We start from the raw sequence: 72,089 nt of genomic DNA, 5'->3' as shown, positions 1-72,089 counted from the left end.
CTGAAATGCCAATGCTGTTCAGTAAAACATCCTTAAAAAGGGCAGGGACACTTTTAGATAAGGAAAATGACAAAGCAGTGATGTTTAATCAGCCAGTGACTCTTGAATTAACCAACTCTGCACATTACTGTGTGAACATCTCAGATAAAGAAATAAAAACGATGAGCATTGTGAACGTGAGAGTCTCAGAAACCAGGAGTACAGGAGAGAAGCAAAAGGCTTTGTTAAACTTCACCTCCAATGTGAACCTGCTTCACTGGACTGATTACACAAACTGCTTCACTGCTCAGGAATCAAAGAGGCAGAGTGGGCTTCCTTACTTAAATAAATTGTTGAGAATTGTGAGACTCGCCTGAAATACAGCAAACCCAAACACAGAGCAGCTGTTGGTTTGCCGCTAGCCTGTGAATACAAAGAAACTGCAGCTATAGACCGACATGAACGTCAAACAGGAGGACGGGGTATTCACCTCATTGACACATTCACACGTTTCAGTGCAGTAAGTGTTGTAAAGACAAAGAGACCATCAGAAATTGTGAGACAATTCATTCATTCGTTCTCAGATAAGAGTACATGGAGCTCCTCAGAAACTACTTAGTGATAATGGTGGGCAATCAGAGAGATGGCAGAAAATTTTAACGTTGAAATAAAGACCACCACTGCACCACTGCACTGGGGTAATGGACTACCTGAGAGACACAATCAGACACTCACAGCAATTATACAGAAAGTGATAAAGAATAGTAGATGTGACTGGTTAGTGCCAGATTAGCGCCACGGGGCACTACTGGTAAAGAATACCATGCACAATATTTATGGGTACAGCTCATATCAGCAGGTGTTTGGCTGAAATCCAAACCTTCCTTGTGTTCTCATGGACAGACCACCCGCCCTAGAAGGTACCACTAGGAGTGTGTCAGAGGAGCACATATTCCAGCGCTGGACACTCCAAGAATAGCATTTACTGAAGACGAGTGTTCAGACCGAATACGGAGAGCACTCCAGAGACAGGTTAATTCTGAAAATGATAAATCTGAGACAAACTGGACGAAAAAAGAGTGGACTGTGCAGAATGGAAGGGACCTGCAGATGTCACTGGACAGGGTGGATTTGTGAAATGTGTCAGACGTGGAGGTGCTCTTGGAAGGGCCCACCATTCTAGACTACGTAAAGTCAACAGTAAAGGTGAAAATCGACATACCACCAGCAGTGAGAGAGATGAAGAGAGAGATTTATCTAACTCTACATCAGATAATGAAGACACTGGAGATGAGAAGGAGACTCTAAACTCTTCAGTTCCAGTAGAAGATGTTGATGTTGAAGTTGAGCAAACTCACAGGTTAAGACGGAGTCATTGTGTTTGTCTAAAAAAGGGGTAAACTGTGAGATATGTGGACGGAGATGGTGGCATACAGATAAAGTATTAGATTGAGCTGGCAAAGCAGAAATTGGTATATTTTCGAGTTTACTGACCCTGACAACATTACTGACACATCAAGTGTGGATAATCTGCAAGTTGAACCAGAAACTAATGAACTGCAACTATGAGACTTGTGTGTGGAAATCACGGAGATATCAGCTGAGTCAGCAAAACAGGAAGAGATAAGCAGCCGGGAAAGAAATGGAGTGTCTGAGGAGGTGGAAAACCACAAGATGGATATGCCTTTAAAAAGAGACTTCAGCAGTAACCGTACCTAAAGACCACCTAGTGGCATGAGGATCTGAGGGAGAAGATAGTAGTGGGCTCAACAGGGATTCAACAACATGGGCATCAGAACCTGCACACCAAGGTCTCTGAAGTGGCACTGCCACTTTAAACAATAAGGAGAGACAGTTGAGCTCCAGCCCATAATAGCCGAGTCGCGGCTCTGCACCTTTCAGATTTTTATGGCTTTGTCTAGTTGGATGGAAACGGCCCTGATGAGCTCACCACTACCCTGGCTTGAGTTCCGTTCTTCATTTAACACGGCCATCTATAGTAAGCTCAAGTATAAAAGTAAATAGAAATACTGAAAGTAGTTGTATAGGATAAAATATATTAAATAAAACAATACAGTTTCAAATATCACAAAAATTATTCTCGTAATGCCATGTCAGCTGTAGATTTTACATCCCTCCGGCAGCACTAGCATGTGTAATGTTTGCTTTTTTTATTTCCCATTAAACAAATCAAAGTCTCACTATTACAGTGAAACCGCACGAGCATCTTTCCAGATAAGAAAATACAACAAAAAAAATGAAATTATTGCAATTATTTCTAATAGGACTTAGTATGAGACAAACTGCTGGAAATGAAACATGAACGCGCCCTGTAGTTACATCAGAAATGAACGACGGGAGCGAGCGGCTGAACAAGCACGTGCCCGACGGACAGCACAGTTCGGAGCATGCGCGAAATCAAAAGGAGAAGCGGCGCGGAAAAGTGCACGAGAGCGAAGAAATCAGAAGCAATCCCGAGATAACGTGCCACCGCCAAGTCAGATGTAGCGTTATATTTAACGGGAAACCGACCGGAAAATAAAGCAACGTAGCACTAACAAAAAAAAGTGCGCGACCCCCGTCATCCACAGTAAATTCCTGAAGGTCCGATTTGCTGTCCCCACCCGTACGCAATCGTCACGTTCGACTTTGTCTCACCTTCTGCACCTTTGATTGATCTTATGGCCGTGAAGAAGTCGGAGCGCGAGGGTCTCATAAGAGAAAACTAGTGATGTACTGCTGAATACTGACGTGTCGAGCTTTCGAAGCGCCGCTATGATGCTTGTTTGATGTGCACCTGTCACGTGATTTTAAGGCACGCTAGCGTCATGACGTCATTGATATCTGCGCAGTCATCTGCCGATTTGCTCAGCCCCCTCATCTGCTGAACGGCTGTGGTTCAAAGCGTAAAAGCAGTTGGCCCTGCTGCATCTGTAAGGTGTGCTGACGCGAGTTTAAATCCTAGTTGGGCCTCGCGTATGGTCACTGCCCAAAGTTTTAAAAAATACTGTTTAAAAAGAGTGAAGTAGTACTTGTCTGTAAGTTAAGATATGTTTAGCTGACATTATGAATGATTCACATGTGACACCTCTTTTCTTGGTATACTGTAGAATCGTGTCCACCTAGAATCTGTAACACATTAATAAACATATTTTGCGTTAGGCAGCACGTATTATAACAATCCAGCGTCTATTCCACCCCATGTCGATCATATCAGAGAGGCTAAGAAACGCTTCACCAAAGCCGACTTGTATATTCGCACGACACTCCTTATTAATCGTTTTTACTATTCAGTGATTCCCAGATCTGCAGCTGATTTGTATTATTGATTTCCAAAAAGCAATGCGACTAAAAGCGAGCTCTGCATAACTAATCACAACTGTCTTTAAAACAGAATCAGTGCAATCGACAGTGTCTTCTACAATTTAGGGAAAGCCTTCGGATTTCTGCGTTAATGAGACAAAAATGTTGAAAAAAACTTTGCGAATTCATCCAGAGGTGGACATAAAGATCACTCAAGTACTGACAAGAAGGGGCAGCTGGATAAGCACATCTGGAGCCAAACTTTCAAAAAACATCTGACTTTGTCAGCAACATCCTTTCCTTGTGAATTCATCTTTTCAAAGGGGGGTAAATAAGTAATCTTCTGAAGTGCAGCACAACAAAGTAAATCATTGATGGAAATAGAATTCTTGAAAGACTAAGCTTTTGTCGTTTCTGTTTTCTTAACTTAAACCATCTTCAGTCCCACAATCCCCCGCAGTCACTGACACGTTTAACGTTCTCTGCTCCTCACCTGTCGTGTTACCCAAAACATCAACACCGAGTTTCATTCAAGGCTTCACCGTCCGTCCTGTCACACACATAAAATAAGACACACATTTCTTCTACATACGTGTAATAATAATAATAATAATAATAATAATAATAATAATAATAATAATAATAATAATAATAAACTGACAGGAATGAGACAAAGCTCAAGATGGTAATATTTATTAGAAATGCCTTCATGGCATCAGGGTGAGGCGGTGCCTTGTCTCCCGTTACGTGAGCTCGTCTGCCGCCCCTCACTTACACTGGCACGCGTTACACTGGGAGGCAAATGCAATGGAGAATACCGACAATGTACACCTTCAGAAGTGGAATAAATCGACTGTACACTGAAGCATTCCACTGCCAAACGTAAAAATACAAAGGAGAACATTTCAGGTAAACGAAGAGTTGTGTTAATTATAAACAATGCAACATAACTATTATATCTGTCTTTTTATTTTTTTCTCACCAAACGTTACATATCTACATAGGAAATGAATATGGGTAATATGTTTATAATAATTCTGATTAAAATACACTGTCAAAATGAATAAACTGAAACACATTGTCCTTTTATCAAAAAAGCGTGTGCTGTCATTTAGGACACAATGCATTGTTAACGTCACGCACTCTCTACTGACGCGATGTCACGAAGACAAAGAAACAGCGCAGTCCATGAAACTCACAGCCTCATTGATCTTATGATTAGTTGTCAATATCATATAAATAAAGTCATTTTAAGAAGATGACAAGTCTGCTATAGTCAGTTCAATAATCGCTCTGTTTAAAATGTTTGCATATACAGAATATAAAACAGAATCTCAATGATACGGGACTCGTGAGTAGTAACGAATAATATGTGACACCGAGAAATTATAATCCATAATAACGGCACAAGAAAAAAATACGACTTTCTAAAACGAACACTGTAAACGTGCAATGTAAAAAATGTCCGTAAATTTAACGGTAAAATACTGTAAACCGTGAAACTAAAATAACTTTTCTGGAAAAAAGGAAAGTTACCTTATGTTCTATTGAAAATTACCTGTATATCTTTAACAATAAATTTCATTAATTTGTACAACCAAGTTCAGTAAAATAAATATTTTTCTAACTTCAAGATTTGCTACGGTGGCGCAGTGGTAGCGCTGCTACCTCGCAGTTAGGAGACCCGGGTTCGCCCTGCGTGGCGTTTGCATGTTCTCCCCGTGTCTGCTTGGGTTTCTTCCGGGCGCTCCGGTTTCCTCCCACAATCCAAAGTGTGGTGTTTGTGTGTGTCCTGCGGTGGGTTGGCACCCTGCCCTGGGATTGACTCCAGCAGATCCCCGTGACCCTGTATTTGGATTCAGCGTGTTAGAAAATGGATGGAAGATATGCTACATACTGATACTTGACGGTTATTTACATTCAATTGTGAATAATTCGTCACTGCGCATGCTTGTGTATATGGTGGGCACAAATTAGAAGTCTAATGTTCTCGTGTGTTTCTTTTTCAAAATCTTTCGGCAAGTGAGCTTTGGATGGTTATTTCTGATTCTAATGGTTATTTCAGTGTGTAGAAAACGTGGGTATTTATTAAAGTAAATAGGCATTTGTATATATGTGTTTTCTTGTTTGAAGTGCTTTGTATTTTTGTTTAATTCACTCGTGTTCAGTTCGGTCCTTATAATAAAATGAGTTGCTAGTTTGTACCAGAGTGATTTCAGTTTAAGTAAATTACTATTTGTCGATTTATTTAAGGTACTTAATTTTTAATCACAGTATTTTTGTTTGCCGAGGAACCAAAACCAATTCTCTGCGCTATTTAAGAATCTCGGGCGGGAGTGAATCCTTCATTTTAAGTATGCTGTTTAATAAGAGGTTATATATATTCGTGGTGGTTCTGCGTTACTGTTTAAGTCAGAGCTATTAGTCTTTGTAGTGTTTTTGTTGACTTTGGGAATTAATATAGAAAGATATTTAGTTTACTTCGTTAACTAGCGCTATAGGTGGAGCGTGTATAATTTAAAATAGATGTACGAAGTAAAACAGGTGTTTTGAAAACATTTTTAATTGTTAAGCGTGATTGGTGTTATTCTTGGGGAGCAACGGTGATGGTGGCAGGTTAGTCTCCTGAAACATATCAAATAGCACAGCGTCTAGTCATAAAATGTACACGTGCAGACTCCGGAGTGAGTCTTTAAACAGTGAAAGGTACGTATTGCACTACAGATCACGCGAGTGGTCCACGCCGTATGTTCACATGTTCAGCAACAGATGAATGTGTCCGATTAATTTTCAGGTGCTTTGTCAGAAAGTGCAATGCTGGAGTTCTCTATTACTGCAAAGTATTGATAACTGGACCTGTTGCTGATTAGGATTGCTTATCTTCAAAGTCAGTCATCTTCACTGTTGGTGTTTAACGTGCTAATCGGGTCTGTTTTTTGCATACACTTTTATCTTTCCACTGACACGCACATTCCCAGGATTATTTTACAATTCCCTCAGAACCCCTGAAGGAGCTGCATGTCACCTGACCTCACCCTGCATTACAGGCCTCACCAGTAAGTGTCCACTGGAATATCTAAATCTGTCATCTTCATGGAGCCTGAGGGGTTAAAAGGAGGAGTGCGGTATAGTGGGTCCACAGCTTCAAAAAAAGGGCCAGTTTTAAATCCAAAAAGCCGTGTCACTCTCTGTGGGTGCGATTGCATGATCGCGGGGACTTAATTGAAGTAGTTGGAGTGAGTAGGTGCGATCGTTCTCAATTGCTTCCTTGGCTTCCTTGCTTCCTTGTTCTTAAGGTGCTGCGCTCACGGAGACATGGATGTATATATATGGGTCGGCACAATGAAAATGGGGAAAATCAAAAGAGATTGAGAGAAAAAAATTAAAGAGGATTGAAAGAGGTGTAAAGACATGAAAGGTAGTCTTAGCAGTATGATCTGACTACGTGGAAGGAGGTGAGAAAAGAGTGAAGGGTGAGGATGATAGAGAAGAGTGTCAGGGAGATAAAGAGTGAGATGAGTGACCTACGACAGAGTGAGTCAGACGAGTGTGTCCCTTGTGTATTTGGGAGTTTTGTTCCTCCCTCTGATTTTCTCCTCTTTGACTCGCCACATGCTGATGGCCGTCCTGTGATCACAGATTGTATTCCTCGTTGATCAAATCCGTATCTCGATGTGTGACTGACGTCTGATTCTTTAAGCACTCGCTCATCAGACAGGTTGTCACCCGATGAGCTCTTCACTGCTGACCTAAGCCCTGCTGCCCACTTCTCTCTCCTGTTACCTTGGCCATTGTTTCAGTCCCCGCTGTGTGACCTCATAAAGCCACTGGTCTGTCTGGTCACTCAGGTCCTCATCACAGCTGCACACTGGCAGTCGTTCAAACTCTACAGGTTGACAGCCATGAAGATAGATAGATAGATAGATAGATAGATAGATAGATAGATAGATAGATAGATAGATATGAAAGGCACTAGATAGATAGATAGATAGATAGATAGATAGATAGATAGATAGATAGATAGATAGATAGATAGATAGATAGATAGATAGATAGATAGATAGATAGATAGATAGATAGATAGATAGATAGATAGATAGATAGATAGATAGATACTTTATTAATCCCAAGGGGAAATTCACATAATCCAGCAGCAGTATTACTGATATAAAAAACAATATTAAATTAAAGAGTAATAAAATTGCATGTAAAAGCAGACAATAACTTTGAATAATGTTAGCTTTTACTCCCCCGGGTGGAAATGCAGAGTCGCATAGTGTAGGGGAGGAAAGATCTCCTGTCTCTGAAGCTGCTCCTCTGTCTGGTGATGATCCTGTTCAGTGGATGCAGTGAATTCTCCATGATTGACAGGAGTCTGCTCAGCGCCCATCGCTCTGCCACAGATGTCAAACTGTCCAGCTCCGTGCTTACAATAGAGCCTGCCTTCCTCACCAGTTTGTCCAGGCGTGAGGCGTCCTTCTTCTTTATGCTGCCTCCCCAGCACACCACCGCGTAGAAGAGGGCGCTCACCACAACCGTCTGATAGAACATCTGCAGCATCTTATTGCAGATGTTGAATGACGCCAGCCTCTAAGGAAGTATAGTCAGCTCTGACCTTTCTTACACAGAGTATCAGTGTTGGTAGTCCAGTCCAATTTGTCATCCAGCTGCACTCCCAGGTATTTAATGGTCTGCACCCTCTGCACCTCTGATGATCACGGGGTCCATAAGGGGTCTGGGCCTCCTAAAAGCCACCACCAGCTCCTTGGTTTTGCTGGTGTTCAGATGGTTTCAGTCGCACCATTTAACAAAGGCTGTGCTGTCGAGTACTAGTAGTGAACACTGTATTATTTGCAAATATACGCTACTTTCTCCACATATACAGACATCTGAAAGGGTCAAGTGCAGAAAATCAATCAATAATTCTGATAGCTTGTCTCCTTTTAAAAAGTATATTTTAAGAAATTAAATTAAAGACATTGAACTTCAATGTTTAACATTTAAACAATAATGTTAAAAAAAACAAAAATGAAACTACAAAGCAGTCTAACATTTTTAAAGACAGCAAGATAGAAATTAAACTGAGGCAAAACAGGAGATTAAAACACTTTAAATCTATTTTGAGTTATTAGGAGTCCTTTTAGAAGATAATGTCTACAATGACATCCATTCAAAATCAATACGTTTCCTCAGAAGTGTACAAACTTGTTGGTTGATGTGTCCATATTTCTTTTTTGACTTTGAGCTCGAACCTGAGTTAATACCAAAAAAACACCTGTAAACAAAATATAGAAGCAATCAGTTTCATTTGAGCTTTTTCACACTGTTTTTCAAAAGACATTAAATGTTGTTCCTTTCTACAGAATACTGGTGCCTAACACTCCTCCTTAGAAAGCCAGACAAGATTTCTCTGCCATTTTAACAATGTTGTGGTGATTTACTAGTCTCACTATTACCCTTGCTAGTGTTATCTACAATATTAGTGTGTTAGTTTACCTTTGGATAAACTCCAATGTGGATGAGGAATCTTCAGGATACTGCAAGTTAAAATTGTAATAACTTACTAAGATTGTAGCAATACCATTGATGAAGTCGTGATGTGGTCCCATGTTGAGAACATCCAGGCTTTAGGCTTCATCAGTCATCTGAAATAAACAAAGATATTCATCACGTACTTATGGGAAGAAGTGGAATTCTTAATGAACAACAGTGTGAAAGGAATGGGTAGCTAACACAGGGTCTTAGATTACAACTATTAAAGTAATAGAAATAAATAATCATAAAAGCAGAAAGGATTCATGGGGCTGAACTGTTCTTCTGGTCTTTGCAAAGTAAAGGGCAGCTGCACAGACCTTCAAAACATATACAGTATGAGAAGGTAATACAAGTTAAGATACTACTAACTAAAGTTGCTGACAATATAAGCTACACGTGTTGTGAACATTACCTTGTATAATCAAGCGGGGAGTGCCTGGTAGCATCATTGTCCTCTGAACATCAGTGCCTGTAGCACATGTCTGTAAAATACAGTAATACATAACTTTAACATATGCTGGGCACATGGACAGTGTATGCTGTATATCTCTTAGTGAGGAGTAAAAAATATGCCAAAAATAAATCATTTGACCCCAGTGATTCACAATTCTAGATTTAGCAATGTGAATTTTGCTAAAATTCAGTAGTCAGAGAACGATGTGTCTGCATGGAGGATTAAGAGTGTATGAATACAAGTATGAAAGTTAATATACTGTACTGTCTACCCAAGTCCCAGCATTGTCACCTGCCTTTTTCACTCTTGGTCAGGTTGAGTTGAGCCATCATATTCATCTCATTGGTTCTCTCAAATTAGATCTTCATATAGAATATTGAACATTTACTGCTATATAAAAATCAAGGACATCCAGCACATCTCAAGATACCCCATTAATTTTCTAAAATTTCAAGGCATTGATATTAAAAAAATAAAAACTAAAATCAACTCAAAAGCATTTTCAATGCTACTGGGGTTCCTGGACTATTGTAAGCAAAACTCACTTTTCTATCTCTGCTTTATCAAAATGCACAAATTAAAACTGTTTAAAAGTGCATGAACTAAAACTACACGAAAAAGCTCACATTGCAACAATATGAAAACACAGACCTGAAGCTATAAGATAAAAAAAATGAAAATGCACAAACTGAAACAGTCTGAATACAGTATTCTAAAACTTAAATTTTATGAAAAAATCACTAATTAAAGCTGTACACAGATGCTAGAATGAATATATATTGAAAGGCATGATTTAAAGTAGATTGAGAAATGCACAAACTGAAATTAAATTAAACTGCACGTACTCAAACAATGTGAGAAAGTACAAAATGAAAACACTCAGTATATACGTTTCTAATACACTCCGGGTATAAAGTCTTAAAATGACCGCAAAACTTCCTCTCTAACAGGACAAAACGGAAATTGTTGTAATTATAAAAGGGAAAGCCAATAAATGTTAAGTTAATTACCGTTTGTAAAAGCAAAAGTAACATGTGCTGAAGTACACTACAGCGCCATTTTATTCTCATTTCTTCCACTCTCTGTGAATGTATTATCCCACAATGCAACAGGGTCTTCTCCAAATACAATTTTACAGCAATTTGCTGTCTTTTGACAGAAGACAGAGTATCTTGCTGTGATTACAAAAAACATTTGTGAATACAGTATTTTATTGTGAAAACTTACAGTTAACTCCTGTGAAATCCTGGAATTTTTTTACAGTGTCAGAATCGCCATCAAAATGCGATGACTAATTGCGGAAGGCAGCTCACATATTTACGTTAATCCATCTTCTATTCATTGCCTTTTGTCGTCCATGAACCCCTCCATTAAATAAGGTGATAACAAACCCACTGTGGTAGATCAGGTTGAATTCGCTCTGCTGCACCAAACATTCAAAGGTGTCAATCCGGAGCTCATCAGAGAGGCTGAGAGACACGGCGCAGATCAGTCACCGGCACACCGACACACAGACACACAAGGGACACTCCAAGGTGAGCAGGCACGGATCAAGTGATCTATGTGCTGCACAACAAATTACAATTGTCTTTCAAACAGAAACAGCAGCCACTGTAGACGCCTTTGAGGTAAAAAGAGAACCCGGTGAATTTTACGGAGGTCGGCATTAAAGATCCACAAATAGCAGCAGGATAAACACATCTGGACCTGCTGTGGAAAAAAACCTCAGACTTTACGAGCAACATCTCTCCATCGTGAATATTTAAAAATGTAAACCCCTAAACCTTCAATCATCACCCAAAACAACACTCATATGATTTGTTTTGTTATAAACATGGAACAAGATGCCCATTTATGTTTGATATACAGTATCTTTATTAGGGGTGTGTGCCCCTTGGCCGCTTAAGGTGACGCAACACCACTTTGTAGCTCGTCTTTCTCGTTATAGGAATTTTCTGTTAAATGAAAAGAAAAAGAAAAGAAAAAAACACAGGCTCTTTGGGGTAAAAATTTACACTCAATGGACGTGGGACCCGGATACATGTATACCTGATTATGGGGCAGCAACGCTACCGCTGCACCACTACTGTTTTAAGCAGAGTTGATGTATATAATGTATGTTTTTATATTTTTATGTATGTATGTTAAATTGGTGGCACTGACATGAGAGTACCATAGTATTCCCCTAATGAAGACGAATATACAGGGTGGGCCATTTATATGGATGCACCTTAATAAAATGGGAATGGTTGGTGATATTAACTTCCTGTTTGTGGCACGTTAGTATATGTGAGGGGGGAAAATTTTCAAGATGGGTGGTGACCATGGTGGCCATTTTGAAGTCGGCCATTTTGGATCCAACTTTTGTTTTGACGGGCAAGGCAGCAGCTCGAGATTTCCACAGCTCCTCTGTTCACAGCTTGAGAGACTGCTGTTCTGAGGTGAGATAGTTTCAGAGTCTGAAATACAATGCACAGCGTCTTCATGAAATGTTAGGTAACTATAACATGTAAAGTTTATGTTCTATTACAACAGATAATAATGTAAAATATGATGAAGACAGGGTGTGAGTGTGGAAATAAAGAAACTGTAATTCGTTTGGAGGCTGCAGTGAGTAAAGGTCAAAACGTTCACATGCAGAAGAAAAATAAACAGATGGCAGATGGCATTATTTATGAACATCGTGGATGTCGCAGCCATCACTGTCTTCCCAAACTGGAAGTCATCAGAATGTGGCAGACATCACCGGATCTTCCTGAGGCAGTTGGGGCTACGCCATGTGGTCATGTCACACATGAAAAGAAGAGCTGAAACTCCACCATTACAAGACCAATCAAAGCGGCATTGAGCCTCATGGGAGGGAGTGAGTAGAACTTCTCCTGCAGATGGGACTGTGCAACATTCAGGGGGAACATCAATTTGGAAAAGGTGTCACATTTGGTCCTGAGACAGACAGGAAGGTGGCAACTGTTTGATCCTCGTGTCACATGACACCACACACTGAGCAAAGCAAGAAGCAAATGGTGTGCTGTGACTTCCTGGAGTGGGTTTAGTTTGAATTCTTTTATTTACTTTGAGCTGAAAGATAAAATAAAAGTTAGAAGTGTTGAAGAGTTTAGTTTTAATAAATAAAAGAGAAGAAGATGTAAATAAAAATTGTTGACTTTTGAATAACTGTTTTTTCTTTAGATGACATTATTTACATAACTAATAATGCTCTAATAAGAAAAAGGTTCTGCTATTATTATTATTTTGTTATAATGATTGCTTCTTAATTATCCTTGAATTTCTCAAGGACCCCAGTCGGCAGTTCTTGTATGTAAAATCTGTCGGTAGGTTGAATGTTAAATGTGTCTTTTCGTTGCTGATCGCTATACGGCACTTTCATCTTGGAACAATTCGCTATAAAGTTTCAGCCAATCAGCGCCTTCCGAACACGCAGCGGACAGCGTGAGCCTTCATTGTCGGCGGCGCGGCCTCTTCGTTTCATTGTCTTAAATTGAGTTGTTAGACTATTTACTGTTAAGAGCTGTTTGAGCTGCCGTTTAGTACAACAGGTGGCTTACTGAGCTCTTAAATCGATATTGAAATGTGCGCACAAGACTCCTAAATTAGTTATTGAAATGTCTACGTTTACAGTGTCCGTTTTATGAAGTCGTAGTTTTTACTTGTTCCCAACAACAACAACAACAACAACAACATTTATTTATATAGCACATTTTCATACAAAAAATTGTAGCTCAAAGTCCTTTACATAATGAAGAATAGAAAAATAAGAGACACAGTAAGAAAATAAAATAAGTCAACATTAATTAACATAGAATAAGAGTAAGGTCCAATGGCCAGGGGGGACAGAAAAAAAAAAAACTCCAGACGGCCGGAGAAAAAAATAAAATCTGCAGGGATTCCAGACCATGAGACCACCCAGTCCCCTCTGGGTATTCTACCTAACATAAATGAAACAGTCCTCTTTGGATTTATGGTTTTCATGGAAGGACTTGATGATGATGGTGATGATTTCGTGGACTTCTGGCTTTTAGTCCATCAATGCTGGGGCATCATAAAGCTTTGAGTAGGTTGGTGGTGGCGCAGGCCGCCACCACAGAGAAACCGGAAAAAGAAACAGAAGAGAGAGTAGGGGTCAGTACGGATTTTAGTTATTATGATGAATTGAACATTTTTACGTTATTATGAATTATTATTTCTCAGTGTCACATATTATTCCTTACTACTCACGAGTCCCTTCATTGAGATTCTGTTTTATATTCTGTACACATTTTAAACGGAGCGTTTATTAAACTGACTATAGCAGACTTGTCATCTTCTTAAAATGACTTTATTTAGATGATATTTACAACTAATCATAAGGTCAGAAATCAAGGAGGCTGTGAGTTTCATGGACTGCGCTGTTTCTTTGTTTTCGTGACATCGCGTCAGTAGAGAGTGCGTGACGTTAACAATGCATTGTGTCCTAAATGACAGCACACGCTTTTTGATAAAAGGCCAATGTGTCTCAGTTTGTTCATTATTGTGATTTAATTAGAATTATTGTAAACATAATACCCATATTAATTTCAATTTAGATATGTAAAGTTTAGACAGCCTTGGACTCACAATCCCTCCTAACCCATTAACAGCTGTGTTTGGGGTTCTTCCAGAGGGGCTTAAAGCGGAGAAAGACAAACAAATTGTGATCGCATTCACTACACTGTTGGCACGCAGACTTATTCTGATAAAGTGGAAGAACCCAAACTCTCCTCTTTTAAGTCAGTGGGAAACCGATGTGTTATATTATTTTAAATTGGAAAAAATCAAATACTCAGTTAGAGGATCCGTACAGACCTTTTTCAAAACATGGCAGGATCTAATCAGTAATATTTTAAAAATAAGTTTATAAAGCACAGAGAATTTATTAATTTAGGTATGTTTACAAGCCTTAAATGTTACGCCATTTGGCTTGCTCTCTCTCTCAGAGGTGGGGATCGATCTGTTCTTAACTCAATTGTTCTTTTTGTAAAAACTTGATTGCTTTGTATGGATTGTAATAAAATTAATAAAAAATTTAAAAAAAAAAGATATGTAAAGTTTGGTGAGAATAAATAAAAGAGTAACAACACATATAATAGTTAGGCTGCATTGTTAATAATTAACAAAACTCGTCATTTATCTGAAATGTTCTTCTTTGTATTTTTACGTTTGGCAATGGAATGCTTCAGTGTACAGTCGATTTATTCCACTTCTGAAGGTGTACATTGTCGGTATTCTCCATTGTATTTGTCCCCCAGTGTAACGCGTGCCAGTGTAAGTGAGGGCGGCAGATGAGCTCACGTAACAGGAGACAAGGCACCTCCTCACCCTGATGCCATGAAAGCTCTTCTCATAAATATTGCCATCTTGAGCTTTTTCTAATTCCTGCCAGTTTATTATTATTAGTAGTAGTATCATCATCATTTTTATTATTATTATTATTATTATTATTGAACACGTATGTAGAAGAAATGTGTGTTTTATTTTATGTGTGTGACAGGATGGACGGTAAAGCCTTGAATGAAACTCCGTGTTGATTCTTTGGGTAACACGACAGGTGAGGAGCAGGGAAGGTTAAACGTGTCAGTGACTGCGGGGGATTGTGGGACTGAAGATGGTTTAAGAATACGGATATGACAAAAGCTCTTTTAATAATTCTGTTTCCATCAATGATGTACTTTGCTGTGCTGCACTTTGAAATTCTGTTTTAAAGACAGTTGTGTTTAGGTATGCAGAGCTCTCTTTTACTCACATTGCTTTTTTGAAATCAATTATACAAATCAGCTAAACATCTGGGAATCACAGAATAGTAAAAACGTTTAATGAGGAGTGTCATGTGCATATGCAAGTTGGCTTTGGTGAAGCGTTTCTTAGCCTCTCTGATATGATCGACATGGGGTGACGCTTGATTGTTATACTATGTGCTGTCTTACGCAAAATATGCATATTAATGTGTTACAGATTCTAGGTAGACAAGACAATATAGTAAGAAACGAGGTGCCCCGTGTGAATCATTCATAATGTCTGCTAAACGTATTTGTTAACTTACAGACAAGTACTACATAACTCTTTTTAAAAAGTCATTTTTTAAAACTTTGGTCAGGGACCATACGCGAGCCCAACTAGGATTTAAACTCGCGTCAGCACACCTTACTGATACAGCAGGGCCAACTGCTTAAACTAATACAGGTAGACGTGGAAGCCGGGTTTTCTGATGAAAAAACAATAACGTCTAAAACAGTGTCATTTACATACAATAGATTTTGGAGAATCGTTTAAATGCAGTTATTTGTATCCATTTATACACTAATGATGGCAATTATTAAATATGTAATAATATTACATAATTCCTCCCATATAAGTAACATAACCTGCTGTTCTAAATCCACTGAACATATTACACCTTTTCTCTTTCAACTTCACTGGCTTCCTGTTAACTACAGAATACAATACAAAATACCGCTCTTAACATTTAAAGCTCTTCACAACCTCACTGATCTCCTCCAGACTGACACTCCTCTCGCTCACTCAGATCCTCATCTGCAGCTCGACTTTCTGTACCACACGTCAGACTCCGTGCTATGGGAGCTCCAGCGTCTCTCCTGGTGCTCCTCAACTCGGGAATTCTCTTCCCTCTCGTATACTTCAGTTCGATTCAATAACACATTTTAAAACTGCCTCAAAACTTATCTTTTCAAACTGGCATACCCATTGTGAATTTTGCTCTGTTACTGCCAGTTATCTTTGTTTGTTTGCTAATTATTGATTTTTCATTTATAGTTCTCTTGTTTTCATTTTACTAATGCTGTTTAATTTTATTGTAAGGTGACCTTGAGTGCTAAGAAAGGTGCCTATTAGATTAAATGTATTATTATTTATCAATTATTGAGACGAAAACTTGACCAATGTCTGAAAGTCAGAATTGTAAGACTGCAACTGGCAGTCTGTTCTTTCTTTTAACAGTGAAATGATACACTCCGTGACACAAATGAACAATTTTATTGTATACAAATTAGCTTAATAATTTCTGAAAACATTTACCTCATTCCTCTCAATCTCTCTCTCTCACATGTGCACGCGCGCAAACACACACACACACACACAATGTGGTTACTTTAATATATACAGGGTAGGATCTAAAATCCTTGAAACAGAACTGTCTTCCATGGCTTTTTCTGTGTGTTGCCACTCTGTAATTTGAGAGTATTCAGTCTGGCAATATGGTGCAGCCTTAGTTTGTGGAAGACAGATACAACTAAAGACATGAGCATAAAATGATGGTTGTCAATTTCAAACTGTGTTTCCTCAATGTGCTCCTTGAGAAAAAAACCCATCATCTGAACCAATCTCAGCCCGAACAAACTGATTGATCAAAGATACACTGAGAGTTTGTCCTAATGTCGACTGTCGATTATCACGCTCAGCTACTTTGACCACCTTGACTGGACCCTCAGAAGGAATCATCAAACCTTTGTTTTTTAAGGTGAGCAAGTGGTAGCTTTGATCATATGATGCCGGTACAGCATCCGTTACCAAACTAGCATGGCACACATCACAGGACAGCTTTCTCAAAATCCCAAGGCCTACCTGACCTCCCACTGCTTCCTGAGGTGGATTTCTTTGTTTGTTTGCTAATTATTGAAACCATCAAAGTTTGAGAAATGTTATAAGCTAACAACAATCTACATAGTTAGTGACTAAATACATTTAGCCAAAACGTTGTTTGGAGGCTCACTTGAGCACATAAATGCATAGCTCTACTAGCTTAGCCTGGCGTAGGTAAAGTTAAGATTTTAAAACTGAATTTTCTAATGGCCAAATATAACCAAAACAATTGTTCAGCATTACCTATGAAATGTAATCCCCCTAAATTTGATTTGGAGTTTACGGTGGTACAATCCCAAGCAGCACGTGCATGAGGCATCTTTATCCATTACTTCACTCCACAGCAGTGCCACTCACGATATGGCGGCAAAGTTGACGTACGATGCTGCAGGTCATGAGGCGTCTAGTAATTCTATGTCTATGGTTGTAGACCCGCAGTTACAGAACCGGAAGTGACGTCACCAACGTTTCAGGACTGACTTCGTAAGATTTTCTTTTGGAAGGTTTCGGCAGGTCTCGGCAAAGCCCGGAAAGTAACGTCGAATCAAGGACCCATTCAGGAACCAAATAATGCACGTCATTGTGAAGTTCAGAAGGTTTCTGCCACCACGTCGTGTCATACATCTGTGTTAACTGAAAATAGTTTTTCCTTTACATTCATTAAACAAAATATACAATATAATTACAATGTTTACACCATGTTAAAGTTTATTAATAAAAGTGATTACATTTTTTAAAATGTACTATGCATGTGGGCAATATTGTTCTAAACCAGTTTAGAATAAACCTTTAAGCTAATCTAAATCTTTTAAACATGTATGTGAAGAAAACAGCAATACATATTCTACACTGAATTATGCTGTATATTAATTGCCTTATAGAAAACTGCTCTAGTTTTTGCAACTTATTATAAACGATGGGCCATCAAAAGGAAATAAAATTAAAAATACTAATAAGAACACAATTTATTTATATAGCACCCTTCCTACGCCCAAAATTCAGAAAGAACAACAGGACAAATATAACATTGGCTATAAATAATATGTTCACTAAATAAAGATAAATACAGGATATACAAACATTCAAACAGAATAAAAGACAATAATCCAGACTAAAACACAACATATAATACTACAAAAAATTCTTGAACAAATAACATAAATTGTGATATAAAATTCAAACCCTGAGTATCTGGACAAACATACGGGGTAAACTGAATGAAGGGGCCGAATGTCAGGTCTGTTTAATGTCCTCCTAAACAAATGAATGGAGTCAGCTGATGTCATTAATTTCAGGAGGTCAGTCCACAGTCGTGGCGCTATATAGAACTGAAGGCCCTGCTGTCACTCACAGAGTGCAGGTTAGTGGGGGGCACAGAATGAGAGGACCTTAGTGGGCAGGTCAATAACAGAATTTGATATTCAGTCCTGTAAGACACGGGGAGCAGTGAAGGTGCAGCAGGATGGCTGTGATGTGCTCACTGTTGGTGGTTTGTGTCAGGACTCTGGCAGTTGAGTTTTGAATCAGCTGGAGCTGTGATAGAAGATTAGAAATGTCACCTGCCAGTAGTGACTTACAATAATCAATGTTGGATGTGATAAAAGCAGAAAGGAGAGGAATGAGCAAACATAAGAAACGTGACACTGGTGGAACTTTCTTAATGTGACTTACATGAGTGAAATAAGAAAAGGAGGAATCAAAGTGACACCAAGAAGGTCTGATGAGATCATCACCCAGAATGGCTGAAGAGGAGTTTGTTTTCCTAAGTTGCACTTTAGTGCCACTTTGCAGGAGTTCAGTTTTGTTGCAATTTAATTTTAAAGAGTTTTGCTCTGTTCAGGATTTAAATTTTAATTTAATTTCACTGAGGTAAGTTGTGAGCTTAGAAAGTTGTGATGAAGTGTCACTTTTAACACTGGAAGAGATCTAAACATCATCTGCATAAAAAGATAAGCCAGTCCATAGCTACGAATAACTTGCTTATGGGGAAGCACAGAGATACAGAAGAGCAGAGGATGTCATTTCATTAACAAAGGGAAGTCAGATGGAGGAACTCCTGTGAGAAATTAAGGCATAAGGGTTACCCTGGGCATGACATAAGCTGCATGGCCACAACGCCATATGCAATAACTTAATTTTACACAAACTGGGACAGCAGCTTCTCAAGAGGAAGGTAACAATGCTTAGCACAATAAGAACAAATAAGCCAGAGCTCCCATCTCAACTGCTGGCCACACAGAATAGGCCAGTGAAGACCTTCACGTTTGTCTAAACAAATGACACATCCTAGATGCACAATGTGACCTGCACAGGGATAGGAGATTCCATGGCCAGAAATGATAATGGACGCTAATGCTACAAAAAGAGGAGTGGAGAATTTAGAAAAAACATTACGCTGGATGGTGGCCACAGGCAATTTATTCAACATATTGAACATCTCAGAAAAAAATACTTTTGTCATCTTGACAACCTTGAACCGAGACTGGAACAGGGAGAAGTAGAGGAGCAGGTAAACCATTGGTGACACCTCACATACTACTGTGATGACAAGTGCCAAAGACCCCAGCATGTACAGCCATTGTGAATATTCAGCAGTCCAATCCACAGGGAAGCCAATGACATCACCTGCAGTGTGTGTGCATGGTGAGAGTGTTTGTGTGTCTCACTGTGTGAATGGTACAGTTATTACAGTATTGTATAGAAAATGAAAATATTCAGTTGTTTTTTTTTTTTTTTTGTATACAGAAAATGTTTTAATCTAAAGACCAAGGGCCTCATGTATAAACGTTGCTTACGCACAGAAATGTTATGTAAGAACATTTCCACACTCAAATCACGATGTATAAAACCTAAACTTGGCGTAAAGCCACACACATTTCCACGGTACCTCATACCCTGTCATACTCAAGTTCTCCCCTCGGTTTTCCAGACTAGTGGCACCCAGCGTTACAGCAGTGCTACTGTTCATGTGTGTTTATCTTTTCTTTTTTAGATCAATATCCCTGACGCGGTTCTACAAATTCACTGAAATTAACTGCATATTGTTTCTTAGTTTAATGCATCTGATTGTAATTAACCTGTAAAAATATAATGGTCCACAGAATGGTCAAACTATTCTAAATACCATAGCTGATTTAGTGTTGTAACTTTCACTGCACCTTCTTCTTCTTCTAGCTGCTCCCGTTAAGGGTTGCCACATCGGATCTTCTTTTTCCATATTACTCTCACTGCACCACTCAGAGTTTTAATATCAGTGTATCTGAGTGGGGAGCACCAGCTGATCGGAAGGAGAATTATCGGTATACAGCATCAAGCACACTCTGCCTCAGCCATGCTGTCTATTGAACTGCTCTAACACAGCAATCGTTTCAAAGCCTTTCTTTTACGGACCTCGTGGTTCAGAAACAGTTTCATCCCAAGAACTCTAAACGCGCTCAATCAAGTGCTCCTTGTAGAACTGTTTGTACTTATAAGTAGAATCACCTCACTGTAAACTTACACTACAGTTATAATATTGCACAACCTGAGCCACTTTATAAAGTGCATATTTACATATGATGACGATATCATTTTTAAGATGAAAATCTTGTGGTTTTCCACCTCCTCAGATGTTCCATTTCTTTTCCCAGCTGCTTATATTTTCCTGTTTTGCTGACTCAGCTGATATCTCTGTGATTTCCACACACAAGTCCCATACTTGCAGGTCATTAGTTTCTGGTTCAATTTGCAGATTATCCACACTTGATGTGTCAACAGACCCTTCTGGGTCAGCAATGCTGTCAGGATCAGTAAACTCTAAATTATACAAAGTTCTGCTTTGCCAGCCAAATCCAATACTTTATCTGTTTGTCACCATCTCTGCCCACATATCTCACAGTTTGCCCCTTTTGTAGACAAACACAATGACTCCGTCTAAACCTGTGAGTTTGCTCAACTTCAACATCAACATCTTCTCCTGGAACTGAAGAGTTCAGAGTCTCCTTCTCATCTCCAGTGTCTTCATTATCTGATGTAGTGTTAGATAAATCTCTCTCTTCTTCTCTGTCACTGCTGGTGGTATGTCGATTGTCACCTTTACCGTCGACTTTACGTAGTCTAGAATGGTGGGCCCTTCCAAGAGCACCTCCACGTCTGACACATTTCACAACTCCATTCTGTCCAATGACATCTGCAGGTCCCTTCCATTCTGCACAGTCCACTCTTTTGTCGTCCACTTTGTCTCAGATTTATCATTTTCAGAATTAACCTGTCTCTCCGTATTCAGTCTGAACACTCGGCTTCAGTAAATGCTCTTCTTGGAGTGTGCAGCGCCGGAATATGTGCTCCACTGACACACTCCTAGTGGTGCCTTCTAGGGCGGGTGGTCTGTCCACAAGAACACCAGGAAGATTTGGATTTCGGCCAAACACCAGCTGATATGAGCTGTACCCATAAATATTGTGCATGGTATACTTTACCATTAGTGCCCTGTGACGCTAATCTGGCACTAACCAGTTACATCCAGTATTCTTTAACACTTTCTGTATAATTTCTGTGATTGTCTGATTGTGTCTCTCAGGTTGTCCATTACTCCAGGGACTGTATGCAGCGGTGGTCTTTGGTTCAATGTTAAAATTCTCTGCCATCTCTCTGATTCCCCACCATTATCACTAAGAGGTTTCTGAGGAGCTCCATGTACTCTTATCTGAGAACGAATGAATGAATTGTGTCACAATTTCTGATAGTCTCTTTGTCTTTACAGCACTTCCTGCACTGAAACATGTGAATGTGTCAATAAGGTGAAGACCCCGTCCTCCTATTTGACGTTCATGTCAGTCTATAGCCAACATAGTCCTAAATTTGACAGCTTTAATAGACCTGCCATTGCAGTGTCCAAGCATGATGGTGCTGTGTAGATAAAGTGTTGTCATATCTACCTGGTGGGACTGAAATGTATGCCAATGCCATTTAATGAAGGTCTGCAATGCACTTTGATCACATCTGAATTGTTTGATTTGTAATTTTAAACTATGAGGCAGTGGGGGAAATCAATAGAAATGTGTCTTTGAACCAAACCTCATGGAGGGCACTGTGACCCTGAAGTGTGCTCATTATTTTTACTGACTTTATGAAGTTAATTCTCCTACTTTTATTTTCACAGGGCTTTCCCATTTCACTTGTCCATACACTGAGGTGACTAATGGCCTCCAGCTCAGGGCTGTCTATGTGAGAAGTGAATCTGAAAAGAGATGGACAAACACTTAAAGAGAGAGAAGAGTTTCCCACAGCGCATGGCCTCTGCCAAAGAAGATGGTGTGGATGAAAGAATGGTGGACATTAAAGAAGAGGACTGTGAGCAGCTCACACCAGAGGATGTGTGTGTGAAGCTGGAGGATCACAAAAGAAAGAAGTTCAGTTTTTAAAGAGGAGGAGGAGTGCAAGGGTGTGACTACTGTCATTAAAGCTGAGGATTTGAATGATTTCTCCATTTGTCTTGAACTTCAAAAGCATGAAACTGATGATATTTTCAAGCAAGATGCCTGTGAAGAATCTCCATCTGGTTTACAGCCCTGGTCCACTAATACGGGACGATTGGCTACACAGGAGAATTCTACAGAACTGAAATCAGAGTTATCAGAGTCTGAAGAGAAAACCACTGAGGGAAATGGGAGAGAAGGAGAAGAGTCACCTGGGAGTGTTGGAATAAGTGAGTAATGTGATTAGATATAAAAGAAAGAGAGCGTTTATAAATTCTAATGGTGGTTGCTTTGATTTTTTTAGAAGATTAAAATGAGAGTGGCAAACATGGTTAATTGAACTTGGATAAAGACCACCTGCTCGGGTGCAAGATAACAAACAATAGGTTACCTAATAAATGATTAAATTAGAATAACTTGCGTGAATAGGGACAAATCTAAAGTGTTGAGCGCATGACTTGAACACCGTGAAGCTTTGACTGAAGCTGTGCCGTATGTTAGGCCAACAGCGCATTACATTCAATGAGAATATCAAAAGTCATATTTTGTTAAAGACATGTATATTTCTTAAATTGTATGGCAGTTAAAGTAGAAATGTCCACAAAAGGAAATAAGTAAGTAAGAATGAAATCCTCAGCCCTGTACACTAAATAAGAGTGAATTTGCTCAAGCCAGTGCTCTCCTAATATGTGCCTCATCTTTTCAATGGTAATCTCATGCACTTTGATGTTAACACTGACAAGAGCTACCTGTATGAGCCATGATGACATTCAGGGGTCTCAGGGTCTTCTTTCACCATCTTGTGTTCTGCTCTCAGCCTGAACTTACTAGGGCGGCATGGCCTGGATAAGTTGTCAGTGGTGTGAAATCTTCACTTGGAGATGATCTTGGGCCCTTCTGTCTCCCCCTGTCACATCGGGTCAATTTGGAGTCACTACTCCACTTCACCTGCATGTTTTAGGGGATGAGGGTAAGAACCAGAATAACAAGAAACTCCATTAAGATCCCCTGTGTAGAACAACTGTGGGCAGGATTTGACCCCAGGACACCTGAACAATAAAGCAGCTGTGCTAAACACTGTGCCCACTAACACAAGCGGATATATTTGTATGTTTATTTTTAGTCCAGATTAGGTTCTAGAGGATGTAAATATCATCACATAAATTACAATTAAGAAGAGAAAACCCAAATTCAGACAAATTATTGGATTATTGATATCAGCAGAACCTAATGGAAAGGAATAGGAGATCAATATCAGGTCTAAAGAGTCCGATCAGAGCCTTCCTACCCAATAATGTGTCTGAAATTGGGTTTTCTCTTCTTAAGAGTCGTGTGGACATTTCTGTCTTAACTACCATACAACACACGGTGTTTTTATTATAGGGTGGCATGGTGGCACAGTGGGTATCGCTGCTGCCTCGCAGTAAGGAGAATTTGGTTTGCTTCCCGGGTCCTCAATGCAGACACAAGGAGAACATGCAAACTCCATGCAGGGCTTTCCTCCGGGTGCTCCAGTTCACTCTCACAGTCCAAAGACATGCAGGTTAGGTGGATTGGTGATTCTAAATTGGACTTGGTGTATGGGTGTGTGTGTGTGTGTGCCCTGCGGTGGACTGGCGCCCAGGATAAGCAGTTCTCACAACAAACCACCATAAAAAGTCACATCAAACTTCACACAGGAGAGAAACCCCATCTTTGCTTAGAATGTAGCAGACAATTCACACACCTCCGTCATCTTTTTAATGAAATAAGAAGTCATACTGGAGAGAAGCCTTACAGTTTTACTGAATGTGCAATGTGATTCTTAAATAACAGTTCTTTTCACAATCAAAATAATTCATTCTGGTAAGAATCAAAGCTGTTCTGACTGTGGGAAGCTTTTCTCAGAGAGCACAACTCCTAAAGATCACATGAGAATATACTCTGGAGAGAAATTACTGCCCAGAATGTGGCAAATGATTCTCACGTCCAAGCTCACTTAGATGCCACGAAAAGGTCCTGTGACGATGTGGGTTCAGGCTCCACACTCCCATTACTGTAGGTAGCACTTGAACCCAACACCGTCGATAATGTAACCGAGTGAGCTAGTCAATGGAGGCAAATTACTGAGCAAGGGGAAGGTAAAAAGTGCAAAAATGCTTTTATTTAAAAACCAACAAAAACAGTGTTCCATAAATAGTGCAGTTTCAATTCAAATTCTTCATCAAATAATCCATAAAAGAACGTGGGGGATAAAACCAATAAATAGAAAAAAAAACACATCCTTAAAACCAGAGGTTAAAATCTTCTCTTGGAAGCAGTCTTAAAAACAACAAACAAGCTCCGTGCTTATTTTCTGTTAGCGTCTCACCTGCTTATCCCGTTTGGGCCAAGCAGCAGGCAAGACGGTCTTTGCAGCTGCCCTTTTCTAGAGACAACCACGAGACTGGAGACCTCCCGATCCCTGGCTCCGGTATGGCACTCATCCCAGTCCCGGAGAACTTGGTTTCCACCAACGGCCAGGTCGCTCACGTTGGGGATTCCCACCACCAAGTCTCCCGACTTCCGCTGCCTTTCAATGGCCTCTCTGCGGCCAGTCGCCTTCCCTGGTCACTCCCGCTACCTGATCGCTCAGCGGGAGCGACATCAACACAAACACCTGGGTGTCGGCCTAACACCCAGCTTCCACGCAGCTGTCCACGAGTGCTCGATCGCGCGCTCACCACACTCACGCACCGCCTGCTTCCTCGCTCCCTGTAACCTCCGTCCTCATCTCCTTTTTTTTTCACCTCTCCATTTTTTTTTTCCTCCTCCACACCGACTCGCGCTTCTTTTTAAAACGTGAGGGGCCATCACAGCTGTAGCATTAGCCACGGGAGCAATCACGAATGTGGGCAGTTCCTCACCTGTGCACACGATGAGAAACGCCCACATCGACGACTGCCCCGCTGCTCGCTAACATCGCCCCTCACGAAGCCGCCTCGGGTGCGGTGATTATTTAAAAATGGCCTTCGCTCAATGAGCTGTGGACCCATAACACCACAGGTCCACACTGAAGAGAAGCAGTAAACCTGTTCTGATCTTGGTAAATGGTACTCTTCCAGAGAAGAGACACAGACAAAGTCATATTGGAGTAAAGCCTGTCCCAGAAATGACAAATGATCTTTCCATTGGATCCTCAAGCAAAAACAAAGATGAAAAATCGGTGAAAGCCCTAAATTACTCAAGAGTAGTTAATAAATACATAAGAATAGTGGAGAAAATACTGACAGTGGTACAGATCATCGATGTAAGTTAAATTCAGAGCTATGTACGAATTCACACTGGAATGAAAAATGGAGAAATCCACAGTGCAGTGCCAACTACCAGGAGGTGCCACTAACAATGAGGGGAATATTTTTGTTTCAGAGCTTTGGAGATGGGGCCTTATCTGAGTAGCAATGAACTTGTACCATCTCTGAGATGTCTTCTGATGGCTGACACCTGGACTGAGTGCAGTCAGCCATTCTTAACCCTGATAATGAAGAAGTCATTTAGTGATGTCAGCTGACAACCAATGCTGTGCCAATCAGATACTGGGAAGGGACAGTCGAGGAGGACAGGAGACTAAAAAGAGAGCAGTCACATGACAGACCAATGTAGAGGGGCTTTATAAGACTTTTACGTTAATTTAGGTTATCATTTATAAATTATGAGTCTTTACAAACCAAACAAATTCATTGGCTGTGTGTCAAGGGGGAGTCCAAAAGTGGGAATTTAAGAAGATCAAAATACAAATAAAATGAAACATTTAGGATTCAAAGAGAAATGTTTAAGACCTGAAGAGGGAGTCACAACAGCATGCAAGGCTTAGCACATGGACCACAGTTGTGAAGAATATCAATTAATGTATAGAAGGAATATTATTTAAAATAATGATAATTTTATGAGAAATGGGACACCATAATAAATTTGGAACACAATGAAAATGACATTAACTGAATTTATTATCTGACACAAAAGAAAAACAGAAGTCAAAGCAGAAAGAAACGGGGATCTCTGCTGCCCCAGCTGTTAATTTGATAAATTAACCTAAAAATATAACGGATGTTCCTTCGCTCCATATCAGTATATCCTGTGGTGGTGTGTGATGGACGCTCTATACTCCAAATGTGTTGGTTTATGTTTCAGTTTGAGTTCAGCACCTTCTTCATATCGATACCCAAGACAACGTTTCTTCACCTTGAGACTACAAGCTGGAGACCACAGGAGCTCCAATAAACTCCAACAGCAGGATGGACAATTAGAAAGCTCTGCTTTGAGAGAGTGTCAGCTACACAAAGCTTCGACTTCATTTACTTTACAGAAAACTCCAAAAAACAGAAGTGGCCCCTTCTGTACCCCACCACTGAAGGTCAAATTTGACCCCCTCACTACTCCGTGTTGGTTCACTCTGCTGGGACTTTCTGTATTTTGTAAGTTTCTGTTTCATTTTTTGGCCACACTCTTTTTACATTTCATTTTTTTTGATGTTCTCAAATGTGTGAGTATAGCTTTACTCTTACAAGGCCTTGTCTAAAAAGGGTACATTGGCCATGAAATGCAAGAAGGCAGAAAAATATAAAAAGTGGAAACCAAAAAATTAGGAGATGACATCGATGAAATAAGCTCAGTGGCAGAGGTGACAAGGACAAAGACAGCACAGAAAAGGCAGGTACCAACTGAAAATAAAAGAAGAAAGCTGATTGGTGGAAAGAACTGTCAGTCACTCCTGAGTGGACTGTTGAGGACAGCTGTGGCACGCAGACTTCTGAGTTCATGTGTTTTTGATTTCAAATCTGTGTCCATGCACTGAATAAGTCTATTATTTATTGGTTAGCATGTTCGGAAACTGTAATGTCGCCACAAAGATCACACAAACATGTAATGTGACATTTGTGATCAATCACTTTTGTTGATTTTTATGGCACCATTCATCAGCCCTGTACTGTATAGAGTGCCACTTCCAGATCAGCAACCCCACTGCACCCCATAGCACATTTGGACTTTGGGACTGGAGCACAAAGTGGATGGTACTCTGAGAAGAACAGACTTGTAAGACGTGGACAAAGCCAGCTGCCCTCCCTGGTCTGTCTTCATTCAGAAGGACTCACCTGAGTGGTGGGATTGTTCTGCGGCGCTCCTGTTAGCCGACATTTCATCAGCTTGCTTTCTGCGTTTCATCAGGTAACCAGCAGAGTTAATCAAAGATGAGCCAGGCCTGTTACAATGTGAACATTCTTGACATTTTGGTTTGCTTCAAATATTGTATCTGTTGTTTACTTTGAGTTCTTGGAGGCCTTGTACATTAAAGATTATTAATACATGAGCATTTGATGTTAATAACGAATTGACAATTAATAAACTGTTTTTATTGCTAAATTGTAAGTGTGGCCTGTTGCCATTTTGTAGCTTTATACTTCTTGACTGTGTTGGTAGGACGTGTTGCACTGTTGCCTACCTAGAGTTAAGTGCCACATCACCGACGCTCTGCCTCACACCCTTCATCACACGTGAGGCAGAATCCAAGATTGCAGATCCAACTGTTAATCCCATTCCCTGCTTTGCCAGTTCATTGGCTGTGTGTGTATCGAGGTGTATGGCTGAAGCAAACCTCTCCTCAAGGAATCTACAGCACCGGTCAGATGAAGAACTTGACACTTTGGGTTTAGACGTAAAACTGAGAATACCTCATGCTGGATATGCTGTAGACAAGTGAAAGGGTGTCCGGTGGGATAGACTGAGGTAATAAGATAAGAACAATAAGACACGTTCATAGTCATTTTATGTTTTAACATTTATGTATTTTTTGTTTTTGCCTTTGTAAACAAGGCTCAATATTATGCTGTTTGGTTAGATAGATGGCTTCTGCTGAACAGTAACTCTTCATTACACACACACATACCTGCATACCACCACCGTTTTCAAGAACACACAAGGCACATGAAGACTTGACTGTTTCCTTGTTTAATTTATATCAGGGGTGTCCAACGTCGATCCTGGAGGGCCCAGGTTTTCATTCTAACCATTTTCTTAATTAATGACCCATTTTTGCTGCAAATTAACTTTTTTGCCCTTCATTTTAATTGACTTGCTATTTAAGACTCAGACCCCTTATCTGTTTCTTTTATTCCTTAATTAACAACCAAACAGTAATGAAATACAAAACGACCCAGCACATAACCAGATAACCTTTACTGTCATATGGTATCAGAAAATAAACAACAACAACAACATTTATTTCTATAGCACATTTTCATACAAACAGTAGCTCAAAGTGCTTTACATAATAAAGAATAGAAAAATAAAAGAAACAATAAGAAAACAAAATAAATCAACATTAATTAACATCGAATAAGAGTAAGGTTCAATGGTCAGGGGGGACAGAAAAAACAAAAACTCCAGACGGCTGGAGAAAAAATAAAATCTGTAGGGATTCCAGACCATGAGACCACCCAGTCCCTTCTGGACATTCTACCTAACATAAAATGAAACAGTCCTCTTTGGATTTAGGATTCTCACGGAAGGGCTTGATGATGATGGTCACGTAGAGTTCTGCCTTTTAATCCATCCATCATTGTTGGAGCATCATGAAGCTTTAAGTAGGTGGAGGTGGCACAGGCCACCACCACAAAGAAACCGAAAAAAGAAACAGAAAAGAGAGTAGGGGTCAGTACGGATTTAAGAGCCACCATGAGTAGTTATTATAAAGAAACTGAACATATAGAGTATCAGGATTAAGTTAAAGTGAAGTTATAAAAAGGCCATGTTACAGTAATGTGTTTGCAGCAGTGTTTTAAACTGCTCTACTGTATCAGCCTGGTGAATTCCTATTGGCAGGCTATTCCAGATTTGAGGTGCATAGCAGCAGAAGCCCGACTCACCACTTCTTTTAAGTTTTATTCTTGGAATTCTAAGGAGACGCTCATTTGAGGATCTGAGGTTACGATTTGGGATATAACGTGTCAGACATTCCGATATATAAGATGGAGCGAGATTATTTAAGGCTTTATAAACCATAAGCAGAATTTTAAAGTCAATCCTGAATGACACAGGTAACCACTGTAGTGACATTAAATCTGGAGAGATGTGCTCGGATTTTCTTTTCCTAGTTAGGATTCTAGCAGCTCCAATCTGCACTATTTGCAAACGATTTATGTCTTTTTTGGGTAGTCCTGAGAGGAGTGCATTACAGAAATCTAGTCGACTGAAAACAAACGCGTGAACTAATTTCTCAGCATTTTTCAATGATATAAGAGGTCTAACTTCTGTTATGTTTCTTAAGTGAAAAAATGCTGTCCTAGTGATCTGATTAATATACAATTTAAAATTCAGATTACAGTCAACAATCACCCCTAAGCTTTTTACCTCTGTCTTGACTTTTAATCCTAAAGTATCCAGTTTATTTCTAATAGCCTCATTGTATCCATTATTGCCAATCACTAAGATTTCAGTTTTCTCTTTATTTAACTTGAGAAAGTTACTATTCATCCATTCTGAGATACAAGTCAGACATTTTGTTAGTGAATCAATAGAATCGGGGTCATCAGGTGCTATTGATATTGAAAGATGAAGGTCTCAGTGCCATTGATCTGCTATCTGCTGTGGTCAAACGAGAGCACAGCCATGGAATTAAATAACGAGTTCAATTAACAACAACAATCGGCTTCTAATTAAGAAACTGGTTAGAGTGAAACTGGTGGGAGTTTGATACCCCAACTGGTCATGTTGATACCCCCTGGCTGGTCAATCGTTGGTTCACTTCATCGTTGGCCCTGTGGGGTCAGAGTTGGACACCCCTGATTTAGATCAGGTATCAGCAAGAGTGAAAGGGAAGGTCTACAGGAGTGGAGTGAAACCAGCTATGTTACATGGGCAGGAGACGGTGGCCCTGACCAGAAAGCAGGAAACAGAGCTGGAGGTGGCAGAGTTAAAGATGCTAAGATTTGCATTGAATGTGATGAGGATGGACAGGATTAGAAATGAGGACGTTAGATGGTCAGCTCAGGTGGATCGTTTGGGAGACAAAGTCAGAGAGGCGAGATTGTGTTGGTATGGACATGTGGAGTGAAGAGATGCTGGGTATACTGGGAAAAGGGTGCTAAGGATAGAGCTGCCAGGTAAGAGGAGAAGAGGAAAGCCTAAGAGAAAGTTTATGGATGTGGTGAGAGAGGACATGCAGGTAATGGAGATGACAGAACACGATGATGAGGACAGGAAGATATGGAATAAGATGATCTGCTGTGGCGACCCCTAATGGAAGCAGCTGAAAGAAGAAGACAAAGAAGACGTCTACCTGAGAGCTGCACCTGACGACACGACCACAAACACCCTGGCATTTTTGGAATCGGCAGCTTTAAGGTTTAAATGAGGTCAGACTTTAGTGTCTTTTAGCTCTTTGCTTATACGTTTAATTTGCCGCATACTTCAATAATATAAAAGAAAATTAAATATACTGGAGGAGTTTCATCGATTCATCGGTCAGGAACAATACATTAGATTTTTCCAGATTTATAGAATTACAGCTTGTCTATTTCTTGCATGGCATTACATTTAATTAAATTAATTTAATTACATTAAATTCACACAAAAAAGAGGCGTGTATGTGACTGGGTCAGGTGGTGGGTGTTTGATAATGTGGACCTCGTCTTTTGCACTTACTGAATCAACTTAGAACCCTCATAGTATAATTTAATCTTATCCAAGTGTACATTTATTTGAAATCGATATCCAGCTTGTCAGACAAGGTGAAATTTCAGACCATTACTGCTTGAATGAATAAGAAGCCTTTCAAACTGCCACTTCTGATTTTCATTGTCACCGAAGGGAGATCCCAACCTTTACCACAAATTAATTTTATTGAGAATGTCGGAATTTCTAGAATAGCAGAATTGACAAATCTGGACACAAGAAGAAGGTAGTGAAGTTTAATTTCTAATGTGATATCAAGTGACTCAGCAGAACACCAAACTCTCATCAGTATGGCCGACATCTGACTGAGCTGTGAGTCCTTGGTGGATTGATTCAGAAATGAAGGACCCCTTGAGTGACCAATAGAGGAGGGACACTCTACAGTAGTCTCATCTGTCACTCGCTCCTACACATGCTCACTATTTCAGAGCGCCTGATACTTAGGCTATATAGTGCCTTTCTGCAGTGCTGATCCAGAAGAATTTTAAACAGTTGACTTTCAATGACACTCAGGGTCATGCGGTTGTGAATCAACATGGGGACCCTTCTGGTCAGACAAGTATCTGTAGGTCTTAGGTGCCCCCTCTGGAAGACATCAACTTTTTAATTAAAAAAAGAAACTTTTCCTCTACTAGGACATGCCTGATAAAACCCCATAAAGCAGGCACTTTGCTTTGCGCTCTCGACTTTAAACAAATGAAAATGGCAGAGAAAATTATTGGGGGTTCTTAGAGGTTCAAAGACCTCACTGGACTGTTGTGACATCTGAAACTGACTGATTCCTCTAATGAGTGTCACAGGGGTCTTCAGCCACTCAGTCAAGTGCTCACTCTGCTGTGTTGTGTTATTGTGTACCTCACACTGAATGAGGACAAGAGAAGAGGAGGAGGTGAAGTCACATCCAAGAGTGGTCAAGGTGAAGACTACAAGACTACCTCCAAACAGCTTCATGTTCTAGTGAGCAGAGCTGCTAATATTCTCAAGATGTCTGAGCATCCGCAGGACTGTACCTGACCTCCCTTACAGGACCACTATAGTAAAGCTGACCTCAGGTTGAACAGGAGAGTTTAAATGGTGCAGAAAAAAACAAGAAAACATCAATAGAGACTCAGGCTGAACTCCGAGATCAAGGTACACCTTCAGGACTGGAGTTTTCTTAAACACATGCTGACAAGACATAGTGCTGGAGATAATCCTTTGGACTGATGAAACTAAACAAGAGCTTTACTGTAAGTCACAGCAGCTCTGTGTCCACAGAAAACAGAACAAGTGTTGAAAGAAAATACACCAACCATGGAGTAGGCTCATTAATGTTACGGGGCCGCTGTGCTGAGTCTGGGCAGGGCACAATAAAATGAGAAGATCATCCAGACATTCTGGAGTGACCGTCACAAGGCTCTGTCATGGGTTCAGGACATGGATCACCCTAAACATACAAGTATGACCACTGAAATATGGTTGAAATTATATTGGAATGTTCTGAGGTATTCTGCTATGCACTCTGAACTGAATCCAATTCAACATCCATGAAAAAGAGCTGGAAGTCATAGTTGGAAGATGAAGTCTATCAAATCTCAAGAAGAGTGGGCTGAGTGACCAGTGAGAAAAGTAAAAGTCTCATTGAGAGCTTCAGAAAATGCCTGATGGCAGATCTCACCTGAAAACAGCCGGTTAGAGAACATTAGTTGAGGGTCCCAATACTTGTGTAGCAAAGAGTCTATCAAAGAATCCAGCAGCAACACCACATGCACTTCTGAACAGGTCATACAGCAGAAGCTAAACATGTTAGGGCCTGGCCAGTACTTGGATGGGAGACACCATCTAGGTAAGCTTAGGTTGCCGCTGGAAGAGGAGTTGGTGTGGCCAGCAGGAGGCGCTTACACTGTACTCTCAATGTGGATCCCAATACTCCAGTGGGAGTGACAGGGACACTGGGCTGTAAAAATGGTGTCATCCTTTGGATGAGACAAAAAACTGATGTCCAGACTCTCTGGTCATAAAAGACCCCTGGACATCCTTTGTAAAGACACTAACAACCCCAGGCTAAATTTCCCCCCATGGCTTAGGCATTCTGTTCCCCTAATCATGCCTTTTCTCTAATTGTTTCCCTCTCTCTCACTACTTCACCATCTCTGGCCGCAGTCACACCATCCTGGTGGATGCTGTAGATTAGTGGCGGCTGAAGTGGCTCCTCACTCACTGGAGCACTCTGAGTAGTGATAAAAGTGCTATATAAATGTGAAGAAGTATGATTGGTAGTAGTGTTGCTCTTGTCATGGAGAAAACATCCTCCTCACTTGGAAGAAAACACGCAGAGTTTCTAGACGAGCAATCAGAATTAATTGCAGTGAGCATAAAGCTGACTCAGTTCAATGAAGTGAGATCCATTAGTCTGTTGGAGCCTTGTATTTATTATAATTCTTATCACCAGATGACCTCACTCTGCATATTTTTGATCATTATCTCATTACTAGTACACAACTCCTCCATTCCTCTCACATCACCCATATTTTCTCCTGCGTTAATCATTTTCTGATGGACATAATTACTTCGTACCCATCACCTGTCACTGTCATCTTAACCCGAGTGGCAAGTTCACCATCTATCACAGTCTTATTGTTTGATTTGTAAATATAGGTGGCATCCCAGAGGGAATAAAAGGTATGAACATAAGCCTTTCATTTTTAACTATCTAAAGCCATTGGTGACGATATGTATACATATGAATAGGCATTACTTTGGACACATGAATTCTCTATACTCTGTGGAATAAAGAAAGGCGGATGACAATTACTGTTGTCAGTTTACACTCATTTGACAGAAATTTGGGATTGTTGTTTAAAAAGTGGCCGGGGCATGTCGGTAATACAAACCGTAGAGAGATAGATGTAAAACACGCTATAAAATACATAAATGTCAAAGTCACTATATACTGTAGGGGATGTGATAGAAAAAGTAAGATAGATGCATAGAGCAATTTGAAAGACATCATATAATAAATAAATATGAAGGCCCTCTATGACAGACATATAAAGAAAATGTACAGTAATAAGAGATGACAGGAAAGGCATTATAACAGAGAGAATATGTCAAATACGACAGGCGCTATAAAAGAGATAGGCAGACAGATATGAATGACATTGTAAGGCAGAGAAATGTGAAAGACAAAACATAACTGATGGACACAAGGCCAGTTCAGAGTCGCCAATGAAACCAACATGCACTTCTGTGGAGTGTGTGAATCAAAGCAGGAGTGACACGAGAAGAACATGCAGGCCTGACAGTCAAGACAACGACTGGGTGTCAAAGTCTGTGAGGCTGAAGCTCCAAACCCTCGGCCTCACAGTTCACTTCAACTTCTTTCCTTTCCTTATTATTTTGAACCTGCATCTTTTGATTTTAAAGTGTCCCCTTTATTGCCAGAGTGGCTTCAGCTCACTCCATGATGACTTTCTTCATGAACTGCACATCTCCCAGCACTCGATGGCCATCTTGTTTGCTGAAATCATTGAGCTGTCAGTCACGAGTTTAATGAAAATTCATTATAAACATTTAATTTTCACGCAGTTCAGATTTATTTTTTATTTTTTATTTTCATATTCTGTGTAACTGACTAAACTAAATGTTTAGTAGAGTACTGGAAATGGAAGAACAAAAGTTTGGGAGTGGAAGTGGCAGAACGAGGATCGGCGCTGTATTATGAGGAAAGGAAAAATCAGTTTGGTGATGAAGTGTGACAGAGAATTGATTCTAAATTAAAGAGGTGGACAGTGACCATAAAAAGGGCATTTTAATAAAGCCAGCGGTCAGTGTGGACAGTCCATTAGAACTCTGACCTCGACTGTAACCTTATATGCATATAATGCATATATAATGCATATAATGCATATATTGTAATTCGAGAATTTTACTTTGAATTCCTACACATTCTGTCCAATCCGATGAGCTATTTACTATTACTTTCTCATCAGCGCAGCTCCTGATTGGTTCTTGTTAATTGTCTGTGTTGTGCTCCACCCCCAGCCCCATTACACACTCCCAGATTTCCTCACTCATTTACTTTTCTCTCCTTTCAGAATTCTGTCCCCACACACTGGACATCAACAAGGCACACAGAGACCTCAATCTGTCTGAAGGGAGCAAGAAGGTGACATGTGAGGGGGCAGTGACTAAATATCCTGATCATCTTGAGAGATTTGACTGGTGGTCTCATGGTCTGCGCAGCGAGGCTCTGACTTGGATTCGCTGTTACTCGGAGGTGGAGTGCAGTGAGCGCCTCCTGAGGCTTGGAGTCGCATATAAAGGACTGAGCAGGAAAGAAGATGGTGAGGAGTCCCTCCTTGGATACAATGACAAGCACTGGGGTTTGCAGTGCTGTGTGTCGCAATGACAAGCAGCAGACTGTAATCAGCGTCCTCTACAGCTCCAGAACAGGTGTATATCTGAACTGGCCTGCTGGCTCTCTGTCATTTTATAGCGTCTCACACACAATGACCCCCCAGCACAGGTTAAACAACTCCTTCACTGAGCCCCTCTATCCAGGGTTTGGGTTTGGTCTTCACTGCAGTGTAACAATCAGCCATCTGACACCATGTGACCACTGACCAGTACCCTCCACCGGTCACTTGATGTCCCCAAAAGCACAGGTCATTTTTGTTTTTGTAGTTTGGGGTCAAAATGAATTTCACAGGATTTTTGGGGGGCAGCACATCTGTGAGTGAATTTGCTGTTGAGAATACAGGGTGAGTGAGGCTGTCAGGGCCTCCATTGTTATTGGATTTCAGGAGCCAATCAGCTGTGTGTGTGTCATAGTGAGGGGTGGGGTGTGAGAGAGTAATGTGGATGTAGCAACAGTTAAGTGTTTGGTTTGCAGTGCACAGTGAAATATATACGTGTTTGTTTTAGAAATGTCATAAAGAGATGGCTGAAATGGTCAAGTAAACAAGTAGAATGTTTCAGGGGGATTCTGAGTAGGGAATTGGAACTCTGTGATGTTCTTTCATGCCCATAGTAAGTCTTGCCAGTTGGCACGTATGCAGTTTTCATAACAGGAAATGTGCTGAATTCAAGTGATATTGAAGAACAAGAACATTATGGAGAAAGACTTTTATCTTAGGCTGGTTGTGCTCTACGCTAAAGTACCTCATGTCTTTTAACCAATCAGAGAATGATATTCAGGCATTAATTCAGCACTGTTATGCAAATTCACTTGTTTATAAAATGGTCCTCTGTCCCTTCTTTTTGACCATTCTCTAACAGACTATTGTGATGAATGCTTCGTCTTCGGCATTTTCTAAGGAATAAATTAAAGATGCAATGGACAAGTTTCCTCCTGCCTGATTACTGACTCAAAGGGGTTTTATCAGACTTGTCCTAGTAGAGGAAAAGTTTCTTTTTTTAATTAATAAGTTGATTTCTTCCACAGGGGACACCTCAGACCTACAGATACTTGTCTGACCAGAAGGATCCCATGTTGATTCACAACCACATGACCCCGAGTGACCTTGAAAGTCAACTGTTTAAAATTCTGCTGGAGCAGCACTGCTGAAAGGCACTATATAAACTAAGTATCAGGAGCACTGGAATAGTAGCTATGTACAGGAGCGAGTGACAGATGGGACTACTGTAGAGTGTCCACCCTCCATTTGTTACTCAAGGGGTCCATCATTTCTGAATCAATCCACGAGGACTCACGGGTCAGTCAGATGTCGGCCATACTGACGAGAGTTTGGTGTTCTACTGAGTCACTTGACATCACATTAGACATTAAACTTCAAGACCTTCTTCTTGTTTCCAGATTTGTCAATTCTGCTATTCTGCAAATTCAGACATTCTCAAAATAATGAATTCTCGGTGAAGAAGTGACAGTTTGAAAGGCTTCTTATTCATTCAAGGAGTAATGGTCTGACATTTCACCTTATCTAACAAGTTGGAGATTGATTTCAAATGAATATACACTTGGCTAAGATTAAATTATACTATGAGGGTTCTAAGTTGATTCAGAAAGTGCAAAAGACGAGGTCCACATTATCAAACACCCACCACCTGACCCAGTCACACACATGCCTCGGTTTTGTGTGAATTTAATGTAATACCTCAACCTTGCCGTGTAATAAATAGACAAGCTGCAATTCTGTAGATCTGGAAACATCTAATGTTGTATTCCTGACTTAAGTGTTGATGAAACTCCTCCAGTATATTTAATTTTCTTTTAGATTACTGGACGAAGTATGTGGCAATTAAAATGTATAAGCAAAGGGCTAAAAGACACTAAAGTCCGACCTCACTTGAACCTTAAAACTGCCTATTCCAAAAATGCCAGGGTGTTTTAGGTCATGTTGTCATGTAGAGCTCTCAGGTAGACATCTTCTTTGTCTTCTTCTTTCAACTACTCCCGTTAGTGGTCTCCACAGCGGATCATCTTCTTCCACCTCTTCCTGTCTTCATCTTGCTCTCTCACCACATCTATAAACCTTCTCTTAGGCCTTCCTCTTCTCCTCTTCCCTGGAAGCTCTATCCTTAGCACCCTTCTCCCAGTATACCCAGCATGTCTCCTCTGCATATGTCCAAACCAACACAATCTCACCTTTCTGAGTTTGTCTCCCAATCATCCCACCTGAGCTGACCCTTTTATGTTCTCATTTTTAATCCTGTCCATCTTTGTCACACCCAATGCAAATCTTAGCATCTTTAACTCTGCCACCTCCAGCTCTGTCTCCTGCTTTCTGGTCAGGACCACCGTCTCCTGCCCATATAACATAGCTGGTCTCACTGCCATCCTGTAGACCTTCACTTTCTCTCTTACTGATATCTGATCTAAATCTGGGTGTCCAACTCTGACCCCACAGGGCCGCAGTGGCTGCAGGTTTTCCTTCCTGACACTTTCTTAATCAGTAACCAATTTCTGCTGTTAATTGACTTCTTTTCCCTTCCCTTTGTTAATTGAAGAATCCTCTGAATTGTTTCTTTTCTTCCTTAAATGGCAGCCAAATAAAAATGAGATGTGAAGTGAACCAACGGTTGACCAGCCCGGAGGTGTCAACATGACCAGTTGGGGTATCAAACTCCCAACAGTTTCACTCTAACCAGTTTCTTAAATAGAAGCGGATTGTTGTTGTTAATTGAACTCATTTTTTAATTCCATGGCTGTGCTCTCGTTTGACCGCAGCAGAAAGCAGATCAGCGTCACCGAGACCTTCAGCTTTCTTTATTTTCTGTTACTGTATGACAGCAAAGGTTATCTGGTCAAGTGTTGGGTCATTTTGTATTTCATTTCTGTTTGGTTGCTAATTAAGGAATAAAAGAAACAGATAAGGGGACTGAGTCTTAAATAGCAAGTCAATTAAAATGAAAGGGAAAAAAGTTAATTAGTAGAAATAATGGGTCATTAATTAAGAAAATGGTTAGAATGAAAACCTGCCACCCTCCAGGATCGACGTTGGACACCCCTGATATAAATTAAACAAGGAAACAGTCAAGTCCTAACAACACAGTCAAGAAGGATAAAGCTACAAAATGGCAACAGGCCACACTTACAATTTAGCAATAAAAACAGTTTATTAATTGTCAATTCATTATTAACACCAAATGCTCATGTATTAATAATCTCTAATTTACAAGACCTCTAAGAACTCAAAATAAAGAAGAAGAAAAACCATTTAAAATAAACCAAAATGTCAAGAACGTTCACATTGTAACAGGCCTGGCTCATCTTTGATTAACTCTGCTGGTTATCTGATGAAACACAGAAAGCAAGCTGATGAAATGTCGGCTAACAGGAGCGCCACAGAACAATCCCACCACTCAGGTGAGTCCTTCTGAATGAAGACAGACCAGTGAAGGGCAGCTGGCTTTGTTCACACCTTACAAGTCTGTCCTTCTCAGAGTGCCATCCACTTTGTGCTCCAGTCCCAAACTCCAAATGTGCTATGGGGTGCAGTGGGATTGCCGATCTGGAGGTGGCACTCTATACAGGGCTGATGAATGGTGTCATAAAAATCAACAAAAGTGATTGATCACAAATGGCACATTACGCCTTTGTGTGATCTTTGTGATGACATTACAGTTTCCGAACATGCTAACCAAAAAATAATAGACTGATTCATTGCATGATCACAGATTTGAAATCAAAAACACATGACCTCTGAAGTCTGCATGCCACGGCTGTCCTCAACAGTCCATTTAGGAGTGACTGACAGTTCTTCCCACCAATCAGCTTTCTTCTTTTGTTTTCAGTTGGTACCTGCCTTTTCTGTGCTGTCCTCAAACTGAAACCTGAGTATACAGCGTCCTTCACCCACCACCTAGGATATACTGACATGGAGCAAAGTAACATCCATTATATTTTTAGGTTAATTTATCAAATTAACAGCTGGGTCAGCAGAGATCCCTGTGTGTTTCTGTTTTGTCTTCCCTTTTCTCTTATATGTCAGACAATACAATCAGTTCATTTCATTTGCATTGTGTTCTGCATTCATTATGGTGTCCCATTTCTCATAAAATTTTTATTATTATTTTAAACTAGGGGGCTCTGTCCCGTGCTTGTTTCGCTCACCAACCCCTGGGTTTGGTCATGTGGAAATACAATTTAAAGTTTTTTTTTTTTTAATGGGAATTGTTACATATGCATAATGTTCACTTTTTTATTTTAAAACTTCAGTAAAAACAATATTTAGAATCAACTTTTCTTTAAGATCGCATTAAATTTTGATTCCTTGTTTAGTCTTACAGCATGATAATGCAACGTATATCTGGCTGTGAGTGAATATTGTTTCTTTGTCTCTTATAAACAAACTGACTTTTTCAAATGTTTGTCCATGTGATTTGTTAATTGTCATTGCAAAAGCTATTCTCACGGAAAACTGTAAACATTTTGATACGAATGGCATATCAAGATCTCCTTTTTGCCCGAACACTGTTTCAAGTTCATTCAATAAAAATAACAGTTTTTGATAAAACAATCTACTTATGAAAGTGTGAATACCCAGAGCCACTGTAGCTGGTGGCATTGTTCTCTCGAAGCTGTGGACTTCTGACCATTGTGGATTGCACATCATTGTAATAAATAAATCTGGCCTACCGATAGTTCTGGATATTGCCATTCATGATATAACTGTTGCAATGCTCTTGGACTACCCTGATATGATGATGCTAATATTACTATTTTACCTATTTTGAATTGGACTGAAAAACTGATATTTGAATTTTGAACGTGAACAATGAGACCTTGCATATGTTCCGTTTTAAGTCTAGCTTGATTCAATTTAATAAAGAAGAGACGATTCGCTGCAACTTTTACATACGCATTAATAATGTATTGTTGTAATAGACATTGAGATGATAGAAGTGGCTTAAATACATGGGAACATATCGCTAATTTTGACCCGAAATATTGTGTGGGTGTTATGCGTTTTTCTGAATTTGTTTGTTTCATATTGTACGACCATCCTGTTTCACCATTTGGGAAAAGCAAAGGAAAAAGTAAAGGGTCGGCATGTGGTGATGTATTTGACATAAATGACAAATCATGCTTTGCCTTTGGATACACATGACTATCTACTCTGTCTTGGATATCTCCATCTTTCGAAATTATTATTGCTGACAATTTGGCACATGTGGGTTTATTATAAATACGACTGTGATCTTTTAGATTCATATAGAAATCCAAGACAATTTCTTTCACTGTTTTGCTGATACATTTTGTGTAAAGTGACATACTTTTGGACGTATGGATTTGTATGCATTTTTGGCTGTGCAATTTCTATTATGTTGGATCATTTAACTCTTTCGATTCTATGTTGCATCGGTTCTCCGTGATCATGAAGATACACCTGACTAAATTATGGTTTTTTAAATTAAATCTGTCATAACTTTAATTGTTACAGGAACACAGATTCTCATAACTTTTGATATATTGACGCGAAATGATTATTGTAGATGTGTATATTTGGCCTTTAGTGTTTGTGGGTTTCTCTTTCACTAAACAACAAAGATTTAAATTCTTGCGGAAACGCCTCTTCACTGGGAAGCAGCACTACTTTTCCCTGATGGCAACATGAATTAGACAATCGACAAGTCTCCGACTTAAACTTTAAAGCCTTACAGTGTCTACATACTTCCAACATATCACCTATGCCCATATATTCAATCTCACTTTGCTGTTCCGTTATTTCACTGAGTAATAATTTCTGTTTGTTTCTGCGAATGTGAGATGTACTCAATTTTTATGGAAACTTTCGAATTTTAGTACTGACATATTTTTGAACTTGCTCTGCGTGTGAATTATCCCGTTTTTTTTTTTAGTCTTTCAAATTCCACTGCTTTCATAATCTGTAACCTGCTCTGCATGTGTATGGCACCAATGTTTTTGAACGTCTTTATGAAGTTCTACTGTGTCTTTTACTCTGTCTTTTATTTCAGATCCTTTTGGACCTGCACGGTTTTCAATTCCACCTATTCGGGCTGATCATTAATTTCCTTGCCTAGGTCACCGTCTCACGGGAACATGAGTCAGGAGAAGTGAAAGTTTCTCTGCCTCTCTGAAGTGTCTCTCTGTCTTTCTTCTGAAGATTATGTCTCTTTTTTTTTTTTTATAGATAAATAATATTCCTTCTATACATTAAATGATATTCTTCACGATTGTGGTCCCCTGTGCTAACCCTAGCATGCTGTTGTGACTCCCTCTTCAGGTCATAAACATCTCTCTTTGAACCTTGAATGTTTCATTTAATATATATTTAGATCTTCTTAAATTCTCACTATTGGACTCATCCTTAACACACAGCTGATGAATGTGTTTTGTTTGTAAAGACTCATCATTTATAAATGATAATCTAAATTAGTGTAAAAGTCTTATAAAGCCCCTCTACATTGGTCTGTCATGTCACAGCTCTCTTTTTAGTCTCCTGTCCTCTTCGACTGTCCCTCCTCAGTATCTGATTGGACAGCATTGGCTGTCAGCCGACGTCACTAAATGACTTCTTCATTATCAGGGTTAAGAACGGCGGTCTGCACTCAGCCCAGATGTCAGCCATCAGATGACATCCCAGAGACGGTACAAGTTCATTGCTACTCGGATAAGGCCCCATATCCAAAGCTCCGAAACAAAAACATTCCCCTTGTTGTCAATGGCACCACACTATAGATTGGATTTGACTTCTCCATTTTTCATTACTACATTGCACTTTTTCAGTTGTGTTCTGTGGTTGATGTTGTTATCACCACACAGTTCTGTTGCTACTTCATTCTGCTGTCTGGTGTTTGTATTGTTCACCATATTATGTCACAGTAATGGTGCAGAGATAATCAGTTCCTGTATGGCTGACATCCTGACAGTCCTTCATGAAATCTTACGTGTTGCTGATGATGGCTGATAAAGTAGGACCACTTTCAACATTCAGAACAGCTAAGAGGTCACATTCTGGACAGCAATGAGGTTTTTCCTCCAAAGTGAATTCTCATGTGGTCTTTAAGAGTAAAGCTGTCTGAGAAATGCATGCCACAATCAGAACAGCTTTGCTTCTTACTAGAATATATAATTTTATGTTTGTGAAGACAACTTTATATGAGAATAGAAATCCACATTCATTACAACGGTAAGGCTTCTGTCCAGTATTACTTCTCCTATGCTTATACAGAGAATTAAGGCATGAGAATTGTTTGCAATATTCCAAGCATTGGTGAGGTTTCTCTCCAGTGTGAAGTCTGATGTGACTTTTTATGGTGCTTTGTTGTGATAACTGCTTATCACATTCAGGACAACAATAAGGTTTATCTCCAGTATGAGTTCTTATGTAGCACTGAAGTAAGTATAAATTTAAGAATTGTTTCCCCATTCAGATTAGCAAAAAGATTTTACTTCAATATGGATTTTGGTTTGTCTATACAGACATTTCTGGCTTGCACATTTGTCACATTCAAAACATGCATACTGCATTTTCTCTTCCAAGTGAGTTTGTGTGTATACTCGAAATCAGCTAATGTTGAAAAAACCTTTTTCCACACTGAGAACAGCAACATGGATTCTCTCCAGTATCAATTTCTGTGTGCCATTGAGAATTGCGTTTGTGAGAAATGTACCACATTCTGGGCAACACTAAGGTTTTTGTCCTGTGTGGACTCTTCTGTGCCTCTGAAGATCGTTTCTCCATGAGAACGACTTACCACATTCTGGACAGCAATGAGGTTTTTCTCCTGTGTGGATTATTATGTGCCTCTGAAGATTGTTTCTCTGTAAGAACGACTTACCACATTCTGGACAACAATGAGGTTTTTCTCCCATGTGGATTCTTCTGTGCCTCTGAAGATTGCTTTTACTTAAGAACAAATTACCACATTCTGGACAGCAATGAGGTTTTTCTCCAGTGTGTATTCTTCTGTGGTTCTGAAGACAGCTTCTTTGTAAGAACAACTTACCACATTCTGAACAGCAATGAGATTTTTCTCCAGTGTGAATCTTCATATGCCTACTAAGATCACTTTTGTGTTTAAATTGTTTGCCACATTCCAAACAACATTTTTTTCCAGTGTGAATTTGGATTTCTTTCTCCACTTGCTGTTGATCAGTTTTGATGGCTTCTGTCTGTGTTACTCCAGCAGCAGGGAGAGAACTGCACTGCAAAAAGGCTGCTGTCAGGTTCTCTGATCCTCTTGCTGATTTCTTCATACCTTTCTCTTTGTATTGAAAAGAGAGCTGACCAAATGAAGGTGGAGAGAAGCTGCCATTTTTTTGTAAATCTGAAAAGACATAAACATTTTAAATATTATTTTTTTCTTGACACTTTAATCCAAGGCGACTTACAACATTTGAGACACAATTGGTTACATTTCTCTTGTTCTTCTAAATGGAGCAAAGGCAGGTCAAGTCACTTGCTCGAGGTCACGTGGTGTCAATAGCTAAATCTGAACCTGCAACTTCAGGGTTTGATTTACAAATTCCTATCTACTTCCCGCCTTTTAAAATAAATGAAGCAGTACAAGTAAAGTGTAGCACACTGGCTGGAGTTCCTTCTTCACACTGAGGTGCCATTTATGGTCTGGACACTCAATGTGTGGTCTTTACATTTTGTGCTGCTGTCTGTTCAATTTCTCCACCTTTCTATCATATGTGATAGACAGGCCTGATCTGATCAATCGATCACAAATCAAAATCAGCTAATTTTCACTCCAAATGACTTGACCAATGATCTTCAAAATAAACTGATCTTAACATCTGATCTTGAATGATAAAAAGCATGCAAGACAAAGTTCCAACATTACCAAAATACAGAAACACACCCTCACCAGTCTAAGGGTTTTATTGCCTTCCTACAAGAGATAACAAATTTGCAGATTGTAATATAGGTGAAAAAAGAAATCAGTCATGGAGGATTCTCTGCTAACACTTTCAACAATACAAACCATATTAAGAATCTGAGAAGTCAACACAAAAGGGACTGGTGTGATGAACGAGCTGTTGAAAGGCTAAGGTGACCAGCAAGCTTAGTCTAGCTCAGTCGCCTACTCTCAATCGGCCTCCAATAATGGCAGGACTTCGAAAACTCAACCTTATAATACTGACAGCAAGAACACCAAAGACTTACTGTGACAGCAAAAAACAGTGGAATTCGTAAGGCTGGAAAACCAGCCACTTTCAGGTCTGGAAGATGTCACTTTGCAGATCATTTAGATTCAAAATTCCATCTGCCAGTGAGTGTTTGTTGAATGATTTAATTGTTTAATTAATTAACCAGGCATTAGCTATTTTGACGAAATTCCCTTTGATTAGCCTTTCAGTGAATGTAGATGTGAGGAAAGGGATGCAGAGTTTTACCGAGCTGGTAAATAAATATAAATCGTTATCAAGTGGACGTACCGATAGTTAGAAATTGTAATCAGCCCTCTTATTTGCTTGTTGGGTAGAATGGTACGAGCCTAGTTTTTAGACCTAAACAAAATAATACAATTATGCATAATAAGTATTGAATGTGAATAGTCATTATACAGTTACGAATACTGTAACAGATATTATCATAATGATTTTTTTTCCCCAAAATAAAACAATGGTACAAGGACACGTATTTCACAGATGATTGCAAATATCAAACACATATACTCCTTAGTGTCGGTGTCTCAACCACACAGATGCAATCGAAGTGACACACGACAGCCGAGAGATCCAAAGAACCTCCCAGCCAACAGAACTGCAGAACGCATGAAGAAATTTTCAATAAAGATTAAAAACGATATTTGAGTCAGCAGCATCAGAGGTGAATCTTCATCTCTGTGAACCTTATACCACAAGAGATGCTGGGCCACTGGCTTTCTGGAGGACCAATAAAAGTCATTGTCCTACCTGTGCCCTACTTATACGAGTGGGGACAGAGAGGGGCTGTTCAGTACGGCAGCACACATGGTGGAGGAGAGGAAGACCAGACTGTCCTCAGAACATGCAGAGATACTTATATTCTTAGATGAGAACCTGAAGCGTCACCAAGACTGTCTCATTTTCTTCTTGTCGTAACAGACGGCTACAAATATCTAATTGAGCATTTTATCGGATTAGAAATGTGGAGTATGATTAAGATATGCCTTTTGTTTTGTTCAGCTTGTTTTTGTTCCATTATTAGTGCATTATGGGTAAATGTTCTTTGTGTATGCTGTAGCAATTTATTATGGAATGTGAAGTTTATGTATGGCTAAAATAACCTTTATTATTTTAAAAAAAAAAACGGTAATATCATTGATATCAGCAGAGCCTAATGGAATGGAAAGGGTGATCAATATCAGGTCTAAAGAGTCCGATCAGAGCCTTCCTACCCAATAATGTGTCTGAATTTGGGTTTTCTCTTCTTAAGAGTGGTGTGGACATTTCTGCCTTAACTACCACATAATTTAAGAAATATACACGTCTAACAAAATATGACTTTTGATATTTGCATTGAACATAATGCACTGTTGGCCTAACATATGTCACAGCTTTAGTCAAAGCTTCATGATGTACAAGTCATGTGCTGAACACTTAATATTTTTCCTTTTTCAAAGTTTGTCTAATTTATTAGGTAACCTATTGTTTGTCATTATGCACCCGAGCAGGTGATATTTATAAAAGTTCAATTAACCATGTTTTCAACTCTCATTTCAATCTTCTAAAAACATTAACTGTTATAATTTATAAATGTTCTCCTTTTATATTTAATCACATTACTCACTTATTCCAACACTCCCAGGTGACTCTTCTCCTTCTCTCCCATTTCCCTTAGTCATTTTCTCTTCAGACTCCGATAACTCCGATTTCAGCTCTACAGAATTCTCCTGCATAGCCAGTCGTCTCCTATTAGTGGACCAGGGCTGTAAACTGGATGGTGATTCATCACAGACATCTTGCTTGAAAATATACTCAATTTCATGCTTTTGAAGTTCAAGACCAATGGAGAAATCATTCAAATCCTCAGCTTTAATGGCAGTAGTCACACCCTTGCACTCCTCCTCCTCTTTAAAAACTGAAATTCTTTCTTCGTGAACCTCCAGCTTTACACACACATCCTCTGGTGTAAGCCACTCACACTCCTCTTCTTTAATGTCCACCATTCTTTCATTCACGCTATCTTCTTTGGCAGAGGCCATGCTCTGTGGGAAACTCTTCTGTCTCTATAAGTGTCTGCCCTTCTCTTCTCAGATTCCCTTCTCACATGGACAGCCCTGAGCTGGAGGCCATTAGACACCTCAGTGTATGGAAAAGTGAAATGGGAAAGCCCTGTGAAAATAAAAGTGGAAGAATTAACTTCATAAAGTCAGTAAAAATAATGAGCACACTTCAGGGTTACAGCGCCCTTCATAAGGTTTGGTTCGAAGACTTATTTGTGTCTGAGAATTTCTGAAATAAAGAGAACATGTCGTAGAGCCGAGCGTAAATTGAGGAAAACTAAACTGATTATCTACTATGAGATATTGAAGTTTAAAATAACAGAATACAATAACACAGTCCGTCTTGAGAGGTGCTGCCATTTCTCTAAGATTATAAATAACAATGCTAGTAATCCCAGAGTCTTATTTTCTACGATTGATCGTCTGCTAAACCAGGTAACTCAAAGGAATGCCTCCAAAATACTTCCAGTGAAACCTGTGATGCTATTGCTGTATTTTTCAATCAAAAAATTAATGATATTAGAAATAACATAGTATATCTCTCCACCACTGCAAATCCTCATAGGTCCCAGTACTCCATTATAAACAAATTAAATTCTTTCACTAGGATAGATTTACCTGATTTACATAGAATAATCTCTCAACTGAAACCCTCCACCTGCGTCCTTGATCCAATACCAACTAGTTTTTTCAAAGAAGTATCGGGTGTGCTAACTGATAATATTCTTGACATAGTAAACTCATCATTAGATACTAGGTTCTTCTCAGACTGCCTTAAGACTGCTGTAGTTAAATCCCTACTCAGGAAAAATAATCTTGACCCCTCTGCTTTTGAAAATTTTAGACTCATCTCTAACCTGCCTTTCTTAAGTAAAATTCTAGAGAAGGCAGTCATTATGCAGCTAAATCACCATCTCAATAAACCTGCTATTCTTGATAAATTTCAGTCAGGTTTTAGAACAAATCACAGCACAGAAACTGCACTTTTTAAAGTAGTAAATGACTCGCGGGTAAAGGCAGACAGAGGCCATTCATTTGTTCTCATCCTCTTAGATCTGAGTGCTGCATTTGACACCATTGATCATAATATTCTTAGAAATTGCCTTAGTCAATAGGTGGGCCTATCTGGCATGGTCCTAAATTGGTTTGAATCCTACCTGGCAGGGAGAAAATTTTGTTAGTTGTGGTAATTACAACTCAAAGGCACATGATATCTGATATGGTGTTCCACAAGGCTCTATCCTGGGTCTGCTGCTCTTCTCAATCTACATGCTTCCGTTAGGTCAGATTATCTCGGGGCATAACGCGAGTTACCACAGCTATGCTGATGACACACAGCTGTACTTATCAATAGCACCTGATGACCCCGACTCTATTGATTCACTAACACAATGTCTTACTTGTATTTCTGAATGGATGAATAGCAATTTTCTCAAGATAAATAAAGAGAAAACTGAAATTTTAGTGATTGGCAATAACGGATACAATGAGGTTATCAGAACTAAACTTGATGCATTAGGATTAAAAGTCAAGACGGAAGTAAAACACTTAGGGGTAATTGTCGACCGTAACCTGAATTTTAAGTCCTCAGATCACTAGGACAGCATTTTTTCCACTTAAGAAACATAGCTAAAGTTAGACATCTTATATCACTGAAAGATGCTGAGAAATGAATTCACGCTTTTGTTTTCAGTAGACTAGATTACTGTAACGCACTCCTCTCAGGACTACCCAAAAAAGACATAAATCATTTGCAACAAGTGCAGAATGCAGCTGCAAGAATCCTAACTAGGAAAAGAAAATCTGAGCACATTTCTCCAGTTTTGATGTCACTATACCGGTTACCTGTGTCATTCAGGATTGACTTTAAAATTCTGCTTATGGTTTATAAAGCCTTAAATAATCTCACTCCATCTTATATCGGAATGTCTGATATCTTAAATTCCAAATCTTAACCTTAGATTCTCAAATGAGTGTCTGCTTAGAATTCCAAAAGCAAAACTTAAAAGTAGTGGTGAGGCGGCCTTCTGCTGTTATGCACCTAAAATCTTGAATAGCCTGCCAATAGGAATTCGCCAGGCAAATACAGTAGAGCACTTTAAAACACTGCTGAAAACACATTACTTTAACATGGCCTTCTCATAACTTCACTTTAATTTAATCCTGATACTCTGTATGTTCAATTCATTATAATAACTATTCATGTTGGCTCTAAAATCTGTACTAACCCCTACTCTCTCTTCTGTTTCTTTTTCCGGATTCTTTATGGCAGCGGCCGGCGCCACCAACACCTACTCAAAGCATCATAACATTCCTAAATTGATGGACTAAAAGCCAGAAGTCTGCATGGCCATCATCACCAAGTCTTTCTGTGAGAACCTTAAATCCAAAGAGGACCGTTTCATTTATGTTAGGTAGAATGCCCAGAGGGGACTGGGCGGTCTTGTGGCCTGGAATCCGTGCAGATTTTTTTTTTTTCTCTCCAGCCGTCTGGAGTTTTTTTTTTTCTGTCCGCCCTGGCCATCGGACCTTACTCTTATTCTATGTTAATTAATGTTGACGTATTTTAAATTTCTTACTATGTCTTTTATTTTTCTATTCTTTATGTAAAGCACTTTGACCTACATATTTTGTATGAAAATGTGCTATATAAATAAATGTTGTTATTGTTGTCGTCTTGATTTCCTCCTCTGCCTCACAGTTTAAAATTACAAATCTAACAATTCAGATGTGATCAAAGTGTATTGCAGCCCTTCATTAAAGAGGATTTGCATACATTTCAGTCCCACCATGTAGATATGACAACACTTTATCTACACGGCACCATCATATTTGGACACAGCAATGGCAGGTTTATTAAAGCCGTCATATTTAGGGATTTGTTGGCTATAGAATGACTTGAACTTTAAACAGAAGGACGGGGTTTTCATTTCATTGACACATTTCAGTGCAGGAAGTGTTGTAAAGACAAAGAGACCAACAGAAACTGTGAGACAATTCATTCATTCGTTCTCAGATAAGAGTACATGGAGCTCCTCAGAAACTACTTGGTGATAATGGTGAGGAATCAGAGAGAGGTCAGAGAATTTTAACATTTAAACAAAAAACACCGCTGCATACAATCCCTGGGGTAATGGACTACCTGAAAGACACAATCAGACACTCACAGAAACTATACAGAAAGTGATAAAGAATACGGAATGTGACTGGTTAGTGCCAGATTAGCGCCACGGGGCACTAAAAGCAAAGAATACCATGCACAATACTTATATATACAGCTCATATCAGCCGGTGTTTGGCCGAAATCCAAATCTTCCTTGTGTTCTCATGGACAGACCACCTGCCCTAGAAGGCACCACTAGGAGTGTGTCAGTGGAGCACATATTCCAGCACCGCACACTCCAAGAAGAACATTTACTGAAGACGAGTGTTCAGACCGAATACAGAGAGCACTCCAGAGACAGGAAAATTCTGAAAATGATAAATCTGAGACAAAGTGGATGACAAAAGAGTGGACTGTGCAGAATGGAAGGGACCTGCAGATGTCACTGGACAGGATGGAGTTGTGAAATGTGTCGGGGCTCTTGGAAGGGCCCACCATTCTAGACTCCGTAAAGTCAACAGTAAAGGTGACAATCGACATAACGCCAGCAGTGAGAGAGATGGAGAGAGAGATTTATCTAACACTACATCATATAATGAAGACACTGGAGGTGAGAAGGAGACTCTAAACTCTTCAGTCCCAGTAGAAGATGTCGATGCTATTGTTATTTCTGATCATGCACCTATGATCTTGGATCTAAAATTACTAATCCCCATACACTCACCCTGCAGATGGCGCCTCAACCCGCTTCTATTAGCTGACGAGAATTGTACAGAATTTATATCCAAACAAATCAAATTCTTTCTAGAGACAAATACATCAACCGAGATCTCTGCAGGAATATTTTGGGAAACTCTTCAGGCCTTCTTAACAGGACAGATTATCTCATATCTTTCCCACAGAAATAAATCCGAAGCCAAGAAAGCAGCAGGGATAAAAAGCAAAATTACTAAAATAGATGATGAACACCCCAGAATACCAAGCAAGACTCTACATAGGAGAAGGCAGGCACTACATTCGGAATTAAACCTCTTGACAACTAAAGAAACTGAATAACTAATCTACAAATCCAGACATCATTACTATGAACATGTTGAGCTAAAAACTTACTAGCTTTCTCTCCAAATTCACAAGGAGGAAGTGCGCAACGCAAGCTCAGTAATCACCAACACGAACGGAAATAAAATCGTCAAACACAAAAATATAATGCACACTTTCAGAGACTATTATAAATATCTATATACTACGGAGTTTAAAGAAGACAACACACAATCTAATGCATTTTTGGATACATTATAGAGACCACGAATAGACGCTTTTAGTGCGGAGGAACTTGATAAACCACTGGCGTTTTCAGAATTACTAGATGCTATAAAGTCACACCAAGGCGGGAAAGCAGCAGGCTCTGATGTCTACACTGCATAATTTTACAAGAAATCCTCCTCTCAGCTAGCTCCCCTCCTATTAGCAACATTTACAGAAGCCAGAGATAACCACTCTTCCTCAAACCTTTCGCCAAGCACTAATGTTTTTCCAAAACAAAATAAGGACTTATTACAATGTGCATCATACAGACCAATTTCACTTATGAAAAACAACGTTAAAATACTCTCTAAAATCATAGCTAGAAGGATGGAGAAAGTGTTCCCCTCGGTAATATCACAAGACCAAACTGGATTTATTAGGGGCCGACACTTATCGTCAAATCTTCGACGCCTGTTTAATGTAATATACTCACCAACTAAATCAAACACCCCAGAAATATTATTATCATTGGATGCAGAAAAAGTATTCGACATGATTGAATGGAAATGCCTTTTTACTACATTGGAGAAGTTTGGGTTTGACCCGAACATTTGTGCATGGATTAAATTACTGTACACTAACCCAGAAGCTTCAGTTTGCATCAACAACATTTGCTCAGACTACTTTAAACTAGAACGTGGCACTAGACAAGGATGCCCCTTGTCAACGCAACAGCACTCACATAATTTCAAAAGATCTCTGGTCTGAGAATTAATCTGAATAAAAGTGTACTCTTTCCAGTGAATTCTCAAGTATATAATATTAGATTAGATACCGTACCTTTTATCATTGCAGAACAGTTTAAATACCTCGGGGTAAACATCACAAGTAAACAAAGCTCTTTATCAACAAAATTTCGCCATCTGCATGGAAAAAATTAAACAAGACTTGCATAGATGGTCAACCATTCATCTCACTCTAGCTGGAAGAATTAACACTGTTAAGATGAATATTCTTCCTAAGCTCCTTTTTTTATTTCAAAACATTCCAATATACATTAATAAATCATTCTTTAAGCAATTAGATTCAACAATAACCTCATTTATTTGGAATTCAAAACATCCACGCATCAAAAGAGCGACCCTACAAAGACAAAAGGCAGATGGCGGCATGGCTCTACCTAACTTCCAGTTTTATTACTGGGCAGCAAATATACAGGCAATAAAAACCTGGACACAAATAGAAGAACATACACAGGCTTGCACCGCAATAGAAGTAAAATCCTGCAGTACTTCTTTGTATTTCCTGCTCTGTGCTCCAATAAACACACGTTATCGGCAATACACTAATAACCCAATTGCGCTCCACTCACTTAGACTCTGAAACCAATGTAGAAAGCATTTTAAGACAGAGAAGCTTCTATCTGTGGCACCTTTGCAAGAGAACCACCTCTTTCAACCTTCACAAACATACGCAGTTTTTAATATCTGGAAAAAAATTGGAAATAACTTGCTTAGAGATCTTTATATAGACAACGTCTTTGCATCCTATGAAAAATTACAATCCAAATTTAACATTCCAGCTACACATTTCGTTCACTATCTTCAAATCAAGAACTTTGTTAAACAGAACCTTCCAGATTTTCCTCATCTTGCACCCTCATCCATGCTGGGAAAAAATATTGCTCAATCTTAAGGACTTAGACTCCATCTCTACAATATATAAAATCATTTTACAATCCCTCCCTTTCAAATATCCAAGAGGACACTGGGAAAAAGATCTCTCAATTAATATATCAGAAAAGGAGTGGAAAATAGCAATGCAGAGAATTCACTCGAGCTCCATATGCGCAAAGCATACAATTATACAACTTAAAATTATATATCGAGCACATCTGTCTCGACTAAAACTCTCCAAAATGTTTCCAGGGCATGATCCAACCTGCGAACGTTGCAACCAAGTCCTAGCCTCACTAGGTCACATGTTCTGGGCCTGCACCAAATTAACATTATTCTGGACAAAAATTTTTAATTACCTCTCAGAGAGCCTTGGACTCACAATCCCTCCTAACTCATTAACAGCTGTGTTTGGTGGTCTTCCAGAGGGGCTTAAAGTGGAGAAAGACAAACAAATTGTGATTGCATTCACTACACTTTTGGCACGCAGATTTATTCTGATAAACTGGAAGAACTCAAACTCACCTCTTTTAAGTCAGTGGGAAACCGATGTGTTATATTATTTGAAATTGGAAAAAAATCAAATACTCAGTTAGAGGATCTGTGCAGACTTCAAAACATGGCAGGATCTAATCAGTAATATTTTAAAATAAGTTCATGAAGCACAGAGAATTTATTAATTTAGGTATGTTTACAAGCCTTAACTTTTACGCCGTTTGGCTTGCTCTCCCTCTCAGGGGTGGGGATCGATCTGTTCTTAACTCAATTTTTCCTTTTGTAAAAACTTGATTGCTTTCTATGGATTCCCATAAAATTAATAAAATAAAAAAAAAAAAAGATGGCGATACTGAAGTTGAGCAAACTCACGTGTTAAGACGGAGTCATTGTGTTTGTCTAAAAAAAGGGGCAAACTGTGAGATATGTGGATGGAGATGGTGGCATACAGATAAAGTATTAGATTGGGCTGGAAAAGCAGAAATTGGTATAATTTACAGTTTACTGATCATGACAGCATTGCTGACACAGAAGGGTCTGTTGACACATCAAGTGTGTTTAATCTGCAAGGTGAACCAGAAATTAATGCACTAGAACTATGGGACTTGTGTGTGGAAATCACAGAGATATCAGCTGAGTCAGCAAAGCAGGAAGAGATAAGCAGCTGGAAAAGAAATGGAGCATCTGAAGAGATGGATATGCCCTTCAAAAAGAGACTTCAGCGGGAATTATACCTAAAGCATACCTAGTGGCACGAGGGTCTGAGGGACAAGATAGGAGTGGGCTCAACAGGGATTCACCAACATGGACATCAGAATCTGCTCACCAAGGTCTCCGAGGTGACACTGCCACCTTGAACAATGAGGAGAGACAATTGAGCTCCAGCCCATAATAGTCGAGTCGCGGCTCTGCAGCTTTCACATTTTGTATTTTGATGGCTTCATGTGGTCCGACACAAACAGCCCGATTGGCTCGAGTCCTGTTCTTCATTTAACACGGCCATCTCTAGTAAGCTAAAGTATCAGAAAGTGTACAGAAATACTGAAAGTAGTTGGAAAGGATAAAAGACATTAAATAAAACTATAATGTTTCAAATATCACAAAAATTATACTCGTAATGCATGCCAGCTGTAGATTTTACTGTATCCCTCCAGCAGCACTATGTAATGTTTGAATTTTTTATTTCCCATTAAACAAATCAAAGTCTCCCTGTTACAATCAAACAATACAAGCATATTTACTGATAAGAAAACACCAAAAAATGAAATCATTTAAATTATTTCTAACAGGTCTCAGTATCAGACAAAAAGTTGGAAATGAAACCTGAACGTGCCCTGTAAAGTTACATCGTTTGTCGCCACTTTATCCTTCCTCTTATGTTAGCTTTCTGTTACTATCTCTTACAGTATGTTAACGGGTCGGTTTTGACCCATGTGTTTAATCAGCCATATTACCCTCAAAACAATTATTTATCATCCAATTTTTTTCCTTACCTCTTGGTTACTTTGTTACGCTTCCTTGTTCATTAAAAGCATGTTTTTAATATTTTTGCTGTGACCTCATGAGCTTTTACTTTACCAGCATACCTCTCGTTTTCAATTTAAAAAAAAATGATTAAATGAACCTCAAGAGAATTATTTAAATAAATAAAAGGTTGTTATGTTACCTGACTATTACTGAGGGGTATTAGAACACATCTCTTAAATAAATTTGTTACATATAATTTTTTTATTATAATATTAATTACTATAGTAACATCTATTGAGTTACGGGTCAAATCTGACCCATATATATTTATTTAAAAGAAAAAGGCAAAAAAGTATTTTCAAAAATAACTTTAGTATAAATGGAAAGACTAAATCTCAAAATGTGGATTTGCCAGGTCAAACAAACAATGAACAATCAAGCAAATCAAACCAATAGAAATGAGGCACTAGTTCCAAAAAACGTCTTTGTGTGCACGAACATGCGTGTGCGTTTAGATGCATGTGTGGCAAAAAGTGACACTTTTAGTGTGTTCTTTGCAAATCTATTTTTTGCAGTAGAAGCAGAGTACGTTTGTCTTTCTGTCTTTATTGCTAGGGCAGACCTGAGACGTCTTTCTTTTAGAATCAGGTGGCCTCAGTGGTTTTGGTTGTGGCTGTGGAGCTTGATGTTGAGGCAGTGCTGGCCGAAGAGGATGCTAGGACTGATGCTCTTTGTGTTGCTGATGGTGTGGAAGGAGTGCTACGTGAGCTCTGCAGCTGTCTGACCAAAGCTTCCTTCGCTCAATGTGTGCCTTGACAAGGGAACTTCCTAACTCCTCAAGAAACTTTCTCCGCTTGTTTTTTCTGATTGAGTTCCACCCTAGGTGAATGTGGGTCCACAACACAAATGCATTGTATGCAGACACATCTAGAATGTTATAAAACACAACCATTGGCCATCTCCTGGTCATTCTCTGGAAAGTGTAGGTGGCAGTCAGCTTGTCCAGGTTGTCCACTCCACCTTTGTTTTTAATTATAGTCCAAGATAATTATGGACTTTTTGTCACTTGCTGATGACATAGCTGCATCTTTGTGAAAAGTGGACATAAGTATCACACTCTGGTGCTTTTTTGGACATTGTGAAACAGCCGTGGTGGTGTCTGTAAAAGCAAATTTTGAAGAAAGTGGAGCCCTGTCCTTCACCTGCAAAATTTCGGCAAGCAGCTCAGGTTTATTTATTTTTACTGTGCCCACCATGGTAAGTTTCCACCTGAGAAGTTCTTGTCCAAGGTCATAGCTGGTAAAGAAATTGTCACATGTGATATTGTGACCCCGCAGTCCAGTAGTCATATCGAGGACTACATGTTTTCCTTGATTTTTCTCAGGAATGCCACTTGCATGTTTGCCTGTGTAAATCTGCAAATTCCATGCATAGCTGGTTTTTGCATCACAGGCTGCCCAAATTTTTCTGCCGTATTTCCCTGGCTTACTAGGCATGTACTGCCGGAAAGGGCATTTTCCACGGAAAGGGACAAAATGTTCATCTACTGTTACCTCTGGCCCTGGGTTGAACATCAGTGGAAGGAGCTGCACCCACCTTTCTCAGACATCCCTGATGGGAGCAAGCGTGTCAGATTTTTCTCTAGTTTCTCTGTTGCCAAATCTAAGGACTCTTGATATCATTCAAAATGACTGAAGTGACATTGTTGCCCAGAAAATATTTCTGCCTGTCGACGCATCCCAGAGACTATCAGTGGCCCCATTGCTGGATTTGTAAACACCAGCAAGATGAACACCACCAATATAAGCATCCAGGTATTCCTCATCAATGTCACTCCACATGTCGCCATGAACCTTTTTTCCTGCAAGGTTTGACATAGCAATCTTGACTTTCTTTAGTGACAATGGCATAAACAGATCAAAACATGTCTTGATGTCACTTACTCTCGTCACAGCAAACCTTGTGATTCCAGGGGTCATTTTGATGACATTTGCAGCAGCTGCCCTGCCATGTAAGTCAGGAGGTACCGAGCTCCAAGAGATGTTACCACTTTTGGATTTGAACGTTTCAGCAGGAGCGAGTGCAGCTTCAGCATTGGTGACCTCCTCATCAGACTTAACAGATGTGTCTGTGCCTTCTGGTAGATACTCTACAATGTCTTCCTACTCAGAAACCTGCTCATCTGTATCACTATGCTGTTCTGTGTCCTCTGCCTCATTTTCAGAAAAGATATGATCCAGAGCTTGGCTTACTGGAAATCTTCTTCTCATTTTTGACTGCTGCAAACAGGAGATGTGTACTCTGCAAGTCACCAACGCTAAACTAAATTTGTCTTATGCAAGCCTTACATGTCTGAACGTCTTTGTTTGTTCGTTATGTTTGTTCAGGTAAGGAGACACACAGGCAAAGAGAGAAGCCCCTCAAAGTGTGTTTAGGATTTTTGATTTGACCCTAACTATTGTTTTATAACCTTTAATTATAACTGGGTCAAAACTGACCCTACCAACACAAAGGTAAGAATTTTCACCAGAGCATTTTATAATTTAGTACAATTGTGTGTGTGTTTTTTTTTTTTAAATTAAATACAGATTCCTGACAAAGTCAAAAAGCCTTGATGCAATAGACAAAATTAGGTAGTAGTTTTATGCATTTAAAAAGTAAAACGGGTCGGTGCTGACCCCAACACAAGAGGAAGTTAATAAAGTTTACCGATGACGGCTTTAGAGGAAAAATTAAAAAACACAAAAAACACGCAGAGCTCGAGAAAAAAACAGAAATGAACGACGGGGCCGATCGGCCGAACAAGCGCGTGCCCGGCGGACAGCACAGTTCGGAGCATGCGTGAAATCAAAAGGCAAAACAGCGTGGTAAAGTGCACGAGCGCGACGAGAGAAGAAGCAATCCCGATTTAACGCGTCTCCGTCGAGTCAGATGTAGAATTACATTTCAGGGGACATCGACTGAAAAATAAAGTAACAAAGCAGCAGCTAAAAGTGCACGACCCCCGTCATCCACAGTAAACTCGTGAAGGTGCGATTTGCTGTGCCTCCTCCACGTATAGCTCTCAATCCCCAACAGTTAAAAGCGAACCAAGCGGCCTCAGGCACCTCCATTCATCCATTTCCAACCCGCTGAATCCAAACACAGGGTCTGCTGGGGCCAATCCCAGCCAACAAGGCAGGAACTAATCCTGGGCAGGATGCCAACCCACCGTAGGACACACACAAACACACCCAGCACACACTGGTGCCAATTTAGAATCTCCAGTCCACCAAATCTGCACGTTTTAGGACTGTGGGGATTTAAAGCCGCTCAGCGTGTCGCGATCTTACTCCTGGCATTCCCACCCGTATACGATCGGTACGTTCGACTTTGTCTCACCTTCCGCACCTTTGCTTGATCTTGTTGCCGTGAAGAAGTTGGACCGTGATGGTCTCAGAACTAGTGATAGGTTGCTTGTAGTTGGGCCGCTCGATACTGAAGTTTCAATCATTCGGAACACAGGGGCGCTTCAAGGCTTATTTCAAAAGCGCCGGTCACGTGATTTTGAGTCACGCTAGCGTGATGACGTCATTATATCTGCGCAGTCAGCAGTCGATTTGCTAGCTCACTCAGTCTGCGGCTTAACTGCTTTGGCTCAAAACTTAAAAGCAGTTGTCTGTACTACAGCGGTAAGTTGTACTGATACGAGTTCAAATCCTTATTGAGGCTCGCTTGCGTTAAAATAAGGACTGTGTATAAAGCAGTTATGTAGTTCTTGTCTGTAAGTTAACAAGTATATTTTGGAGACATTATGAAAGATTTACATGGGGCAGGCACCTTTTTCCTTGGTGTGGAATCGTGTCCACCTAGAATCTGTAGCAAGCTGATGAACATATTTTGCGTAAGGTAGCACGTATTATAACAGTCCAGAATCTACTCTATTCCATGTCGATCATATCAGAGAGGCTAAGAAACGCTTCACTAAAGCCGACGTGGTTATTACACCAGTATCTGCTCACGACAGTCCTCATTAAACGTTTTTACTACTCAGTGATTCCGAGATCTGTAGCTGATTTGTATTATTGATTTCCAAAAAGCAATGTGAGTAAAAGCGAGCTCTGCATAACTAATCACAACTGTCTTTAAAACAGAATCAGTGCAATCGATAGCGTCGTCTGCAATTTAGGGAAAGCCTCGGGATTTCTGTGTTAATGAAACAAAAATGTTGAAAAGAAACAGCGAATTCAATTAGAGGTAGACATAAAGATCACTCAGGTACTGACAAGAAGGAGCAGCTGGATAGGCACATCTGGAGCCAAACTTTCAAAAAAGCACCTGACTTTGTCAGCAACATCCTTAAATTTCTTTGTGAATTCATCTTTTTAAAGGGGGGTTAATAAGTAGTCTGCTGAAGTGCAGCACCACAGAGTAAATCATTGTTGGAAATAAAATTATTGAAAGACTAAGCTTTTGTCGTTTCTGTATTCTTAAACCATTTTCCAGTTCCACAACCCCCTGCAGTCACTGTAACATTTAATGTTCTCTGCTCCTCACCACTGTTCCCTCTAAACTGCGCGATTGCGCGGCCGCACAAAAGCAAAACTCGGGTTGCGCAAAAGTTTTTATCTGCCGCGCAAAAATCATTAAAATATTAAACATATTTTTATATATTTAGTTAATACGGAAGCGTATTAGGGCCACGGTGAAAAAAAAAATACGGACACAGCGGAAAAAAAAAGACTAAATGTCGAGATTAAAGTCGACATGTTGACTTTATTCTCGACATTTCCACTTTATTCTCGCCATTTATGTCGAGATTAAAGTCGACATTTACACTTTATTCTATTGTTTATTTTGTCAGTAGAATGTCGCAAACTAAACTTCATCTTTAAATGAATGTTCAATTTACTAGATTTTCTCAAACCCCTTCATTAATGAATGTAGCACATTAAATGCTTTATTTTAAGTGTTCCCCGACCCAGTTTTTAATCTCTATGCGCTTCTTCAACTGACTTCCTCTTGCACTGAGAGGCGCAGACAGCGATCGCCGCACATTGACTTCATGATGTTCCTGCTCTAAGAACATTCAGAATACTAAGAGAAATACTTGATATCTTCTTCACGATGAAATGCATTAAAGCATGTATTAAACATGGGTGGCGGGGGGCACGGTGGCGTGGCTATAGAGCTGCTCCCTTGCTGTTATGGAGAAAGGCAGAAGGCAGACTTGCAATACGCTGTAGTCGCTGTGGTGTGTCGGTTAGAACACAGGAACTAATCCAACCATTTTAGGAACATCACTTTAATGTTGAGATGCCAAAATTTCACATGAAGTAGAACAACTGTACAGGTAGGTGAGTAGGTGTATTTGTGGTTATTTGGTCAACAACGCACAAACTTAAAACTTTCTCTAGTGGCTCCAGTAGTTCCAGCTTTCACGAGGTACATCTAACAAACGCACATGCTCACTGCACACGCCACGGTTTTCACGTGATCATGCTTCAGCGCCTTAAAGGCACAGGAGCCTTTTTTACAGCCGCCCCCAAATTTGGTATACCAAATTTGACCTCTTACGTCATTCTGAAGGTTTGTCACTGGAAGGCTCATCGTCAGATATTTCTGGAAGTTCTATAAGTCGGGTCACAGGTCGAGTATACACTCTTCCATTAATCCTTACTTCAGCTGTTCGAACTCGTCCATCAGCTCCTGGTATGACGCGCAGCACTCTACCTACAGGCCATGAAGCTCTGGGTAACTGTGGATCAAGAAGCATTACTACCTTTCCATCAGCTAGATTAGCTGCCTCTTTCTGCCACTTCTGACGTGTCTGAAGATTCGGTAGGTAATACTTAAGAAAGCATGACCAAAAACGATCTGCCAGCACCTGGCTGTGTCTCCATCTCCTTCTAGTCAAGAGATCTGATTCAGGATAGACAACCTGAGGAAGAGATGAGTTAGGCCGCCCCATAAGCAGATAGTTGGGGGTCACTGGGTCAAGATCAGCTAAATTGGAAGAAACGTACCCCAAAGGTTTTGCGTTTAAGATCCCTTCTACTTCTACTAGAATTGTCCTCAGCACCTCTTCAGTAACTGTTTGCGACCCCAAGGTTATGTTAAGTGCAGTCTTTATCGAACGAATCTCCCGCTCCCAAGCACCACCAAAATGTGGTGCACCTGGTGGATTGAACTGGAACCTAATTTTTTGTTTGGCCAGAAGCAACTTAAGATCATTTGTTAAACTTGCAAAGGCCTCACACAACTCTCGATTACTTCCACGGAAATTTGTACCTTGATCACAAAGCAGTTCATAGGGTTTTCCCCGTCGTGGAATAAAGCGTCGAAGGGTCATTAAGAAAGAGTCTGCATCCATGCTATTAAATATGTCCAAATAGACACACCTGGTTGTAAGACATTTAAATACTACTCCCCATCTCTTTTCATTACGACGGCCGACCTTCACAATAAAAGGCCCAAAGCAATCCACTCCAGTACTATAGAATGCTGGCTTAAATAAACGGAGCCGGGCTAGTGGCAGATCGGCCATCTTAGGCATTTGAGGTTTAGCTCGCCATCTTTGACACTCTCTGCAAACATGCTGATGTTTCCTAATTGCCTCTCTTCCTCTCAGGATCCAGTATGTGCGCCTAATTTAAGCAAATAAATGTTCTGGTCCAGGGTGACTAAGTTGTTCATCATATCTTTGAATCAGCAATTTTGTCACAGGGTGAGTAGGATCCAATATAATAGGATGCATTGCATCACATTCCAACAGCTCAGCTCGTCGCAGCCTACCACCAACTCTGATAATTTCACTGGAATGGTCAAATTCTGGAGATAAGGTTATCAGTCTGGTACTAGAAGAAACAGGTTTTACCTTCTTGTAGTTGATTGAACTCATCAGGAAAACTATCTATTTGAGCCCTTCGTACAAGTAGCAATTCAGCCTTTTGGTAATCAGAGGCACAAGGTTGATGATCTTGCTCAGTTCCTTTAACTAATCTCACAGTGGCTTCCAACAACTCACCATAGGTGCGAAACTGAGTAGTATCTGGAATAGCAGGTACTAAAAGTAGGAGGACTGTACAGGGTTTAGGAGGCTTTAATTCAGCTATATCTTCAGCAACATTGGTGCAAGTCATTTCAGGCCAATCCCTTTGGTGCTGTAGGAGAAAGGGTGGTCCAAATCGCCAGTGACCTGGTTTTGCTATCTCTATTAAGGTCTTTCCTCTAGTAATGTGATCGTCAGGGTTATTAACAGAGTCTACATAGCGCCAGTTATCATGTTCTGTTAGCTCTTGAATCTCAGCTACTCTGGTGCCCACAAATACCTTAAACCGGCATGAATTAGAATGAAGCCAATTAAGAACAGTTGTTGAGTCTGTCCACAAAGTGACACTGCTGATCGGTATGGATATTTCTGTTTTGAGTAGCTTGGAAACTTGAGACCCTGTCAAAGCGGCACAAAGTTCTAACCTTGGGATTGAAAGCTGACGCTTTGGGGCTACTCTGGATCTAGCCATTACAAAGGAAACCTGCAGGTTGCCTTTACCGTCTTCCATTCTAAGATAGGCCACTGAACCATAGGCCCGTTCTGAGGCATCACAGAATATATGCAACTCCCGTCTGGTTTCTGGGACATCCATATCAGTTGTTTGGTAACACCGGGGTAATGTAATCTTTGACAAGTGAATTAGCTCTGCCTCCCATGAGTTCCAGGCCTGAAGTAAATCTTCAGGGAAGAGAGGGTCATCCCAATGCCGCTCCTTTTGCCAGAGCTGCTGAACTAATACCTTTGCCCAGTAGTGAATGGAATAAGGAACCCAAGTGGGTCATACTGACTTGCTAGAACTTTATAAATATTCCTTAGTGTGGGCCTGTCATACTTAATTTCCCGATGCCTGTAGCCTAGAGTGTCAGAAGAGCAATACCAGCATAAACCCAGCGTAGGCTCTGGAGAATGTATTCGATCCTGAGTTAGCCACAGCTCACTCATTTCAGACTGTGCTTCCTTTGGTAAGTGACCTATCACAGTAGGACTGTTACTAGCCCACTGTCGTAACTGAAAACCTCCTAAATTAAGAAGATTTATTAATTTATCCACCATGTCCTTCGCCTCTTTAAATGTGGAGAAACTCTGTAGAAAATTGTCAACATAAAAATGCCTCTCAACTGCTAATCTTATATCATCACCAGGTTCACTATGATTATGAACGTGAGTTTGCAGGGCAAATGTAGCACAGCACGGGCTACAAGTCGTGCCAAATGGCAAAACTTGCCACTCATAGATGTCAGGATCCATCCTTTGTCTAATATTTCGCCAAATGAATCGAAGGAGGACCTTATCCCTTTCTAACAGGCGTACCTGGTGGAACATAGCCTTCTAACAGCCACAGTATGCTCTCTAAACCGAATTAACACTCCTAATAGTGACGGGCCTAAAGTAGGGCCAGGTAACAAGTATTCATTTAGCGTTAATCCTCTGAACTGAAATGAGCAGTTGAAAACTAGCCTGTTCTTACCATTATGATGAACCATATGGTGAGGGATGTACCATGATTCCTGACTAGCTACTGCTTCCTTGGTATTTTAGCGATATAGCCTGCTTTCTCCAGTTTCTCTACTTCCGCAGTGTAGATGGCTGCAAGTTGTGGATTTTTTGCTAGTCTTTTCTCTGTACTTCTGAGACTTGGCATCACTGCTTCTAATGAAGAACTCAGGCAGGGCATGTCACTTCTTCGTAACAAAGGGGTTGCGTATCGCTGAATTCCGTCCACTTTTATTCGAGTAGTTTGACTTTGAAGAAGAAGTATGGCTTCTTTATCCTGTTTGGATCGAGTGACTGATTCAACATTCCTATAGGGCAAACAATCTAGTTGCCAAAGTCTTTCCACATTTTTAAACAGTTCAGTATCTGGGGACTGGAAGGAGGAAAACAAGCACTGTGTGGAAGACATCTGATGTTTAAGTCCCCTTACAGGTCCTAGCAATGTCCATCCCAAAGAAGTCTTGATTGCTGCTGGCCCTCCTGGTGGGCCAAGGCGTACAGGCTCGAGTGGGTTGAGTAAGTGGGGATGGTCAGCTCCAATGAGTAGAAGGGGACGCGCATTTTCAAAATGAGGAATATTCAAGCCTTTAAGGTGTTGATACTTCTCCTGAAGAGTAGTCATCGGGTAGGAATGTTCACCCAATGCTAGCGTTGCAGTAAAGGCATGCTGGATCTTAAATTTCCTTTGTGGCTCTGTTGCAGGAGTTAGCATAAATGAAACTGATGCTCCCTCCAATGTCTCAATGTCATGTCTAACTGTCCTTAACATCATCTTTTCAGATTCTCCCTCTAAGCCAAGCTCTTTAGCTGCTGCTGAAAGCAAAAGAGTCCGTTCTGAGCCGTTGTCTAACACTGCATAGGTTTCTAAGGCTCTGTTGCCATTATAAAGCATTACCTTAACTACCTTAAGCAATACATAACTGCCATCAGTGGGTCTGTCGCCATAAAGAGTCTCAGTAGATGAACTCAGCACACAGGTATCCTGTTTTGGGGGGAGAGTGTTAACTTCATGCAAGACCTTAAGATGTTTCCCTTTACATATATTGCAGGGTTTTTGAGATTACACTGAGCTAGCTGCTTGATGCGAACGTCCACACCTCCAGCATCGTTTCTTGGTTTTGATCCAGTCTATAATTTGCTCTTTTGTGAACTGCTGGAATGTGGGACATTGACTAAGGAAGTGCTCTGTATTTTCACAATATGGGCAGTAAGGTTTAGGCTTTTCTTTCTTCTTCTCTGATGGCTCATCTATAGAAGGGTTGGAAGTCTCAGTCGCAGAGCTTTGGTTTGCTCCAAGTAAGACCGTAGTTGGTTTTGGTCCACGTTTAGGTTCTCTGTATTTCTCCACTTGTCTGGGCTGTCCTCCTGAATCGTGACACCACACTTTTAATTTTAACGTTGAGAGATCAAGTAAAGTATAGGTTGCTCCTGGTCTATGCAGCATGTGTCTGCGGAAGTTCGCCCGAAGGTCTGGTGGAAGCTTTGTCAACAGACGAGCTACATGAGATCCACATCGGAGTTCAATGTCACCCTCAGGCCCTATGGTTCCCAGCATACCTACTAATGCTTGCACATTTAAAGCAAACTTCTCAAAAGCTTCTGTATCCCCACTACGAATTGCTGGAGAGTTCATGACTGCTGAAATTTTCTTCAAAGCCAATTGATGAGGTTGTCCATATTTCTCAGTAAGAGCTGCCATGGTATCAGTATACGGGTAAAGAGAGTTCAGGTATGCATCAGCTATTAAACGGGCTTCCTCTAACTTCAGGTGCTCAACCAAAATCTGGTACTTGAATAGCTCTGTACTGCTTGCAGGGAGAAGGTTAATTAGAGCTATCTTAAGCCGTGCAAACTCACTGGGATCTTTATGGATGAAGTCTGGGATTGAAGGTTTAGGTCCCCTATAGAAGGTCTCTTGTGCCTGTGGAAAGTACTCCCGCTGGGGATGATCAAGAGTGTACTGATCACATTGCATGGATGTAGGAGGTTGCAGGATATACTGGTGAAATGGCTGAGGCGGATGCTGGTGAGGCAGACGAGGAAGGTGAGGAAGAGGAGTAGGAGCAGGTGTGTTAGGATCTACACAGTACTGATGTAAGGGTGGATGTTGCCTGGCTGGTGTCCTTTGGCGAAGTGCATCATGATTCAAATGGGAAAGGGAATCTGGTCTAGGTGGAGAAGAGTAGGACGGAATTCTGGCTTGTCTACTTTGGGTTCTCATTTCACGCATCCGTGCCACCATCTCTTCCATTATGTCAAGCATCGCATCAGACTCCTGGCTAGGTTGAGGATCCTCCTGCTCGTGGACAGGTGATAAAGGTGCACTAAAACTGTTATTACTTACATTATCTCCTTCCCACTGTTTCTGCATTCTTGGCAGGTCCTCATTGTAGTTGTAGTTACAAGGGGCATTTGAAGTCCTAGGAGATGGCACTGGTGTTCGATAGACAGTCCGTGGTGCAGGAACTGGTCCAGCCCTTCTTAATGAGTCAGGACTAATATTAGAAAGGCTAGCTGTCTTTGATTGTGAGTGTTCATAGTCTCTCTCAAGCTGTAGCTTTCTATGAAAATTATTCAGTGTTCCTGGTGAAGTTATCGCTAGTTCTCTACGATTTGGTGTTGCTTGAGCTTGCAGAGTTTGAGGTAACAACATTCTGCTGGCATCATAATCCTCTTCTTGGTAAATTGTGTGCAGTACTCCTGGCCGCAGTGAAGATGATGCTTCAAGAACCCTGTAGCCTGCATATCTTAAATCATAATCCTCTAAGTAACGCGGAGGGAGCGACTGTCTTCTTGGATAGTTCGCTCCGGCTTGCTGGTTGGAGTAAGGATACATGTTCCACAGTAACCACTGCGATTCCGGCTCGAAGGACCAAAATTGTTATGAAGAAATGCAGAAGGCAGACTTGCAATACGCTGTAGTCGCTGTGGTGTGTCGGTTAGAACACAGGAACTAATCCAACCATTTCAGGAACATCACTTTAATGTTGAGATGCCAAAATTTCACATGAAGTAGAACAACTGTACAGGTAGGTGAGTAGGTGTATGTGTGGTTATTTGGTCAACAACGCACAAACTTAAACTTTCTCTAGTGGCTCCAGTAGTTCCAGCTTTCACGAGGTACATCTAACAAATGCACATGCTCACTGCACACACCACGGTTTTCACGTGATCATGCTTCAGTGCCTTAAAGGCACAGGAGCCTTTTTTACACTTGCATTAAGGGGTCCCCAGTTGTATGTTCAGTGTAGTACAAAGTCCCCAAAACTGGATATATAAATGGGTATCGCACAGGTTTAACTTAAATATTGTGTAAATATTGGGCTTGGTGGGTCGGAGACACGAACACAGGATTAAATGGATGTTCATCTGAGCGGGCTTTCTTTATTGCATGCGTGCTGTCTCTATCTGACGTACTAAACCTCCAGTTTCTATCCTTGCTTTTTCTTTCTGCACATAACCAATCACCACAAGATAAACGTCTTTGTGAAATTAAAACAAGTTATAAACTTAGACCTCGGAGTTTTCAGAACTTTAAATTATTAAAGCATGTGGGGGCACGGTGCTTGCTGGGATAGAGTTTTCAGAAATTAAAAAAATCTTCATTATACATGCTTAATTATGCCATCCATTCAGGGTTGCGCCCATCCCAGCAAGCATCCTGTGCGAGGCAGGAGTAAATCCTGAATGAGACGCCAACACATCGCAGGGTGAATACGTGCAACATATAAAGTAGCAGGGTCAATAATACATAACAAAACCCCACATCCTACATGTCTTTGAAAGGAAACTGAAACACGCCGAGTAGACCCACCAGAAAAACATGCAAACTCAAGGCAGGGAACACCCGGGACCCCCTTGCTGCGAAGCAGCAGTGCAACCACAATGCCACCGTGCCCCCATATGCTTTAATACATTTTAAGTTCTGTACATTTTAAGTTTTGAAAACTCTGGGGTCTAGGTTTATAACTTGTTTTAATTTCACAAAGACGTTTATCGTGTGGTGATTGGTTATGTGCAGAAAGAAAAAACAAGGATTGGAACCGGAAGTTTAGTACGTTAGATAGAGACAGCGCGCATGTAATAAAGAAAGCCCGCTCAGAAGAACATCCATTGAATTCTGCGTTCGTGTCACCGACCACCACATCACGAACCCAACATTTACACGATATTCCAGTTAAACCTGTGCGATACCCATTTATATATCCAGTTTTTTGGAGCCTCGTCACACTTGCCATAAAGTTCACTACACAGAACATACAACTGGGAACCCCTTAATGCAAGGGAGCAGCTCTATAGCCACGCCACCGTGCCCCCCGCCACCCATGTTTAATACATGCTTTATCGCATTTCATCGTGAAGAAGATATCAAGTATTTCTCTTAGTATTCTGAATGTTCTTAGAGCAGGAACATCATGAAGTCAATGTGCGGCGATCGCTGTCTGCGCCTCACAGTGCAAGAGGAAGTCAGTTGAAGAAGCGCATAGAGATTAAAAACTGGGTCGGGGAACACTTAATATAAAGCATTTAATGTGCTACATTAATTAATGAAGGGGTTTGAGAAAATCTAGTAAATTGAACATTCATTTAAAGATGAAGTTTAGTTTGCGACATTCTACTGACAAAATAAACTATTAGAATAAAGTGTAAATGTCGACTTTAATCTCGACATAAATGGCGAGAATAAAGTGGAAATGTCGAGAATAAAGTCAACATGTCGACTTTAATCTCGACATTTAGATTTTTTTTTTTCTTCACTGTGTCCGTATTTTTTTTTTTCACCCGTGGCCCTAATACGCTTCCGTAAGTTAAATTAATGTTACTCACATTCTTCTAATAAAGTTTTAAAGTCTATATTCAAACCGCAAAACCTATGTTTTTTGCTCTATCGGTACATAATTTATATAACATAAGATATCTATGGGTTGCGCGTTTTTTACGTCATTTACATGTCAGTGTTGAGTCTGTTGACTTCCGTTTCCCGTGTTCTGTTTATTTCTGGAAGATCCGATCCGACATTTAGTTAATAAATTGTTATTTAAAGCTAGTAAAATGTCGAAACGCAGTTTTGAAGAAAGCGAAAGCGATAAGGGGACGAAAAAGAAAGTCTGCGTAAAATTTAAGGAAGAATGGTTGCAAGAATATGTACAAGCCGACATGCCAGATTCAACCGGTAAGCGACGCACATTTCTGAGAAAAATTTTTAAATATAATCCAGTGACATCTGAAGTTGTCTGTATCATCTGCGAGCGAGCGAATGCCCAGTGCGATTTAGCTTACGGGAAGCGATGGGATGAATGGAAACTTGACTATTTAAAACGTCATTTGCTTCAGAAAGTTCACGAAAAATCTGTTAATACATTACGAAGTCAGCGTCGAGGAACAATTAGGACCTTGTTGAGCGAAACCCGAGAAGACAGAGAGAACAGAATTGAATTGTCCGAAAGAAAATCGGCCGACGTTGAAGAAGTAAAAATTCTTATTGATAATGTCCTTCTTGCAATAAAATTAAATTCCTCAATGCTGTCTGTTCAGGAGATCCATAATCACATAGCAAAATATGTTAAAATTCCGGAGACTTGGAGAAGTAAAAATTACGCTTTCGAATTTCTGGAATGCATAAATTATGTGATACAAAAGGAAATGTTCAGTGATTGGCGTAGTTCATCTTTCCACACTCTCATTATTGATGAAAGTACAGACATTTCTGTGAGCAAAATGTTAATTCTTTATGTAAAATTTAGAAAAGCAGGGGAGACATCTTACTGTACTATGTTTGCTGGGATTCTGAAGCTTACAGAATGTACAAGTCAAGCTATAGTAGAAGCCATTACGCAATTTTACAAAGAGAACAATCTGGATTTGATGAAAATGATAATGTTTACGTCAGACGGGGCTTCCGTAATGTTAGGAAAACATAACGGTGTTGCTGCAAAACTTAGACAATCTATTCCATATTTACTTGAGCAGCATTGCGTAGCACATAGAGAGGATTTAGGACTTGATGACGCATGGAAACATGTCTCTTTAATGAAAGACATTGAAACCCTAATACGAACAGTCTATACTATTTTTAATCGTTCATCTGTGAAGAAATCCCATTTTGAGGAACTCTGCCAGGCTGCAGAACATGATTCAGTTGCATTCAGACCACTACATGAAGTCAGATGGCTTTCTAGACATTTTGCCGTGAGAGCCATGGTCAAGAACTATGATATGTTGATTCAATATTGCAGGGAACAAGTTGAAGAAAGCAATGACCCTATCCACAAGTACTGCTTCGAAAAGTTGACCAAACCAGAGTATCGTGTTGCCATAACTATTTTGAATGAAGTACTAACAGAACTGGCAGAGTTATGTCGACTTCTTCAGAGAAGTAACCTGACAACTATAGAAGCGTTCCAGTTTACCAAAGCCAGAATTAAGAAACTTCGATCACAGTATCTTGGTGAAAACATTCACCAGCCAGCAAAGTCAATAATGGATCAGTCTCTGAATTATGGGTGAGCAAAGGTAGTTGAAGAGAAGGGCTGGGGATCCCTGCGGATTCCTATGTCCATGAAACATCAAATTGTTCAGGTGGTGGAGGAGGGGGTGGGCACTTGTGAGGGCAATTGCGGCAGAAGTGTCCCATTTCACCACACCCGTAACAAGCATATGGTGTAGCGTTTGGATCTGGAGGGAGGCAGCTGAGTGGATGATCCACTTGGATTAGGTAACATATATCCGCTACCTTGTCCCCGTCCACACCCTTGTCCCCGGAAAAATCCTCCACGTCCACGACTTCTGCCGGGAGTGGCCCCACCAGTGTAATAGTTCATTTGTGCTGCAATCAGCTTTGTCTGGGTGTCTGACTCTTTCTGCTTGCTCTGTTGTTCAGCATGCGCTGCGTGACGTTTTACTTCCTCAAACGCGGCAGCCTCTCATCTAATACAGGATACCTTGTTTTGAATGTCGCTTCTAAGTCCGGAAACAAAAGAGGAACTGCAGTTTTAGTTCGGTTGTCTGGATTTTCAAGGCCGGAGTGTGTTGCCATTAACTCTTAAATTCAGTGTGCCCATTCATCTACTGTCTCTTTTTTTCTGTTTGGCAGCCGAGATAAGAGACCAGTCTCTGCCTTTCTTATACTTGTCCTTAATATTATTTTAACATGTTCCCATTGCGTAATAAAGGGACCTTCATCCCGGCCCCGAGGCAACGCCTCGTTCCACTGCCACGGTTTCCGTTATGCTGTCCATGATTGACAGTCTCCCATGTGGTGCCAAGCTTTCTCCACAGCACCTGAGTCCATTCTGCGGCATTAGGCTTATACATATCATACAGCTGCTGTAATTGTTCTATGAATTTTTTAAACACACCGATGACTTTGGGATCAGGCAATTCGGACACAACGTCCTTCAGCTCTTGAATGTCTCAGTTACGATGTATCATTACAGTAGTGGGGTTATTAGCTCCTGCAGGTTGCATTGAATCATGTCGGGGGGGTTCTGGGATCTCAATCAGGGGGCATTCCAATAAGGGGCCTGTGGGTTTGGGGACTTTAAGGGGATTGAAAGGTGGTGTTTTGATTAGGGGGCTGAAGGAATAGGGTTTGACTTCTAGTGCGTTGTGAAATGGAGGTTCTTCGTGAAACCCACCTGCCGAACCCATTACACATTCATTTCTCAGCAGAAGTTGATAACTTAATGACATCATATGCGCTTCCGGTCGACACCACTGCCGTTGTCCGTTTTATAGAGAGAGTTTGTGATCGCTTTAACAGTAGATTTCCTGACAATAAACTCGGTGATTGGTCTGTTTTTGATAAAGATGCTTTCACTGCTTCTGAAAATTTGAATAATTTCTTATTTGGATCAGACAAATTTGAGAAGTTGGCAGCAAGATATAGCATCTTACTAAACAAGCAAGAAACAGATTTTAAGAAGAACTTGATTGCTCAGTATGTAGACTTTAAATTGATTATTAGTGAGAAGCAGGCAACAGGTGCCCTTAAGAATTTTGATGACATGGTTGCTTACACTAGGCAACAGGAGCAGTTAACTGACTTGTCTCAGCTGCTGGGCATTTGTGCTACCTTCCAGGCGTCCAGCGCTGATTGCGAGAGAGGGTTTAGTTTGATGAATCAGATTAAAACAAAGTCAAGAAATCGCTTACAAGTCGACCATCTGGATAACCTTATAAGGATCAAACTTTACTTATCAGGACATACAATTAATTTGAATGAAGTTTATTCTTTCTGGAAGAGCAGCAAAGGACGACGAATTGTTTCTACAGCTGAATGAGCCGATATGTGAATTTTGAAAAATTATATTTGAAATTAATCAATAATAAAAACTAGTTTCTCGAATATTTTCTTCTAGTGTGAATTTGTCTTTCTCTGCATGTTTTATTTTCACCCCAATATTTTGCACAAAAAAAAAACTACAGAGAAAAATTTTGCACACGCGTGTATGCCTTTGCACAAGCACCAGTTAGCCTTAGAGGGAACATTGCTTGTGAGACGTGAAAAAAGCCAGCTGCCCTCCCTGGTCTGTCTTCATTCAGAAGGACCCACTACTTTAAATATTTCTTCTGCTTCTTTACTTAGAGTTCTTGGAGGCCTAGTACATTACAGATTATTAATACATGAGCATTTGTTGTTAATAATGAATTGACAATTAATAAACTGTTTTTACTGCTAAATTAACATTAAATTCCTTTTAACAACATGACTCTGCTCAGTCCTCTTCAAAATGACATGCTGGCTTTGAGGAAGTGCTGGTGTCTATATACATATATCAGTCCATACCTTGAACCTGTCCCAGTGAGGTCAGCGGAGAGGAAAGGACTGCAGGCTGTCCCATCTGTTTCACCGATGGGAGGGACACGGAACCCTCGGAGGGGGTGCCGAACAGGCAAGTGCCGG

General features: G+C 40.2%; 2 protein-coding genes across 2 annotated transcripts in view; both read right to left on the bottom strand.

The window, feature by feature from the left end:
• Window positions 1–2,769, bottom strand: part of LOC120528357 (zinc finger protein 184-like) — a 700,371-nt gene extending 697,602 nt beyond the window's left edge. The window contains exon 1 of the mRNA XM_039752501.1: window positions 2,638–2,769. The gene's annotated coding sequence lies outside the window, so the exon portion shown is untranslated. The remainder of the gene's footprint in view (window positions 1–2,637) is intronic.
• A 36,008-nt stretch (window positions 2,770–38,777) lies between these two features.
• LOC120528973 (zinc finger protein 2-like) lies at window positions 38,778–58,202 on the bottom strand. Its single transcript, XM_039753041.1, has 4 exons — window positions 58,039–58,202; window positions 46,236–46,780; window positions 43,344–43,782; window positions 38,778–38,781 (listed from the first exon to the last, which is right to left on the bottom strand). The coding sequence occupies exons 2-4, from the start codon at window positions 46,648–46,650 to the stop codon at window positions 38,778–38,780; spliced, it is 858 nt and encodes a 285-aa protein (XP_039608975.1). The 5' UTR covers window positions 46,651–46,780; window positions 58,039–58,202.
• Window positions 58,203–72,089: the final 13,887 nt, after the last annotated feature.

Source organism: Polypterus senegalus, chromosome 4, assembly GCF_016835505.1.
Source record: "Polypterus senegalus isolate Bchr_013 chromosome 4, ASM1683550v1, whole genome shotgun sequence".
In the NCBI taxonomy this organism is placed as follows: Eukaryota; Metazoa; Chordata; class Cladistia; order Polypteriformes; family Polypteridae; genus Polypterus; species Polypterus senegalus.
Note: the sequence above shows the minus strand (reverse complement) of the source record. Positions and strands in the feature narration are given on the sequence as shown.

Excerpts from the sequence above, each read along its gene's own strand:
- LOC120528973 (XM_039753041.1), bottom strand. The coding sequence starts at position 46,650 with ATGGCCTCTGCCAAAGAAGATAGCGTGAATGAAAGAATGGTGGACATT. Across the intron at positions 43,783-46,235 it reads ACCTGGGAGTGTTGGAATAA|ATTTACAAAAAAATGGCAGC; the intron begins GTGAGTAATGTG and ends ATGTCTTTTCAG.